Here is a 71,910-nt window from a genome sequence, read left to right as displayed (position 1 = left end):
GACGACGCAGGCTTGTGAGACATGTTGGAGTAAAACTGGCAACCTTCACATTTCTCGACTATTTCTTTTGCCATATCATTTGCCCGTGGCCAGTAAAATCCCGCTCGGTATGCTTTGGCCACAATGGTCCAAGAGGACGCATGGTGACCACAGGTCCCCGAGTGGATGTCATTGAGGATCACTCGACCTTCTTCAGGTGTTATGCATTTCTGGCAAACTCCAGTCACACTTTCTCTGAACAACTGTCCTCTTATCACAGTAAAGGCTTTAGATCGACAGACGATCTGTCGAGCCTCTTCTTCATCCTCTGGGAGTTCCTTTCTAAGAATGTACACGATATATGATACTGTCCAATCAGGGGTGATGACCAAAACCTCCATAATCAAATCGACCACGGTTGGAACCTCGATTTTAGTCGGATCGGTGGCACTCTTCGGCTACGGGGGCTCTTCAGTGAAGGGATCTTCTTGAACTGAAGGTGTATGAATATGCTCTAGGCACACATTGCTGGGAATAGCTTCCCTCTTGGAGCCTATCTTTGCCAGATCATCGGCTGCTTGATTTTTCAGTCAAGGGATGTGATGGAGCTCTAACCCCTCAAACCTCTTTTTTAACTTTCTCACTGCATTGCAATAACCAGTCACAGCTGGGCTTCTGACGTCCCACTCCTTCATCACCTAATTGACCACTAAATCCGAGTCGCCATAGACCATGAGGCGACAGAGCCGAGTGAAATGGCCATACGCAGCCCGTACAGAAGTGCCTCATATTCAGCTTCATTGTTGGAGGAGTCAAAGTGAATTTGGAGAACATAGCTGAGTTTGTCACCACGGGGGGATACCAACACCACCCCAGCACCGGAACCATTCAGCATCTTGGATCCATCGAAGAACATGGTCCAATGCTCTGAGTGAATTTGGGCCGGAAGTTGCTGTTCGATCCACTCGGCGAGGAAATCAGCTATTGCTTGGGACTTGATAGCTTTCTTTGCCTCAAATTTGATGTCCAGGGGGAGGAGTTCAATCGCCCACTTTGCCACTCGACCAGTTGCATCTCTGTTGTTCAGAATATCTGATAATGGAGCGTCGCTGACGACTGTAATGGAATGATCAGAGAAATAGTGTGCAACCTTCTTCGTGGTCATGTAAATCCCACAAACAAGCTTCTGATAATGTGGATATCTTTGCTTTGACGGAGTCAGAACTTTAGAAACATAATATACTGGGCGCTGAACTTTATAGGCTTTTCCTTCTTCCTCCTTCTCGACCGTGAGTACTGTACTGACAACTTGTCTAGTGGCTGCAATATAAAGCAGTAAAGGCTCTTTGCTGATTGATGCAGCAAGCACCGGCTAGGTGGAAAGCAAGGCTTTGAGCTCTGCAAACGCTGCATCAGCTTCGGGAGTCCACTCGAACTTATCAGACTTCTTCATCAGTCAATAAAGAGGCAATGCCTTTTCACCGAGGCGAGAAATGAATCGACTCAAGGCAGCCAAACAACCAATAAGTTTCTGGACATCGTGCACACGCACAGGGCGTTTCATCCGAAGTATAGCACCAACTTTCTCTGGGTTAGCGTCAATCCCTCGTTCGGAAACGAGCAAACCGATTAACTTTCCACCAGGAACTCCGAATGTGGACTTTGATGGATTATGCTTGATATCATATCTTCTAAGATTGGCAAAGGTTTCAGTAAGGTCAGCCAGCAGGTCGAAACCTTTACGTGACTTGACCATAATGTCATCCATGTATGCTTCCACATTCCGACTGATTTGAGTGAGCAGACACTTCTGGATCATCCTCACGAATGTGGCTCCGGCGTTCTTCAAGCCGAATGGCATGGTGACATAACAAAAGCATACGAATGGAGTAATGAAAGCCATTTTTATCTCATCAGGTCCATACAGTCGGATCTGATGGTACCCGGAATAGGCGTCCAAAAAAGACAAACGCTCACACCCCGTAGTTGAGTCGACGATTTGGTCGATGCGGGGGAGAGGAAAATGATCTTTCGGGCAGGCCCGATTGATATGCTTGAAGTCAATGCACATGCGAAGTGAATCGTCCTTCTTGGGGACCATGACAACATTGGCGAGCCACTCGGAGTGGTAAATCTCTCGGATGAACTCAGCTTCCAGGAGCCGAGCCACTTCCTCGCCAATTGCTTTTCTCTTCTGGATGGCGGACCTCGGAGATGTTCCTTGACTGGTTTTACTTTTGGGTTGACTCGCAAATGATGCTCAGCCAGTCCCCTCGGTACACCCGGCATGTCAGAAGGTTTCCATGCAAAGATGTCCCAGTTCTCACGGAGGAACTGGATGAGCGCTTCTTCTTATTTGCTGTCGAGTGTTGTTGAGATATGGGTCGGAGCAGCATTGGGATCGGTCGGGTGAATATGAATCGACTTTGTTTCACCGGATGACTGAAATGCAGAATCTGTGGCAGGCTTCTTGGCTCGCAGCAAATCACTCGGATATGCATTTTTCTGATATTCTTGCAGTTCTACTACTGCCATTTGTGCGTCGGCAATTTTTGAGCCCTTTTGGAAGCACTCTTCTGCCTTCTGCCGATTACCAGTGACAGTGATTACTCCTCTAGGACCAGGCATCTTTTTGAAATACACATAACATGGTCGAGCCATAAAACGAGCATAAGCGGGCCTACCCAGAATAGCATGGTAAGCACTCTTGAAATCCACTACCTCAAATGTCAACTTTTCCTTGCGGTAATTCTTGGAATCACCGAAAACCACATCAAGGGTGATCTAGCCGAGTGACTGAGCCTTCTTGCCAGGTATAACACCATGGAAACTCATGTTGCTTTCACTAAGCTTGGACATCGGAATGCCCATTCCCTTCAAGGTTTCAGCATAAAGGATATTCAGGCCACTTCCACCATCCATCAACACTTTAGTCAGTCAAGTGCCTTCGACTACTGGGTCGACCACTAGTGCTTGCCTCCCAGGGGTGGCTATATGTGTTGGATGGTCCGACTGATCGAATGTGATGGCAGTCTAGGACCACTTCAGATAACTGGGTGTTGCTAGAGCAACCATGTTTACTTCTCTGTTAATAACTTTCAACCGACTTTTGCTTTCATCATCAGCAAAACTCATCAGCATGGAATTGACATTGGGAAAACCATCATCATCTTCTTCCCTATCTTCACCTCCATCCGACTCCTTTTCCTTCTTCTTGGGTTGTTTCTCTCGGAACTGCTGGATCAGGAAACGACACTGTCGAGTGGTGTGTTTAGGGTAAATGATGTTCCCCTCTTCATCTTTTTTGGTATGAATATGGCACGGTAGATCCAACACATCATTCCCATCTTTATCCTTAACTTTTTTGGGAGTCCAAGTCCCTTTGAGCTTTCCTTTGAACTTTCCTTGGGCAACAACTAAAGCTTCACCAGGAGCAGCTGGTTCGGCCTTTCGCTTCTGTTTCCAACTGGAATTCCCTCCTCCAGTTTCTTGGGCGACTGTTTTGTTCTTACCACTCCGGAGTTGGTCCTCCTCTTCGTCGTTAGCGTATTTGGTGGCAATCTCCATCATCCAAGTCAGAGTCATATCTCCTGTCCGACTGAATTTCAGATTCAACTCCCGATACTTAACGCCTTCCTTGAAGGCACAGATTGCTTGGTGCTCTGACACATTCTCCACTGTATGGTGTAACGTGATCCATCTCTGGATATAATCCCTCAAGGTTTCATTCGGTTTCTGAACACAACACTACAATTCTGTCAACCCTGCCAGCCTTTTGCAAGTACCTTCAAAGGTTCTAACAAACACTCGAGCAAGTTCCTCCCAACTATATATGCTGCCAGGAGCCAACTGATTCAGCCACGCTCTGGCTGAGCCCTCCAACATCAAGGGAAGGTGCTTCATAGCCACATCGTCATTGCCATCACCAATCTGCATAGCCACTTGGTAGTCCTCAAGCCAAGTGTCTGGCTTGGATTCGCTGGTGAACTTACTGACTCCAGTCGCCAACCTGAAGTTGGGAGAAATCACTGCTGCTCTGATGGCTCTACTGAAACACTCGGGTCTAAAACGTGCACCCTGCTTCTAGTCGGATGATCTCTATCGTGGCCTTCTCTGTGAGCCCTGTTCCTATCAACCAGAACAAGGATAGATCTTGCATCAAAGCCTGGCTCTCTGGGGTCGACCGAAATTCTTTGTTCGCCGCTGTGGGGGCGCCTGTCATCTTGCCGCCGAGGCACGTATGACCCACTCCTCGGAGGAGGCGTGGGCACTCGACGACGGTCATCATGGTCGAGTCGATGATCATACTGCTCATGGTTCCTCTACTAATCTTGCTGGTGTCCACGTCCCTCACGCCGCGGAGGTGATCTTGGGCTGTGAGCAGATTGGACAGTATCTGCCACCACAGATTTGCTATGAATCCTATTCCGTGACTGACATACTGCCGTATTCTGCTCTCCTGCTGCCCGGAGTAAAGCTCGGATCTGCATCAAACCTCGGCCAGCTTCTGACTAGAAATGTTGAATTGACTCTGCTATTCGAGCTGCAGCTGTGAGATTCTGGATCGGAGTTCGGTATACCTGAGTCGGAGGCAGAAAAAGTTGCCGTCGACCGGACTCAGGAATCCGCTGCCGAGCACGCTCATCGAGTGCGCGCTGGAGGTTCTCCAGTCGAGTGCACTCAGCCAAGTTGGCCAGGTGCGCCTCCTCCAAGGCCTTTGCCTCGGGGGTTTCTCCAACGATAGGAGTGTGAAGTGCATCCATATTACGGCGGCGAAGATCTTCCCTCCGCTGCGAAGAGAGGGGTTCGGGGCGGTACTCCTCGTGGACATGTGATGGGTCGCCGACGCCATCACCACCATCTTCACGGGTGAAGCCAGGAGGACTGCGTGGTCCATTGACCATCAAGACTTCCTCCGCGGGTCGCTGCTGTCGCACTCGGATGCAATCTCGATGGAGCCAGTCAACAGATCGAACAAGCCGTAGAGAGTTTCATCGGGCTCGATCGCCGCGATTTGTGGGGTGGCCGATTGGCGGGCCACCGCATGCCTCACCCACCGCTGAAGCCGCGACCGACCGAATCGCTGGCGCCGGCGAACAACGGAAAGCGAGGTTGCCGTAGGAGCCGACTGATACTGAGTCGACGGCTGCCGAAGAAGGACGCCGCGGATGCATGCGCGGAAGTGCGTTGCCCCGCGGACGGGGAGCGCCTCGACGTCGAGTGGAGCCTCGTGGAGCCAAGCGGAGTCGTCAGCGATGAAGACAAGCACGCCGAGACGCATCTCGCGGCCTTCAGCCAATCCTCCGCCGGAAACCATGATAACGGGAATCGGAAAAATCGCAACTTCTCCAACAAACTGCTAAGACACCTGCCCCATGGTGGACGCCAACTGTCGTGGATCTAAGACTGACAGTAGAATGGGGGGTAGGTATGAGGAGGCAAGATCCTAGCTATGGAGTAGTTGTACACACGAGTTTACGAGTTCAGGCCCTTCTCGGAGGAAGTAACAGCCCTACGTCTCGGTGCCCTGAGGCAGTCGACTGGATTATATGCGTGTCTGAGTTTACAAAAGATGTGAACCCCTGTCCTGGAGGAGGGGTGACTTATATAGAGTGCGCCAGGACCCCAGCTCCCCTCCATTACGCAGGGTTCAATGTACATAAAGAAGGAGTGTTACAGGTAACGTCTGTATTAAAGTGCTATAAATGATGGTTAAGTCTATGAGTAAACGCCCGACAGTTGCTGTGTAGAGTGACTTTAGATCTTCTGTTTGTCGAGTGACATTGATTCTTCCGAGTGGAATGTCTCTGGTCGAGTGGATGATGGTACCCTTTGAATGCTCCTGGCTTTAGGGTGATGTCCTTGGGGAGGGCGTCTAGGTCAGGCCTATGACCCTACCCTAGGTGCATAGCTTCATCAGTGGAGCTGTCAGTTGGAGAAGTTCTAAACAAAGCATCGTAGCGGGATCTATGTGTGAAGCGGAGTACATAGATGCTTCAGAAGCAGCAAATGAAGGACTCTGGATGAAGGAGTTCATATCCGATCTAGGTGTCATACCTAGTGCATCGGGTCCAATGAAAATCTTTTGTGACAATACTGGTGCAATTGCCTTGGCAAAGGAATCCAGATTTCACATGAGAACCAAACACATCAAGAGACGCTTCAATTCCATCCGCGATCAAGTCTAGGTGGGAGACATAGAGATTTGCAAGATACATACGGATCTGAATGTTGCAGACCCGTTGACTAAGCCTCTCTCACGAGCAAAACATGATCAGCACCAAGGCTCCATGGGTGTCAGAATCATTACTGTGTAATCTAGATTATTGACTCTAGTGCAAGTGGGAGTGAGGGAGTCCTGGATTAGGGGGTATCCGGACAGCCGGATTATATCCTTTGGCCGGACTGTTGGACTATGAAGATACAAGATTGAAGACTTCGTCTCGTGTCCGGATGGGACTCTACTTGGCGTGGAAGGCAAGCTAGGCAATACGGATATGTATATCTCCTCCTTTGTAACCGACCTTGTGTAACCCTAGCCCCTTCCGGTGTCTATATAAACCGGAGGGTTTTAGTCCGTAGGACAACATACAATCATACCATAGGCTAGATTCTAGGGTTTAGCCTCTCCGATCTCGTGGTAGATCAACTCTTGTAATACTCATATCATTAAGAATAAATCAAGCAGGACGTAGAGTTTTACCTCCATCAAGAGGGCCCGAACCTGGGTAAAACATCATGTTCCGTGCCTCCTGTTACCATCCGCCTTAGACGCACAGTTCGGGACCTCCTACCGAGATCCACCGGCTTTGACACCGACATTGGTGCTTTCATTGAGAGTTCCTCTATGACATCGCCGTAAGGAAGGATGCCTCATCTCGTTGTTAAAAACAACATTACCGCCGGGGGAGCTCTGGCTGTCGGCCAAACTCTCCGGCTAGGCAGTTTCGTCATGACTGCCTGTTCGGCTGCTGCACTGATGATGACTTCTCGGGTCATCAAAAACAGCCTCCACGTCGGCTCAGAATTCACCGAGCAGATGGATCCAATGGAGTTCTCTTCCCTAAACGAACTCTTGGATCGCATCGCCGCCTTGGGAGTCGCTACAAACTATGATCGGATTGGGCTTAAACCCGATCAAAGGGAGATTAACTCTCCATCGGTCACCCATCACGTTGCGGTGGTGGAGGAACAATGCAGCAACTCTACCTCTATTTTGAGGACTAACTATGTCCGGATTCCTGAGCTCTCCGAGCCGGATACCCGCTTACGGGAGGACATCACCCAAACCCTGAACCTAGAATCAGGCAGCGGGTCAGACTTATCGGGCAACACTCCGGAACCCGAACTTCCAAGATTGGAAACTCCTCGGCCCCTGGGTCTCAGATCGGGTAGGGGTTCGGACTCAAATCCACCCACCCACCCAGACATAAACGATCTTTCCCACATCAGGCAAGAGCCCCATGAAACAGTACATTATTATTGTTCCAGATTCCTCCTTGTGATGAACAAGGTTAAGGACTGTCGCGAGGAAGATGCAGTCTCACTTTTCTGCAATAATTGCACGGACAAGGGAATCCTTAACGCCTTAAGTCGCCGTGACATATCACGCTTCACTGACTTGGCGTCCATAGTATGAAAGTACTGTGCGATGGTAAGCGCCTGGAAAACCGAAACGAAATTTTGGGATAATCCGGCTCCGAATATACACCCAGTCCGAAGTAAAAGGGTGCACTATCATAAGACACCCGAGCTAGTTGCAAAGAAACAAAAACCCTCTACAGGGCATGGAACCGTACTGGAGGGATGGCTTAACAGACCCTGCAAAATTCATAGTACAGCAGATACAATACCAACGCACAGCCTTAGAGCATGTTGGATACTCCGACAGGTGGCCAAAAGTGGTGAGGATCTTCTTATCCCAAATGCCACAGAGCACCATCCTGTGGATAACCATACGGTGTTAACAGTCTTTGAGACCTTCGTGTCAAATAATAGGCGCAAGCGAACACTCCGCAGCATGGCCGAAATCTGCCACGTAGCAGCAATAAATCCATGGAGTGACACGGCTATCACCTTCAATGCCAGTGATGAACCTAAATCCCGAACAACCCGAGCACCAGCCGCACTGGTCCTCAGTCCAATTGTGGACGGCTTTCGACTCACCAAAGTACCCATGGACGGCGGCGGCAGATTAAACCTCATCTATGAGGAAACTCTTCAAAAAATGGAAATAGACTGGAACCGCATTGAGCAAAGTAGCACAACCTTCAGGGGAATCATACCCAGTCGGGAGGCACGATGCGCTGGGAAAATCACACTAGATGTGGTATTCAGTATGCCAGAGAACTATAGGTCCGAAGAAATTACATTTCAAGTGGCCCCGTTCAGCAGTGGATACCACACCCTTTTAGGACGTGAGGCGTTCATGATCTTTCAAACCGTACCCCATTATGGGTACATGAAGCTCAAAATGCCGGGGCCCAACGGAATCATCACCCTCGCCAGTGATCCGGACACAGCACTCCGCGTCGAAAACAAAACAGCCGCACTGGCCCTCGAGGCATTATCCGAAGCCCTCTCGGCCGAGGAATTAACCATGCTACGCTCCACATTGGACAGGGACGACGTGATACTCGATAAGAGATCCAAGTCCACCTCTTTTAAACCAGCGGATGAAATAGTCAAATTCCAAGTCCACCCGACGGACCCTACAAAAACAGCCTCCATCGGGGCACAGTTAAACCCTGCCGTGGATGCCGCACTACGAGAGTTCCTGCGCGAGAATTGGGACATATTCGCCTGGCATCCCTCAGACATGCCAGGAATCCCACGTAGGCTGGCCGAGCATAGCCTCAATATCCTAAAGGGATTCAAGCTAGTCAAGCAAGCTCTTCGGCGTTTCTCCGAACCTAAGAGACAGGCCATGGGAGAGGAACTAGCCAAGTTATTGAAGGCCGGATTCATCAGAGAAATAAAACACCCGGACTAGCTAGCAAACCTAGTGATCGTACCAAAGAAGGATAAATCCTGGCGCCTTTGTGTTGATTTCAAGGACCTCAATAAAGTTTGCCCAAATGATCCCTTCCCCCTCCCCCGCATCGATCAAATTATCGATGCTACCGCAGGACACTAGTCATTGTGTTTCCTCGACACATACTCCGGTTACCACCAAATCAAGATGGCGGAGTCCGACCAAGCCGCAATGGCATTCATCACACCATACGGTCCCTTCTGTTTCAACACAATGCCTTTTGGGCTCAAAAACGCCGGCGCAACATATCAGCGCATGATTCAGACATGTCTGGAGAAACAAAACGGCAAAACAGTAGAGGCATACGTAGACGATGTGGTCGTCAAAACCAAACACGTCGACTCTTTGATAGATGACTTGAGGCTCACATTCGACAACCTCTGAACATACGACATCAAGCTCAATCCGGAAAAATGCGTTTTCGGCGTACCAGCCGGAAAGCTCCTGGGTTTCATTGTCTCCAATAGAGGTATTGAAGCTAATCTGGCCAAAATCCGAGCTTTGTCACAGTTGGCTACCCCAACAGACCTCAAACAAATCCAGAAGTTAACTGGATGCGTGGCGGCTCTAAGCCGCTTTATCTCCCGCTTAGGAGAAAAGGCTTTACCCCTTTATCGCCTCCTTCGGCGCACCGAACAATTCGAGTGGACGGACGCTGCCACAGCCGGATTGGAAGAAAGAAAGGCCATTTTGGCAACCAACCCAATCCTGGTCGTGCCAAACATCGGCGAACCAATGATGTTGTACATTGCGGCAACTCATCAAGTTGTAAGCGCGGTGCTCGTCGTCGAACGAGAAGCTGACGGACATAAATTCCCTCTTCAAAAGTCGGTATACTATGTATCCGCTGTCCTCACTCCATGCAAATCACGGTACCCACATTATCAAAAGATAACCTACGCGGTATTCATGGCATCTCGGAAGCTGCGACACTACTTTCAAGAGTGTTTGATTACAGTAGCCTCAAAAGTGCCACTTAATGATATTATAAACAACCGCGACGGTACGGGCCGGATTGCTAAATGGGCCATTGAGCTCCTCCCGTCCGACATAACATACAAACCTCGACGAGCCATTAAGTCACAAGTATTGGCCGACTTTGTCGCCGAATGGACGGAGGCCGAACTCCCTAAAGAGTACGGCGCATACTCCAATTAGATCATGCACTTCGACGGTTCTAAAATGTTGGCTGGTCTAGGGGATGGCGTCGTCCTGACGTCCCCAACCGGAGATACCGTTTAGTACTTACTGCAAATATTGTATACAGACTCCAACAACGCAGCCGAATATGAAGCTTTGTTGCATGGTCTTCAGATGGCAGTCTCCATCGGCATTCAACGCCTGGAGGTGCGTGGGGATTCAAACCTTGCAATATCCCAAATAAATGGAGACTTTGACGCCAAGGATCCGAAAATGGCGGCCTACCGAAACGCCGTCCTAAAAATGTCAGCTCGGTTCGAGGGGCTCGAATTTCACCATGTGGCTCGGGAAAACAATCAGGCGGCGGATATCCTCGCCCGCATCGGCGCAAAACGCGATGCGGTCCCCCCCAACATATTTTTGGAGAGGCTGTTCAAGCCATCCGTAGTATGGGAAGGGGACACCGGTAATAATAGTCCGGACCCAGCCAAAATACCCGATACCGAACACTCTGACACAATCGGAGGCTCCGCCACCGAAATAACACCTTCAGCCCACGTAATAATGGCCATCATAGCCCCATGGACAAAACCATTCCTGGCCTACCTAACTAGTCAGGAACTTCCGGAGGACCAAAACTAGGCATGCTGCATAGTGCGGTGATTTAAGGCCTACAGGGTCCATGAGGGAGAATTGTATAAAAAAAGCACTACCGGAGTCCTTCAAAGGTGCATCTCCGAAGCGGAAGGGCGCAACCTTTTGGCAGAAATTCACGCCGGATTCGGCGGTCACCACGCCGCGGCCCGGGCTCTTTTAAGCAAGGCCTTCCGCACAGGATTCTATTGGCCAACGGCCCGGGCAGATGCACAGGACTTGGTCCAACGTTGCGCCGGTTGCCAGCTCTTTGCAAATCAAAGCCACATGCCACCCACCGCCCTCCAAACAATCCCCATTACGTGGCCCTTCGCGGTCTAGGGGCTTGACATGGTTGGACACCTTAAAGGGGGAACCCACAAGAAAAAATACTTACTAGTCATGGTGGATAAATTCACCAAATGGATAGAGGCCAAACCTGTTAAAACAGTCGAATCCGGACTGGTGATAGACTTCATATCCGGGGTCGTACACCGTTATGGCGTCCCCATAGCATCATCACTGACAACGGCACGAACTTCACTGCCGATGAGGTAAAACTCTGGTGCAGCAAAATGGGCATCAAGCTCGGTTATGCTTCAGTCTATCACCCACAAACCAATGGCCAAGTTGAGCGAGCAAACGGTCTTATAATGAGCGGCATTAAACCCAGACTAGTGCGTTCCTTAACGGAGTCTAACACGCACTGGGTAGAGGAGCTCGACTCCGTACTCTGGGGGCTGCGGACCACGCCGAACCGTAGTACCGGATATACACCCTTCTTTATGGTGTACGGCGCAAAGGCAGTCTTGCCCTGTGACATAATTCATGACTCACCTCAGGTGCGCATGTACGAAGAAAGAGAAGCCGAGCTCGATCGGCAGGACAGTCTGGACACCCTGGAGGAGGAGCGCGACGTAGCAAAAGCCCGTTCCGCATTTTATCAACAATAGGCTCGCAGATACCAAAGCAGAGAAGTACAGGCCAAAACTTATAACGTTGGCGAACTAGTTCTACGCCTGCCGGATAAGAAAAAGAACAAGCTCGAGCCCAAATGGGAAGGTCCCTTCATTATTGACCAAGTTCTGACCGGTGGAGCGTACCGACTGCGGGATGCATCGACTAATCGACTCAAGCCGAACCCATGGAACGCGGCCAGACTCCGAAGATTCTACGCCTAGCGCCGGACTCTATGTTCGTCCCCTTCCTTTGTCCATTTTTTGCATATACATTATCTGTCTTGTTTTTCTTTCTTTCTTTCTTTTATTCTTTCTCTAGGCCTTCAAGGGCCAACTTGTGCCTCGCTTGCACACTATAGATGCGCTAGTCGCGCTCGTCATACCTGGGGGCTTCTTTCACAGAAGCTTAATTATTTATCTGGGCCTCATGCCCCGCACATGTGTTATGCTTCCGCATGTACCTTTTTTCGCCATTATATGCATCAATATGACTTAAGTTTTGGCCAAGCTGGGTTGCCTCGCTCTTGTATTTATGCCCTACGTTCCCGTTAATTCGGCTAGGCAATAAGGGGAGCACCTCTGCGATTGTTACTGCCGGGTCAGCCGGATGTGTACCTTAGACTGGGTGAAGCAGAAAGCTAGCGTTCTTAAGGGAATATTTGGTTGGTGAACAAAAGATGATTTTTTTATTTTCCATATCTGCCCCCAGATGTTTTTTCCTGCGTTTCTTATCGCAGTCCAGACATGCACTTTAGGGCATGCATACCCAGGGAAAGGAACCCTTAACGGAACTATTCTCCATGGAAGATGTTTCTTACTATCCATGTAATATAACATAACTAGTTGGGCACTTGTCCGTTCAAGCACTAATGACCCCTACGCCTGGTATCCATGCATACCCCGGTTCTTATATAACTGAGCGGGTATTCGGATACACTCCAGACTATCGGGTCCCGAGGTTGAAGCGAAAAGGTCCGCCAAGACAAATGATCTACAATCTGGCTAGAAGGCATTATACATGTCACTTTAATTACATAGTCATGCAGACTGACTAAATTCCTCTTCTATACCATCCAACAGGCGGTCTAGCCTACAATCCTGTTGGGAATACTTTGCAGCTAATTCTACTTGCCCATAAACTAAGCTAATGGGGATCTCTTTTCCGTCGGGCCCCACAGGTCCGACCTCGGCCATGTGATTTGGGTCAGCCTTGGTATACCGCGTCTTCACCATGGCCCAGACTTCTCTGGCACCTTGTCGGCAGGCCGATATATTCCATAATCGGAAGCGCCACCGTGCTCCCTTGAGCTTCTCCGTAAGCTCTGCAACGCCCTCTGGCAGGGAGACGGATGGCCACAAGGCCTGGGCAATACCTTGCACCACCTGCCGAACTTGTTCGTGCAGATGTGAGACCTCGGATAGAAGATCACCCGCAGACCCGGGCATTTCCTCCGCGGGACAACCCGGCAGCATACCTACAGACATAACATTGTCAGTCGGCTTCTTCGTCGAACTCCTTTAAAAGGATTCGTCAAGCACTTACTAAAAATGCCGCGCCGAAGCCGCTTATTCTCCTTCTCGGAGTCTACAAGCTGGGCTCGAACGTCTTTTAGTTCCATGCTTAGCTTGATATTGGCGTCTTGGAGATTGTTTTTCTCCCGCCTAACCTCAGTCAACACGCTTTTGCCAGCCTCTAGCTGTCGCACGACATGCTGGTCCTCCGGATTTTCTCCGGATTCATCTGCAATATCTATTGTTAGATTTGCAGCCACGCCGCACACTATATGGTAACCATCATTCCTTAAAGTACATATTACCAACGGGTGCCTTTTTCGGTTCCTGCAATGCGGCAACAGCGGCCCGCTGTTGGGTCTTGCATTCCTCTAGCTCCTGTGATAGCCTATTATTCTTCTCTATAAGAACCTGCACAATAAAGATGATCCTTAAATCAGTTATGCTAACTGTTTCAAGTCTCAGGGGCTACTGATATATATAAATCATCAGATTTACTTACCCGTACATCCTTTACACACCGATCCGTGGCTCTGGCTAGACCATCTTGAGCAGCACGGAGGTACGCCTCTCCAGAATTGAAGGCATCAAATGCCTCTGGTGAGAAACAAGCGTCACAGAGTACGCCCGGCGGCGCCTATGATTCATGGCGCTTTTCACTTCTGAGTTTGTAGCGGATAATCTATCTGCATCCTCTGTAGGGGGATTATCCGGCGCCCGATCCATATCGGCTTCCGCCTCTATGTCTGGTACTGGCGCCCGACTGGTGGAAGTGTGATTAGTAACATCGCCGGACATATTCCGGCGAGCGTTTTTTCTGTTAAAGAAACACGGGCGTCATTACATTTCGAGAAAGACGACAACCATGGAGCGGGGTTTTTGTTATACCTTTGCGCCGGCGTCTCCATCCTGACCGCCTTCCTTTTTGGCCTACCCGGCCTTGCTGCCTCTTGTTGGCGAGTTGCTGCGGGTTCGGCAGGGCGTCCCGGATGCCTTCCCTGTAAAAATGCCATATGTATATGGTGGGTGAAGTGTCTAAAAGGGGATCCTAGTTTTTGGAGTTGGGACTTTTGGTTTCTCTTACGTGCGATGCAGGGAGCAGTCCGGGATAGTCAGCCGTAATGGCCACCATGGCATCATCGCAGCTTAACTGATAGAACTGTCGGTCTATCAGCTCCACGAATATAACCGGATCTTCTTCAAGTCCAGAGTCGAGGGCCCGGTCAGGGTCCTCTGGTTGTGGAGAAGGGCTGCTGACCTCCTTTATGGCTTTTCGCAGTTCCTGCCGCAAAGTGGCAAGGTGAATACTTACGACAAAGAATGCGGGGAAAATGGCGGTAAGGAGATATAACTTACCCAGCTTAGAGGATTTTACATGGAGAATCCATCCCGTGGCTTGATGCGAGTGAACTCCTCTTCCTCTCCCTTGAACAATTCAGACAGAATTTTTGATAAAGTGGCAGCATTGTCCGGACCCTTACGCCCGCAGCGGGTGGCATCATCCGCCCCGTTAAAACACCACAAGGGGTGCCCACGATATTGAAGTGGTTGCACTCCCCGCATTATGCAAATCGACATAACTTCGACTACTGTCAATCCTGATTGAGCTAGTGTTTTAATCTGGTTCATCAGGTAGAGGACTTCTCCATCGTCTTACACCTGGGGGCTCCGTGGGCGCCAACTTCGGCGTTTCTTCAGCGGGGCATTGCTGAACTCAGGAAGACCCCGCCGAACAGGGTGCAGAAGGGGAACGTCCTCCATATAAAACCATTCCGAAGGCCAGTCTTCGGATGACTTCTTCGGGGTACCGGACAGGTATCCGGTACCGGCGATGCTCCATATTTCGGCTCTGCCCACTTGATAAAGTGACCCCCTCTATGTGCGAGGGACGAGGCAAAATAGCCTTTTCCACAGCTCGAAGTGAGCCTCGCAGCCCAGGAACAACTTATAGAGAGCAACAAAGCCGGTGATATGTAGAATGGAGGCAGGGTGAAATTGTGTAATTGGAGACCGTAGAACTCCAGGAGCCCGCGGAGGAACGGATGAATTGGAAATCTGAGTCCCCTTAATAAATAAGGAACAAGGCAGACCCGTTCCCCATAGAGGGACAGGGAAAGCTCTCCGCCTGCTCCCCGCCATTGTAGGTGGCAAGCCCGGCTCGAACGGGCACCATATATGCCGGAGGGAGAAATCCCTTAGTCTGCAGTTCGACTAATCAACTGTGCGGGACTGAACACCTCTCCCAATCACCGGGCTTAGGGCAACAGGGGCGGGAGGAGGAGCTGCGGAGGTCAGCCATGCTGGAATGGATCTTTCCGAAACGCGCTCTGATGGATTCTCGTTGGGGGAGGATGGTATGGATCGGATCTAAGAATCCCCATCCCTTTAATAGAAAATTTATTTATCTGGCTAGGGGGGCGAATGTAAAAACACCCTGGCGCCTCGTATTCATTTGACGCGTGGGAGATAGCCCTTATTGGGCACAGAAGCCAAGAGGTCCAAACATTTATGGGACCGGACACTGATTTACAAACGTTCGAAAGATGGAGAAGAACCCGCCTTGCAATGCCGAAGACAACACTGCGCGCCGGACTCATCTTCATTGAAGCCTGGTTCGGGGGCTGCTGAGGGAGTCCTGGACTAGGGGGTATCCGTACAGCCGGATTATATCCTTTGGTCGGACTGTTGGACTATGAAGATACAAGATTGAAGACTTCGTCTCGTGTCCGGATGGGACTCTACTTGGCGTGAAAGGCAAGCTAGGTAATACGGATATGTATATCTCCTCCTTTGTAACCGACCTTGTGTAACCCTAGCCCCTTCCGGTGTCTATATAAACCGGAGGGTTTTAGTCCGTAGGACAACATACAATCATACCATAGGCTAGCTTCTAGGGTTTAGCCTCTCCGATCTCGTGGTAGATCAACTCTTGTAATACTCATATCATCAAGAATAAATCAAGCAGGACGTAGGGTTTTACCTCCATCAAGAGGGACTGAACCTGGGTAAAACATCATGTTCCCTGCCTCCTGTTACCAATCCGCCTTAGACGCGCAGTTCGGGACCCCCTACCCGAGATCCGCCGGTTTTAACACCGACAGGGAGACTGAAGGAAATATGCCCTAGAGGCAATAATAAAGTTATTATTTATTTCCATATTTCATGATAAATGTTTATTATTCATGCTAGAATTATATTAACCGGAAACATAATACATGTGTGAATACATAGACAAACAGAGTGTCACTAGTATGCCTCTACTTGACTAGCTCGTTAATCAAACATGGTTATGTTTCCTAACCATAGACATGAGTTGTCATTTGATAAACAGGATCACATCATTAGGAGAATGATGTGATTGACTTGACCCATTCCGTTAGCTTAGCACTTGATCATTTTAGTTTACTGCTATTGCTTTCTTCATGACTTATGCATGTTCCTATGACTATGAGATTATGCAACTCCCGATTACCGGAGGAACACTTCATGTGCTACCAAACGTCACAACGTAACTGGGTGATTACAGGTGTCGCCGATGGTACTTGTTGAGTTGGCATAAATCGAGTATTAGGATTTGTCACTCCGATTGTCGGAGAGGTATCTCTGGGCCCTCTCGGTAATGCACATCACTATAAGCCTTGCAAGCAATGCAACTAATGAGTTAGTTGCAGGATGATCCATTACAGAAACGAGTAAAGAGACTTGCCGGTAACTAGATTGAACTAGGTATTGAGATACCGACGATCGAATCTCGGGCAAGTAACATACCGATGACAAATGGAACAACGTATGTTGTCATGCGGTTTGACCGATAAAGATCTTTGTAGAATATGTAGGAGCCAATATGAACATCCAGGTTCCGCTATTGGTTATTGACCGGAGACGTGTCTCGGTCATGTCTACATAGTCCTCGGACCCGTAGGGTCCGCACGCTTAACGTTCGGTGACGACCGGTATTATGAGTTTATGTGATTTGATGTACCGAAGGTAGTTCAGAGTCCCGGATGAGATCGGGGACATGACGAGAAGTCTTGAAATGGTCGAGACATATAGATTGATATATTGGACGACTATATTCGGACATTGGAAAGGTCCCGAGTGATTCAGGTATTTTTCGGAGTACCGGGGAGTTACGGGAATACGGGGAAGAAGTATTGGCCCTCATGGGCCAAATGGTGGAAGAGAGGAGGCAGGGCGCGCGACCCCCCTAGCCCAAACCGAATTGGACTAGGGGGCCGGGCCCCCTTTCCTCCCTCTCCTTCCTTCTCCCTCTCCTCCTTTCTTTCCTCCTCCTAGTAGGAGTAGGAAAGGGGAGTCCTACTCCTACTAGGAGGAGGACTCCTCCTCCTGGCGCGCCCTGCAAGGGCCGGCCGGCCTCCCCCTTGCTCCTTTATATACGGGGGCAAGGGGGCACCCTAGAACACGCAAGTTGATTGTTCCAAGCCGTGTGCGGTGCCCCCCTCCACCATAATCCACCTCGATCATATCGTAGCGGTGCTTAGGCGAAGCCCTGCATCAGTAGTAACATCATCACCGTCATCACACCATCGTGCTGACGGAACTCTCCCGTGAAGCTCTGCTGGATCGGAGCTTGTGGGACGTCATCGAGCTGAACGTGTGCTGAACTCGGAGGTGCCGTGTGCTCGGTACTTGGATCGGTCGGATCGTGAAGACGTACGACTACATCAACCGCGTTCTCATAACGCTTCTGCTTACTGTCTACGAGGATACGTAGACGATACTCTCCCCTCTCGTTGTTGTGCATCACCATGATCTTGCGTGTGCATAGGAATTTTTTTGAAATTAATGCGTTCCCCAACAATAGCCTCGTATTTCTTCTCCGAAATTTTGGTTTGGTTTGACCAACTAGATTGATTTTTCTTGCCATGGGAAGAGGTGCTTTGTCATGGGTTCGATGTTGCGGTGCTCAATCTCAGTTACAGAAAGAGACATGACACGCATGTATCATTGCTATTAAGGATAAAAAGATGAGGTCTATTTCTACGTGAATAGATCTTGTCTACATCATATCATCGTTCTTATTGCATTACTCCATTTTCCATGAACTTAATACACTAGATGCATGCTGGATAGCGCTTGATGTGTGGAGTAATAGTAGTAGATGCAGAATCGTTTCGGTCTACTAATCTTGGACGTGGTGACTATATACATGATCATTGCCTTGGATATGTCATGAGTATTCGTTTTTCTATCAATTATCCAACAGTAAATCGTTTACCCATCGTATGCTATTTTATTGAGAGAAGCATCTAAAAATACCTTATTGCACTTTTTATTTTATTTTGTGTTTTAGTTAGATCTATTTATCAAAACTTATATAATTTAATCTATTTTAATATCGAGGAGGGATTGATAACCCATCTTACGCGTTGGGTTGCAAGTATTTGTTGCATCATACACTCCTCTTCAGAGAATTACCAACGTAGATACAATCAATCAGCGGGCGCGGAGGAGCGCATGTGTACCACTCCTCTTCCCAAGCTCCCAATGGCAACTGGTAGAGCAGCCCTTATAAAGGAGTCTCAACTCTCCTCAACTAGTAAGGTGGTACTAAACTTTTCACCACCTGCCATATTCTACATGGGCCTCAAGATTAACCAGAAATCATTGTTCATATGGGCCGAAAGCCCATCTATAATTCAATAAGTAGTTCAACACATATTAAATTGAAATGATGCTGCCAAAAGAATTCTCCAAAGCAGTTTATTGTAAGTGATAATAGTTCTTCGCTCCACATGCAGAAGTAGTCCTAACAACTTATCCTTTAATACAAAGTTGTCTATAATATAAATTCTAAACCTGAAACATAATTAGGAATTGTAAACAAAACTCAAATCAACCCATTTCTCACATGACAATCTATTAGACACATCCAATAAATAAATAAATAAATATGTTAGACACCAACCTGTGGGGGTACATAGCCTCATGAAGTCGTTCCTCCTTGCTAGGCACTGATTCATATGTAGGTGTCTTGTATATATTTTACTTAACAATGGCTTGATTTCAAATGGTACGAGGACATGAGAGTACGTCTGCATTCTTTAATAGAACGAAAAAGTGATGGTCCAGGCAATATGCCGTAGTTGATTATGAAATATTCAAACACCATACATAGGAATTTATTCAAGTCATAAACAATTGAACAACATATGTAACAACATAGCTAGTTGTAGTTGTCAAACATATTTGGATTAATTCATAGAATTTGACTCAATTTGGTAAATTTTTGCATAATTTGGTACTTCTAGAAAGAATACATGTCTGAGTTATCTATCAAGTGAACTTATGTATCGCCCTAACAAGTTGATTTAGCTTTTCACTCTATTGCGAAATGAAAAATGAGGTAAAGAAACTATCACAATGTTATAACTAATTAAGGATAACATGTGATACTGATTTTAAAGCAGAATATAACTTATCGCAAGGTCACAATTAGGAAGTAAAACTGGAAGTTATTCTAGAATTTTCAATATTTTGTAACTTCATAATTTAAACAATATTGCGGAGCATATACAGACACGTGCCTTTTGTTTTAAAGTTTCCCCTTGAGTTTGTTGACCAGTTGCCTCACTGTCAATCTAACTCTCACCGAAATCACAAAAATCATAGACCTGTACAAATAGACTGCACCAAATTGACTCAAGCTGAACCATTCCGACACAAAATATGCATGGCCATGGATCAGTTATACATGCCTGATGCGTATGGGTGGGTTCATCTTCCATCTTCTCATCCGCCTGACCATCGCCGCATAAAGACGATGCCAAAAAGAAGAAATAAAAAGGGGTTGCTCGGTTTATCGAGGAAAATCGGGTAAAACCCTAAACAACACTTAGTAAGACTAGGCCTAAAGCATCACAAGACATACAACGCATCAGAAAATCAACACCCCACAACACACCTGGCCGGGTACTCGAGCGCTTTCGGTGCTACCAGAGTGTGCATCGAAAACCGTCGTGTCAATCCGGGCTGCCATTAGCATATCCGCATATCCCGACAACATCGAAGAGGAACGCTATGTCCGATAGTGCAAACATATGTCGCTTCAATCCCGCGGAGTTGGCTGACATAACTCGCCAGACGCACTTTGCATGTTGCGGGTGCTTGTGCTGCTCTTACGCAGATGCTACACAAGCCGCCGCCAACCACCTACACAAGCATTGAGTCCCTCTGACCGAGTCTAACTCCAAGACGATGTCCTCAAGAGGAAACACGGTGCCGGGCAAGGTCGATAGTGTCGTCACCGTCCGATCCAATAGATCGGATCTAGGGTTTGCCCCAGAGAGTGACGGACAAAGGAAATAGAAGGACTGCAACATCAATGCCTCCAAAAAGGGGACGGTACATGTAGGCGCCGCCATCGACTGCTCCGACGGAGTGTGGCTTTCACCGACAGCCTCGCCGACCCAAACCCGTGACCCAGCCAACCCTTCCGGCCTATCACCTCCCTGACGCACGAGCACTGCTTCGCATCTCACCCTCAGGCCGCGCCCAGGAGGTCGCCGGCCAGCTACTCCAACAGATCTGCACCGGGGAAGCCAAAACGGGCACCGCGCAAGCAGGTCCGCCCAGATCGGGCTCGGCCCCTGCTTCCACGCCTGGAAGCTTGACGCTCACGCGCGCCACCACGCTGTCCTGGCCCGCAAGGCGACATCCCTCAGTTTGCATGCGCCACCCAATCTCCAGCACGCAATGTCGCGTCGCCCAGCCCCCAGCGAGCGTAGCCGCGCCCGACAGCGCGTCCTCGGCCCAGGGCAGCAGCCCCACGCGGCTCCTGCAGCAGGCGAAAGGAAGAGAAGGCCCGCCGCAGCCGCGCGGGCTTTGTCGCGCTTGCTGGCGGCGGCGGGGAAGGGGTGGTGGGGGTGCGGCCTCCGACGACTAGGGTTTCGCGCCAGGGCCACCCCGCGGGGGAGCAACACGCGGCTGGGGGAATGGTCGGTTTCTTCCAAGCCATGATTTCCAGAGTGCAGCGTTGCAGAGGCCGGGCTCCATTGAGCCCGTTTTGCCAAAAGAATAATTCATAATATACTTAAAAGTTTCAAAAAATATCAATTTTTTATACAAATACATATGCATGTTCATCAAGTAGGTAAAAAGTTTCATCATGTAATTCAGTTATTTGCGTGCTACACAAAAAGATAAATATTTGGCCTAAAAACAACAAAGATTAAGCCTATATTAATCTGTGTATTTATCTTTTTCGTACACACTACATGAGAACATATATGTTCATGAAATTTCATACGTGTATAATACAAATACACATGTATCTATATACTTTTTTTCAGATTTTTTCAATATGTGGAAATAGTATTTTCGCTGAAAAAAAAATAAAGAACTATGTGGAGCTCGGTCTCTGCAATGCTTTTTTCGATGATTTCCATTCCTTTCTTGTTTACATACACTGTTTAAGTTTTCAGAATCATGCTTTTCAAAAGTATCCCGAGACTTCCAAAAGGCATAAACCGCGTCGACGCAGCTGCCTCTGCCCGCCATTTGGAGCAGAGCGGCCTCTCGTAATCCTGTTTCCAGTCTTCTCGTCCACACCTCGCGACCCTGTGGGCCCACGCCCCGCTCACGCACTAACGCCTCTTCAATTCATCTTCCCACCAAACTTTCCGCCCTCTGCCCCGCGGGCCCGCCGCAATTAATGAGCCGCTCCTACCCCAGGAGCCAGAAAACGTCCAAACCCGCCTGCCGTTCTCACCCGCGAGGACCCTTTCTTCCTCCCGGACCCAAGAAGACTCTGCTCAAAATCTCGCCAACCTCCGGGCCACCATCGCCATCACCATCGCTCCTTCCAAAATCCCCATCCAGACGAGCATTTGGATTGCCATTCCTTTGTCCGCTTCGCCCAAAAGTTAAAGCGGCGGCGTGCCGTTGTCCGCTTCTCCGCCAGTTCCGTTCCACCTGTGCTCCACCAGCCCGTCCCTCTTCTTGGCTGGCTTCAAGAAAAGACTGGTTCTGGTTCTGGCTCTGGATCCTCCGCTTCCCCAACCGCCTGGCTGAAGTTCTTGCGGGGGCGAGGCTGCTTGTTTGGGCGGCGGCAAGAGGCGATTCAGCCGCTGGGGAAGGCCTGCACCGCAAAGGTAACCGCCCCTCGTCTCAGCTGGAGGATTGGGTTGATTTCAGTCGAAGGATTTTATTCTGTTTTTCCGGGCTCCTGCATGTTGGTGACGATACTGATTTTGTTTTGTGGGACTATTGTGCAGATCCAGTTCGCGGTGGATGGAGCGATGCTGCGGGTGTTCTTGATAAGGTTCTTGCTTGCCTGATAAGCAAGGTTTCTGGTGGTTCCTCCTCCTGCCGACCAAGACACGGAAAATCTAAGCCTGTTCACACCTTCTATTGCTTCAATTTCCGAGTGCTCTTGCTGCCTGAGATGACATCAGTTTTGAGGGATTGCATGCCTTGGACTCTGGAACAGATTCATCATCTGTACTCTCTTCAGCTGTTCTAGCTCCCCCTTTTTCCTTGCTGGCTGGCTGCATCTTTGTGCAATTCAGGGCTCTTGTGTCCTGTAGCCCCAGTTTCTGTTTGGATTCATCATGGGCACCACTACCGAGCAGAAGATAGCTCTGCTCCTTCTTGGGACCATCTGGGTTCTTCTTGGTACCTGCAATGCTGCTGAATTCACCCCTGCAGACAACTACCTCATCAACTGCGGCTCTACGGTCGACGCTAATCTCAACGATGGGAGGGTCTTCAAAGCAGACAATTCCGGCTCGACTATATTGACATCACATCACAGCGTCCCCGCAAACACCTTGCTGGATGCAGTCATAAGTTCTGACAATCCTGTGCTGTATAAAACTGCAAGGATATTCATTGTGCCGTCGTCCTACTCCTTCAACATGAAGAGCCGTGGCCGGCATTTTGTCCGGCTACACTTCTTCGGTTTCAGATACCAGAGCTATGATCTTGCCGCGGCAAAGTTCAAAGTGTCCACCCAGCATGTTGTGTTACTTGACAATTTCACTCCGCCGAGCAATTCCTCACTGTTGGTCAGGGAGTATTCGCTGAATATTACCGAGGATATGCTGATTCTCTCATTTGTGCCTCTTGGAAACAGCACATCTTTTATCAATGCTATTGAAGTAATATCTGTTCCTGATGATCTGATACAGGATTCAGCCCAAACTGTGAATCCCTCCGGCCAGTATCTTGGCCTTGCAACACAGTCATTTCAGACATTCTACAGGATTAATGTAGGTGGACGGGAGGTGACCGTTGTCAATGACACACTCTCGCGTTCATGGGATACTGACCAGAACTTCTTCATAAATTCCACTACCACTGAACTGTTTGCTTACCAAGGGAAGCTGAATTATCAGAAAGGAGCTGCAACCAAGGAGGATGCACCGGACAGTGTGTACAACACTGCAAGGCGGTTGGCTGTGCAAAATAGAACCAGCCCAGCGTCCAACATGACATGGCAATTTGATGTTGACGGTCGTTCGAGCTATCTGATCCGGTTCCATTTTTGTGACATAGTGAGCAAGGCAGCATATTCCCTCTACTTTGATATTTATGTGGATGGCGGGTTAGCGTTAGAAAATCTTGACCTCTCTGAAAAAGTTTTTGGTACCTTGGCTGTGCCATACTACACGGAATTTGTCTTGAAGTCAAGCAATCCTTCTGGTAAGCTAAGTGTCGGCATTGGGCCTTCCAGCTTGAGCAATGTGGCACCAGATGGCATCTTGAACGGCCTGGAGATCATGAAGATGAACATCAGTACTGGCACTATTTATGTTGTGTGGCCACCAGCAACGCCAAAAAGGAAACTGGCTATCATATTGGGCCCTGTTCTCGGAGGTGTTGGTGCTGTTAGCATTGCTATTATTCTCTGCTTTGTCCTCAGAAGAAAGAAGGAGAAGAAGCCGCGGCGGGCACCGACAAGTCGACCTTCAAGTTCTTGGTCACCACTTACCCTCAATGGCCTTAGCTTCCTTAGCATAGGTACCCGAACAACCAGCCGGACCACTCATACATCTGGGACAAACAGTGATGTAAGCTACCGAATTCCTTTTGCTTTGCTGCAAGTGGCAACAAAACACTTCGACGAGCAGATGGTTGTCGGAGTTGGGGGGTTTGGGAAGGTATACAAAGCAGTTCTGCAGGACAGCACCAAAGTCGCAGTCAAGCGGGGCAACCAGAAGTCCCACCAAGGGCTCAAAGAATTCCGGACAGAGATCGAGCTGCTGTCGGGGCTGCGACACCGTCACCTCGTGTCGCTCATCGGATATTGCGATGAGCAGAACGAGATGATCTTGGTGTATGAGTACATGGAGAAAGGCACGCTGAAGAGTCACCTGTATGGCAGTGACATGCCTCCCCTCAGCTGGAAGAAAAGAGTGGAAATCTGCATAGGGGCTGCAAGGGGGCTCCACTACCTGCACACAGGTTTTGCAAAGTCGATCATCCATCGTGATGTCAAGTCGGCAAACATTCTCCTCGACGAAAATCTCATGGCCAAGGTTTCTGATTTCGGTCTCTCGAAGACGGGACCTGAGTTGGATCAGACACATGTTAGCACTGCGGTGAAAGGGAGCTTCGGGTATCTTGACCCTGAGTACTACCGGAGGCAGAAGCTGACCGACAAGTCGGATGTGTACTCATTCGGCGTGGTCTTGCTGGAGGTGATCTGTGCGAGGCCAGTCATCGATCCGACGCTTCCAAGAGACATGATCAACCTTGCAGAATGGGCAATCAAGTGGCAGAAGAGGGGAGAGCTTGGTCAGATCGTCGATCAACGGATCGCTGGGACAATCAGGCCAGAGTCATTGAGGAAGTACGGTGAGACGGTCGAGAAGTGTCTTGTGGATTACGGCGTTGACCGCCCTACAATGGGCGATGTCCTGTGGAATCTGGAGTTTGTGCTCCAGCTGCAGGAGGCCGGCCCGGACATCTCCAATGTCGACAGCATGAATCAGATCTCTGAACTTCCTTCAGACGCCAGAAGGATGGGCTCTTTGGAGATCGGTACCGCAGACGAAGCAGACGAAGGCCGCACGCACATGGATTACTCTCAGATGTCGACCAACGATGCCTTCTCGCAGCTGATGAACACTGAAGGGAGGTGAACTGGACTGCATTGTTTCTGTGTCACTAAGGAAGTTGGTAAAAACATGTTGACCTGGAGAAAAGAGATGTCTGTTGCTTGTCCATACCATGTACTGTTGTTGCTGACAAGCCCTTAATTGCATTCATGTTCTGATATATGTTTTGTTCTTTGAATTATATAAAGGATGATCTGTTAGATGTTTGTCAGCATATTCAAGAAGTGTTAACTACCTATTTGGAACACATGAACTTAAATATTCAGCCAAAAACAATTCCTTACAAAATTGACAGAAAATTTGTACAGGAACACTTTGCAGACCATAAGCAGCTTGCTGATCCTGATTCATTTTTTTTCACGATGCCTAAAAGGTACTCCCTCTTAGAGAAATATAAGAGTGTTTATAGATTCAGACAAGGCGGCATAACACATGTCAACATTTGTCAAACATGAAAAATTCATGACTCAGACAGGTTTGACAGGTTTAGACGAGGAGGCATAACGCGAACCAACGTTCGACAAACATACTAACATAGTCTACAAACATAAGAGTTCGGCCCAAGAGACGATGCAACAGGATTAATTCAAGTTGAGGGTGGTGTGCAGCGTTCACCATCACTCCCAGGGGCGGCTATCGCGGGCAGGACTCAGGCTGTTGCCTCTCACACCGTTATGTGAACCATTGACTTCAGCTTGCTCCCTTGGTGGGTGGCTCTTGCCATTTGGTGCTGGGCTGCGGTTCAAACCGGAAGGTGAAGCACTCCTCCTAGGGCTGTAACTAGAGCTTCTTGGTCGCCTTTCCTCGTGGCCAACAGCACGACCATCCCTCCTTGGATAAGGCGATCGGCTGTTAATAAGAAAATCACAACATTGATGATTAATGATACTGCTAGGAAAGCAACTCAGCAGAGAAGAATGTAAAACACCAGGCACATGTTATACAAAGTTGCCGAGAGTGCCTCTTTGAACTATGCCACCACAATATTCACATAATTTCCATACATATCAGTAGCATCCATCACATTATGCCACTCACATATCAGTAGCATCCATCAAATTATGGCACCCACTTATCACCAGATACCCGCTCTCTACAGACTCAACAATATTCATTTAATTTCCATACATATCTTCAGCATCCATCAAAATATGGCACAAACTTATCACCAGATACCTGCTCTCTACAGACTCACTGATCACATATCAACATATAGCAGTGGCAGGCATGAATAGATATATATATGACTATCAAAGGTAAGAGATTACTACTACATGGCTGAAAGGTAAACCCATTGCATTTGACCAAATCTATAGTAGGGTAACTCTCATAATAGTATGTTTATTTATTTACAAGATCCAATCATAATGCTAACAAGATATACTAGTATACCCAGACATATTAGTCCTTGGCATAACCACATAGAGTTAAGCACTGGACGATTGCAGAAACATCAGTCATAATGGCAAAAAAATTGGTTCATACCTGTAACTCCTGCTTAGGCTCCTTTCGCGATGAGGTGGTGGGGAGCGTGAGTAGCTTCTTCCCCGCCTGTATTTGCAAAAGCTAAAAATCAAATGTGCACTAATAAAAGGTAACATCACAAGGAAGCTCATTAAAGGGTGCAAGGAAATACTTGAGATTCTTAGGACTGTTTTGGCAGTTTTTTTCTATATGGCCCTTTTCTCCACAGCGATAGCACTTATTTTTCCAGTCGCCAGCATTGCAGTCACGAGCCCAGTGCCCATCAATCCCACAGTTAAAGCAGCGGCCAGAACCAGGAGGGGGTCCTCTGCCCAAGTACTCGCGGGAACCTCCTGGGCCACGCGGGATCTAGAAAAGCAACAGACTTATCAACTGAGGTCGAGGACAGCAACGTTAAGAATACAGCAACAGTACAACAAGTAATCAAACATCATTATCCTCCGCAATTAGAAAATCGGAGTCATGTAGCTGCAAAAATGCATATCTATACCTAGACCTATTTTTTTATTACTAATAAAGGGAATATATATTCTTGGTCCGTCATGTGTATTTTGCAGAAAAATCCCTGATGTTTCTAAGTATCAACCCGCAGTCCATTAGTAATAAGTCGACAAAAAATGGTTCGGCCTTTTTTTTCTCACGCACATGGGCCCACCCGCTTTGGGCGGTCAGCAAATCCGGCAAAAAAGTTGCAGATACAAGAGATCCAACTCACTACCTGCCATCAAGTTTCCTTGCGTCGATCCAACTGACCTAACTCATATTTGTGAAAACAAAAGAGGTTTTGCATTTATTATATAGTACCACATCGCTCCTTTGCACACAATGTCACCAATTTATAAATGTCTGAGATCTGAAATCAATAAGTGCCTCGAGATTAATAAAGAGCGGGCCGGTGCATCCGGAATTAATGGAGAGACCCAAGATTCATGGAGGAATTAGTGGGTGAAAATGATCCGATTAAAACAGCTGATGCACAATGCCACGCCGCTCCTGTTGGCCAACTAGAATTAATTAACCGGAGAGGGGGAGGTCGCTTGGCCAATTAAAATTAATTAATAGGAGATGGCGAGCGATCCATTGAACATGCATGAATATAACCCCTTGATTAATTTGTGGGAGAGAGGCAACAACAACAACAACAACAACAACAACAAAGCCTTTAGTCCCAAACAAGTTGGGGTAGGCTAGAGGTGAAACCCATAAGATCTCGCGACCACCTCATGGCTCTGGCACATGGATAGCAAGCTTCCACGCACCCGTCCATAGCGACCAACTCATGGCATGATGCGGGTTTTTTTTTGCATATTATAAAACATATATAATTACCCGCAAAAAAACCACACATATAATACCTACAGACTCAGTTGTTTTTGACAAAATATTGGGGTGCATCAGGTCCAGCTCCATCATGTTGGACGTCAAGGAAACCCTGGTGCGGGAGCTAGAGACGGGCACCTGTTTCAACTACGGTCGGGGTTCCGCCCATTCGCGCTGACACCATTGAGATAGAGGTCAGGATCATGGATGGCTAAGTACGGCTTATCTGCCGCCATGAACCCCATCTTGCTCGCTCTGTCAATCTCATAACTTGTGTCGAGATCTTATTTGCGCTCGCAAAGGTTCCGTGTTTTGCGTGGAATTTGGAATATCATTAACTGGTCACATTATGACAAGCATTTTGTATAACTTTCCTAATTTTCAAAGGAACATTCGAAAATTCACAGCCTACCTACTGCAGTCTTACCGTGGGTAGCACATTTTTTACTGCCACGAATCTTAACAAGGTTCATCATCCAGTCTCCTTCCATAAGGGCCTTGACTTCCTTCTTTAATTAAAAGTTTCATTGATCTTATATGTATTACTTAATTATCTGTTGAGCCGTTTAACTACATTGTGATCTGCTCCACGATAATCGGTGTTTGCTCCAGACGATGCATGCATCAAGTTTAAATGAGACTGGGGCCGCGCACCATCGTTGAATAGTTTGATAACTTGGCCACCATAGGTGACGGTAGTGAAGATTAGAAGTGACAACATGGATGGGCCGCTAGGGGCGTGCAAGCATTTGTTTCTCCCGTTGCAACGCACGGGCACAATTTCTAGTAATAAAAGGATTAAACTTTGCGCGTAGAGGAGAATTTTCAGTCCATCGAAGGCTCATTTGTAGATGGCATCAGGGTGAAGTTTACAGTAGCAAAGAACATTCATAAACAACAAAAGCTTACCCCTCTTGCAAACTCAACAATGATACGGCTCCCATCAATCTCTTGGCCATCAAGCTCATACCTTGCATCATCTGCATCCCGGGGATCGCTAAACTCCTGCAACATGATCCAGAAAAACAAAAATAGGGGTGGGCTTAACATGAAAAATCTAACAAAGTAGACAATTAGCTGCACATATTCCGGGAATAGAACATGGAAATCACGGGTGTAAGAGGTTACTTACAACGAAGCCATAATCATACTTCAGCTCCACACATCGTATTCTGTAGAAATGGTTGACAAAAACAGGAACACCATCAAGATGGTACAAAAAGTGCATCACCAGCCATCACACAAAGTAAACATCTACTCGTAGAATAGGCAACAGAATATTTCAAAAGAATCGCCAAAATCTTCTGTAACTTTGCAGCAAGACACCAATTTCCACCAAAGGCACCCTCACAGCATTGACACCAAGGTAATAGCCCCTCAATACCTTCATCAAGATTATTCAAGTCAAAGCTGGAAAGGTTTGTCTGACATGTGATGGCAAATTGGCAACAACCAGTAGCACTATGTAAATGGTCAAAATCAACAGATTATGCCGCAACAGAAGGAACCTTAAACTTCCGAAGCTTGCTAGTTGCTAGTCTCTACTAACAGGTAAGCCAATAAACAGCTAAACAATTACAAGTTAATAGCTAAAATGACACCTCTACCGAAAGTAACCTAGCAGAGCCTATTGATATAGCTGGATTAAAATTACATTATCAGTGATGCAGTAGTAGTCTTGACTCTAGGCTACATCAATGCCGAGGAACCTAAATTGACCCATACAACAACAACACAGCAACAAAGCCTTAGTCCCAAACAAGCTGGGGTAGGCTAGAGGTGAAACCCATAAGATCTCGCAACTCTTTTGGGTTTCACCTCCATAAGAGTGGCTGAGTTTTGACATTGGCTCGGGTATGTTGTTGGGACAACATAGGCGGAGTTCTAAATTGACCCATGATCTAGGGAAATATGCCTTTGCCTAAGAAGTATGCACAAATTAGAGCAAGCCAGGTGCAGCAAGTAAATGGTTCCCAAATTGCACGCAAACACTTGTTAAATCAAGTGGTGCACAAAAGGCGTAAACCAGATCCAATTTCCTCACCTCCCATATCTGCCGAAAAGGTACTCAACATCCTTGGTCCGGGTGTGCGTAGAAAGATGGCCCACGTACAACTTGGTGTTGCCACCATATCGGTCATACCGATCATAACGGTCATTATAGCGATCATAACGGTCGTCATAATGATCATAACGGTCATCGTAGCGATCGTAACGGTCATCGTAGCGAGGCATCTTCAACTGCAAGACAAAATTGATCGCGTTAAGGCATGCAGCCAAAATATTGTAAAACAAAGACATGTAAACATGCAAATGCACCTATACACATTTGGTCAATATATCCAGTGATTAACACGTAAGGCGCTTCCATAAAATTTCAATACAAACGGCAAGGGAGTCGCATTGAAATAAACAATTTCCTATATATCGGGAGGAGGCGGAACATAATAGATAACACAAAAAGTACTCCAATACTAGAATGTGATCTCATGCTTTGCAACAGCATATTATTAACTCACTGTCAAAAGTTCATACGTGGAACAATAGAAGATTGAGCACATCCCTTTGGGAAAAAAGGGGATCCAAGGTATGCACCAAGACCGGCATATAGCAGATTAACAGGGGCATGCCTAAATATGCAAATGCACCTAAGTTTTCATAACATGCTGCACCATCATTACCTGTATACATTAGTCTAACTATTCAGAAACTAAGACGCTTCTATGCAATTTCTATACAGGCGGCAGCGGAATTGCGTCAAAATAAGCTAGATTTGCCCTCTATAGGTGAAAGGGGGCTGGAATTTAAAGGAGAACACAGAGTTAATTTCTATTGAAGATCAAATTATGCTTCCCAACAGCATTATCAACTCGAATACCCATTTTTTTCCGGCATAGCACGACGAGAATAGTTAAATTTTGGTTTGAGATGAACAGAGAGCAGCACCAATCAAACAGCACCAAAGCCGTAGTTCGCTAAACCCTAGCAAGCGCGAATCTTTTCCAAACCTATCAAAAGGCTACCAAATGAAAAGGTGGAAGGGCCCCTCTCTAGAATCTTCTAGCGAAGAACAACCTCTTCATCGTTTCGACCATGCATGATCGCGGCAAACCCAAGAACAAGAAAACGCAGCCGAAGGACGCATAGCTCGCGAACAGAATCAAGCCGACCGCACGGCACGGGAGAGCACGATGCGAAATCCGAGAAACGAGCCGCGTGCGCTCGCGCGGCAATGCGCACGCCCCCGCGAGATTACGGGCTCACCGAGCGGCCGAAGAAAAGAACGGGGAATCTTGCGGAAGAGATAATCCAGTCAGAATTACGGTGGCGTCCACCTACTTACCCCCCGACGCGAGTGGCGGCGGCAGCGGCTGCGTGGCAAGAACCCTAGCCCGGCGAGGCGCCGACAGCGGAGACGGGGACGGCCACGGAGAGAGAGCAATCGGCGGCGGTCGAGGAGCAGTTTATATGATGGCCGTCTGGGCTTGGATGAGGCCTGTCCAGGGTCCAGTTGTTGTGGGTTACGGGCCTACAGGGTCAAGGGAGAGTGATGTGACCACAAAGTTGCAGTCTCTGCCCTCCAAAAAAAAAAGACGAGTTGCAGTCTAAAAAAAGAAAAAAACTATCGCTCAAACTTTTTTCAGAAAAAAAAATAAAAACTATCACCTTTAGCAAGACTTTCAAGCTTGATCTCATAAAAAACAGAAAGTTCAATAAATCTAAATAAAATCTAACGTCAATTTTAAGGGAAATTTTAGCTGGCGTCCATCAAATATGTTGGAGCCAGGGGACGAATCATACGTTGGAACATCCCTACCTAGTGATCGTCAGCAAGATTTTGGGGTCCATTTTTTGCAAGGGATAGGAATCGGACTACCGATCCTAAACAAGGTTTCGAATTTCGAAACCAGAAAATTTCGACCACCATCGAAACCATTGGAATTTTTGAAAATTCATAAATTTCAAAATCTATTAAATACAAATCAACAATTTTTCAATTTGAATTTAAACAATTTAATAAATAGTTACTGTGGCTATAATTTTTTCACATAAACGTTTGATCTATCCCAAAAATCAGTTCCTGTATAAATTGATTCAATTTGAATTTAAACAATGAATAAATAGCTATTGTGGCTATACATTCACATAAACGATTGATCTAACTAAAAGGTCAATTCATGCCAACTGTTATGGTAGACCCAGGTTCGAATCTTAGCTAGGTCGCTAGGTCGTTTCTTTGACAAATTTTCATACAACATGCATGAATAGTTTAAATTTGAATGTAAACAATTGAGTAAATAGCTATTGTGGCTATAGTTTCACATAAACGATTGATCTATCCCAATGGTCAGTTCTTGACATATGTTATGGTAGATGCAGGTTTGAACCTTAGCTATGTCGTTTGTTTGATACCCTAGACTTGACGCATGTTGTGTAGAGAGCTATGTCGACCACTAGGCTATGTGAAGTAATATGTAGTAATAAGGTTTCCACCCTATTTTATAAAAAATGCTAGATTTATGGGAATCCTTCGACGGACGGAAGCTATAGGGCTGGCTGGCCTAATCTCATTGATTCTATCCCCATAGGTTTAGCTGCGGGACTCAAATTGTGATAAATCCTAGATGGGAAAGTAGTGGTTGAACCCCACATCAGTGCACCCACGCAAAAAAGAACATACCAAACATTTCAAAAAAATCTGAAACTTTATGGAAATGATCATCAACAAATATTAGAGAGGCCTGCCAAGTTTGATGGTCAAATGACATCCGAGGAAAACTGTACAAAAAACAAAAATACTAATTTTGGTCAAACAATTTACGTATATTTGAGTATTTTTGTCTTTTTTGTATAGAGCTCCTGGGATGTCATTTGACCACGAAAATTTTCAAGCCTCTCTAACATTTCCTAATGATCATTCGCACAAAGTTTCAGATTTTTTCAAAATGTTTTAATATGTTTTCTTCCATGGGTGCGCCAAGGGTGGGTGTAGAAAAACCACTCTTATCTTCGTAAACACTTTCTGCAGAAACTGCTCGTAACTGTAGCAAAGTTCTTATTTTATACGAACAAATTTAAATACCAATTTTTTTGAAACAAAATACGAATATTTCACAAACCATTGAAACCATGATCCTAACTTCCCATCTGACCATTCCTTGCCTCCTACCATATATTATGCCATTTAAAAAAATCATCTCCAATAACTTCCTGCTTCATCCCATAAAAAACCCAGCCTACCCCTACCGTTTTTGTCCCTTCAAAACCCTAGTCCACTCCCTTTCTGTGTGAACAGCCTAGCGCGGGAAGGGTTTCTTCCTTTGAGTCCTTCCACGCCAGTGCCACTCCGACCCCGACTTCAGTCGTTCCTTGTCCCATTCAACCCCAGTAGTACACCAGACGACACCCCCACTTCAACTACCTCGACCCCGGCCACCGCTTCAAGACCCTCGCGAGGTCGCTTCCCTCCACCGTGTGTGACATGGAGTAGCACGTCGCGTAGGCTGTGCCGCCTCCGTCGAACGCGACAGATCGTCCCAGCTGGACACGCCTTCTTTCCTCGTCACCTGAATTTTGCTCTAGGTTGTGACATCACCTCCCTTGTTCGGCCCTGCTTCGACGTCCTCGAATGTTCCTCCCATCCCCCCTAGAGGCAGGGCGTGTCCACGGCTTCCCAGCGTCTCCTTAACCTCCACGGGTAAATGTCGACATCATCTCGCCTCCCAGAGGTTCGGTGGCATAGGTGCACATGGACTAACCAGTTCACTGACTGGGCATGAGTTGGGTAGTTTTCTTTTCCTTTTTTGTTTGGTTCAAGATTATCTTCCTGAACAATTGATGGCATGTAAGTGCATAGGGCTAGTTGAATCACACTTTTGTGGAGTATTGCCCCTGTTTGTATATCTTCCCAATGAAGTGCTTAGGCGGGCATTATGATGAGTGTTTTGATCACACTAGAGGCATCACTAGTCTCGAGTGAATTGACTAGCTGATATCTGCACGAATTGAGATGGTTACACAAGGAAAGTTTTAATTTATATGAGGTTTTGGCAAAATTGGATTTGATTTGAGTATGGGTAGGGAATCACAATAAGTGTTTCGATTTAGTGAAGATTTTGGTAAGATAACACATTTTTTTTTGATTTCATTGAGGCTTTGGTAACATTTGATTTTATTGGGTTTGAGTTTGAGTAGAGGAACACAAGAAAAAAAGACGATTTAGTTGAGGTTTGTTAAGATTTGATTTTGTAGCGGAATACAAGAATTTTTCTGGATTAGTTGGGCTGTTGGTAAGATTCGATAGTTAATGCATGATGTGAAGGGAGGGGTGACGTACAGAAGAAAAAACTAAATAGTGGAAGGGCAAAGATGGAAGCGAACATACAACAATGAACTCCCATTTAGTATTACTCAAAAAAAAAAGAACTCCCATTTAGTAGAGATATTTCCACTTTTAACTGAGATGCAAGTGATTAGAGAGTCTCGTTTCTCCCTGGGTTGGGTGGGTTGGTTTTGGGTGATTTCGAGCAGTCCAAATATTTTCCCCGGGTTTGTAAAAGCCTGCTATGCTAAGCCTGTATGGCAATCTGCGCTTGAAGATGCGAAGTCGCCTTGGTGTCGCATGCCCGCATGCCTTTCTTTTTTGGGACCAACTAGTTAACAAGTACCCTTTCGGGGAATACTCCGCGAGCATCCGGGAGCGTTTTCCCTGTTGACATGTGATGCGCCCAGGCCAGTCGCACGTTGGACGCACTAGGGGATGATTTTTTTTAAAAAAAATTTGCACACCTTTTTTTGAATTTTTAGATTATGCTTGTTTTTTTCTAGGTTTTCGGCATTTTTAAGTTTTTTGTACTTATTTTTCTCCCGTGAAGCACACGTGCGAAAAGCATAGATGTGCTTCTCCGTGAAGCACACTTGTGCTTTTTATAACTGTGCTTTCTCAAAACTAAAAAAGCACAGTTGTGCTTCCCAGAAAGTATGGAGCATGATTGTGTTTCTTGAAAAGTGAAAAGGCGCAAATGTGTTAAAAAGGTGAAAAAGCACGGTTTCAATTTTATTTTTGGGTTTCTTTTTTTGAATATCGTTTTCCCTTTCTGTCTCCATTTTATTTTTCAATTTTTGGTTTGTTCCAAAAAAGTTCACCAAAACCTACTACTGAGATCTAGTTTCGAAGATCTCGATGCGAGAAATAGGTGAAAACAGTTCGTGATTTGGACTCACAATTCGTGAGATAAAACGTTTTGAAAAAACAGATGAACGAAAAAAACACACAAAACTCTCATATTGCAACACGAAAGGCATTTTCCTTATTTAATACGGTTTTGCTATTTCTCACGTGCCTAATTTTTATGTTGCATCAGTCACTTTTCTCTTTTTTCCTTCTTCCCAACCTGACCAGAGAAGAATAACCCGACTATCTATTTTAGGGGGCAGCCATGGCCTCATTATTTATCGTAGGGGGAAGCCACAACCCCATTATCTATCTTAGGGATGGGGTGCAGGGGATCGTCAGAGGCTTTCACCAGTGGTGTGAGGCTTAGAGGGGTGGCCGGCGTGATGGCTAGCAACGGCAGTGGCGGTTGGTTGAGGGGAGGGCAGGGGGCGGCGAGCCAGTGCGTGGTAGCGCCCGCCGACTACAGGGGGTGGAGGTAGGCGGATGGGCAAGGAGGAAAGCTACAGGGAGGAGGAACAAGATGAACAAGTCGCGTCATGAATTTAGGCCGTTGGATATTGAGCCTTTTTTCTGCCACCTGTTAAAATAGACGGCCCCTATTTAACAAGGTTGCCCTTGATCAGACACATGCAACAAATAAAAGATGAACAAGTCGCGTCATGAATTTAGGCCGTTGGATATTGAGCCTTTTTTCTGCCACCTGTTAAAATAGACGGCCCCTATTTAACAAGGTTGCCCTTGATCAGACACATGCAACAAATAAAAGATGAACAAGTCGCGTCATGAATTTAGGCCGTTGGATATTGAGCCTTTTTTCTGCCACCTGTTAAAATAGACGGCCCCTATTTAACAAGGTTGCCCTTGATCAGACACATGCAACAAATAAAAGATGAACAAGTCGCGTCATGAATTTAGGCCGTTGGATATTGAGCCTTTTTTCTGCCACCTGTTAAAATAGACGGCCCCTATTTAACAAGGTTGCCCTTGATCAGACACATGCAACAAATACTACTTCCTCTAGAAACGTTCCCGATTGTAATGTGCGCATATTATATGCGTAGTACTGAGTTAGGGCGGATAGTGCCTGATATCAAAAGATGACAACCAGATTTCTATGCCTAATATGACTGAGCAAAGCGTACAACCATCCATTCATCACAGTGGAAAGTGCTACATGACGCCAACTTGACAGAAAACAAACTCTTTTTTTTTAATAGTTTGGATTGCTTAGCACATGTGTCACATTGTAATAGTACTCCGCATACAAATGGATGTCAGTGAGCTTATGCATCGTCTGACCAGTTAGTGGAATATTGCAGATAACATGGTAGTCTCTGATGCTGCTCAAGGACGCATATATCACTCATTGGTTACTACTAGTGTTTCTTCATTCACATCAAAAGCTTTCCTTGCTTGCTTGAGCTCTTCATTCATGGAGAGTAGCTCGGTAGCACGGTGCAGTTTCCGCATATCCTAGGGAAAAAAAGTGAAATGCAAATGCTTAGCTTTGGCGAACTCTGGTGATACAAGTGAAGAGGAAATAACATAGTCTCATGTAGTCCAGACCATACCTTTCGGATAAGGTAAAGAAAATCCTCTGTCAAGAGCTTCCCCCTCTTTGAAGCCACATTCTGAGCCTTGTGGACCTGGGAAAAGGCACACCATGGATTCACTCGGCTATGGAACCATAAACTACTCTAAAAAAAACAATGGAATTATAAACAGCTATGAACTTGAAAAACAAACTGGCATAACTGGTTAAATATGGCGCAATTCTGGATTTCTTGGTTCAACATGAATGGTTTGTGTTGAAAGTTGTGGCAGGTAGATGAGTTACTCATTTGTGTACAATACATTTATTTGAAATCAAATTGACTCACTATCGTACAGTGCAAGATGTCAATCCATATTCAGATTATTAATCAAGAAAAAACAGTTACCCAATTATGTCTATTTGCATAGGAAACTACCCAAAACTTCCTAAGTGTACTTAATGGACTCTACTGAAAAGATGAATAATGGTTCAATGGGTCATGCTATCCTCAACAAGACCTTCTATCTGTGCATAGTGTGTATTCTTTTACCAGGCCAAACATAAACTACATAGTTGTACAAATGGCAGAAAATGGGTCACGCAATCCTCAACAAGACCTTTCTATCTGTGAACAGTATGTATTCTTTTAGCAGGCCAAACATAAACTAAACAGCTGTACAAATGCAAGAGAAACTTACGAGGTCAGTAACATATTCTACAACAATGTCCTCCACAAGTGCAACTGTTTCTGGAAGTGGCTGCAAAACCAGCAAAAAAAAGTCAGTTGCATCGTAAGTCCAGAGCATCTAAGATTTAAAAGGGGAATAACATGTTCCTTTACTCCATCTTTTTTTTATTTTTGAGATCTCTAGTAGGAGCATTGACTTATTTACTATGCGAAGAGTGAAACTAAAATATTACAAGGCCCGCCAGGCTATCCACACAGCAGCACCGAAAAGAAATGAGAGGCAATAGATGCTAGCTGGCAAAAAACTAGGGGTTCCTCTAGGACCTGCCCAACAGAAAGGCATCCGGTTCAGCTCGCCCTGAACATGAGAGGCCAAACGGCCAGTAGCCACTCACGATGAAAAAACTAGCAGTTCCTTCCACACATTCAACATAACATAGATGAACAGCACACATAATTTTAATTTTCAATAGAGATTGCAAGCAACCACTATCCCATATGCATTGACACTTGTTAGGGATTGGCTGTTGTCTGATTGCAAAGGTGTAAGCTAAGCAACAACCAAAAATCATTGATAAACACAGTCTAAGCAAATATGTACTGATTCCAGGTATGTCCCTTTTACTTTTCTAAATATATTTCAAATTTTCAACCATTAAATATTACAGTAACATGGTATACCCACGCCTTGTTTGCTACCACTCTTCTTGCAAAATGCCACTTATGGACCATTGCATCCTGAATTCTTAAATACACTACACTGACTGCATTCTGTTCTACATAATTCCTAACCAAAAAAATTAGGGAACCAGAGAGAGAATTGGTCATGGGTCAACTTACATTTGGATCGTCCCCAAAGCCATACATCATGTGCTGCACTGAAAGGAAACGAATAGAAGTGAGCCACAAGTATGGGGAAAATAAACAGAAAAAACTAACAATGCAGAAGACAGAAGAAGGCCTTACGGTCCTTCTGGAAGACGCCGCGCTTGCGCTTAAGGCTTGATGCGGCTGCGTCAGCGCCGCCAACGGCGTGCGGTTGGTTGGAGGAGGACGCCTGGCCCGGCGCCGCGGCATGCGCCGAGGCCTTGGACTTGCCGGCCGCCGGCGTGGCCGGGGAGGAGTTGTGACCGTGGCCCGAGGCCCCTGCCGCGGCCGAGGACTTGGACTTGGCAGCCGCAGGCGTGGCCGGGGAGGGCTGATGGCCCTGGCCCGAGGCCGCTGCCGCGGCCTGCCCCGAGGACTTGGATTTCCCCGCCGCCGCCGCGGGCGGGGCAGGGTGATTGCTGCTAGGGTTCTGCATCCCAGCGTCGGGGGGCAGGACAGAGTGGCGAGGCAGGGGCAAGAGATTTCGGCTGGCTACGCTTCCTAGCGGCGCCCGGGGATCTTGATCCGTCGGGCTCCGGCTCCGTCTAGGGCTTCCCGTTCACTGCTGCGGTTGATTTCTGCAATTCACAAAGAGGAGCGTACCTGCGGTTCACGGCGAATAAGAGCAACTGTAGCACGCCCCACATCCTCACGGCCGCAAAACGTGTTTGCGGTTTAGAAAAACGTCTTTGTGAGACCGCGGTTGCAAATATAGCTGGCCAAACGGGCCGGGCCGGTCCGGCCAGGCACGGCACGGCCTAGCCTACGAAGGCATGATTATTATACGGGCCGTACCGTGCCGGCCCGCGTGCTGTAGCCTGCAGCCCAGGCACGGCCCGTATGCTAATCGGGCCGGCCCATCGGCACGCTAATTTGCCTTCTATTTTGCGCATTGGGCGTTTTTAGCCTATTTTTACATGTTGGGCCACATTAGGATACATAAAAATAAAATAGAAAGATAATCGGGTCGTGCCATGCTGGCCCGCGTGCTCGGCCTTCAGGCCCAGGCACGACCCTTGACGTGCCGCGTGCCGGGCCTGGCCCATTTACCACGTGCCGTGCCGACCGTGCTACCGGGCCGGCCCAGCTATCGCGACCCGTTTGGCCACCTATAGTTGCAGACTCCGCATAATAGACCTGTATATTCACGAAATATGTTTTTTATGGGTCGGCTTTGCGGCGTCTGATCTGACGCAGCTCCTCCCGACTCGTAAAACTTAAATTTGCACCTTAATTTGATCTAGCATATTGCATTTTTTCGCTTTTTCAACAACATTGAATATAAAAGACATCACCAAATCTTTGCTAGAATAGCAAGATCAAAGAAAACAAGAACCACAAGTATGCATTTTAGAAGATTTTCAACTTTCATAACTGTTCCCACTAGTTGAACTAATATCTTCTCCATGCATTTGTTGTTGATCTATGGATTCTTGATTTTGCATTCTTCTTTCTTCATCTTTGATTCGAAAGAAATAAACGTTGCTTTTCCTCTAGTTGCACATGCAGCCGCATCATCGCTTTCAATTATACTAACGAGTGCACCAACATCTATTAAGTTTCTTTCTATCAATAAATCAATGTATTGGTCTTCCCAAAACCAAAATGAGCATCCATCGTCCCACACAAGGAATGACCATGTTCGAAATGAGGATCCGCAAATTGAACTAAAGAATGAGCTATCAAATGAGCTACCGCAAGTGCACGTACCCCGCCGTTTTCGCATTTGAAGAACACCCATTCGGTGTGCTTCGGTGATAACCCACAAGTATAGGGATCGCAACAGTTTTCGAGGGTAGAGTATTCAACCCAAATTTATTGATTCGACACAAGGGGAGCCAAAGAATATTCTCAAGTATTAGCAGCTGAGTTGTCAATTCAACCACACCTGGAAACTTAATATCTGCAGCAAGGTATTTAGTAGCAAGTAATATGATAGTAGTAGTAACGGTAGCAGTTTTGGTTATATAGTGATTGTAACAGTAGCAACGAAAAAGTAAATAAGTGAAGAACAATATATGAAAAGCTCGTAGGCATTGGATCAGTGATGGATAATTATGTTGGATGCGATTCCTCATGCAATAGTTATAACATGGGGTGACATAGAACTAGCTCCAGTTCGTCAATGTAATGTAGGCATGTATTCCGAATATAGTCATACGTGCTTATGTAAAATAACTTGCATGACATCTTTTGTCCTACCCTCCCGTGGCAGCGGGGTCCTATTGAAAACTAAGGGACATTAAGGCCTCCTTTTAATAGAGTACCGGACCAAAGCATTAACACATAGTGAATACATGAACTCCTCAAACTACGGTCATCACCGGTAAGTATCCCGATTATTGTCGTCTTGGGGTTAACGGAGCATAACATATCATAACATATAATAGGTGACTATAGACTTGCAAGATAGGATCAAGAACTGCATATATTCATGAAAACATAATAGGTTCAGATCTGAAATCGTGGCACTCGGGCCCTAGTGACAAGCATTAAGCATAGCAAAGTCATAACAACATCAATCTCAGAACATAATGGATACTAGGGATCAAACCCTAACAAAACTAACTCGATTACATGATAAATCTCATCCAATCCATCACCGTCCAGCAAGCCGATGATGGAATTACTCACGCACGACGGTGAGCATCATGAAATTGGTGATGAGGGAAGGTTGATGATGACGATGGCGACGGATTCCCCTCTCCGGAGCCCCGAACGGACTCTAGATCAGCCCTCCTGAGAGAGTTTAGGGCTTGGCGGTGACTCCATATCGTAAAACACGATGAATCCTTCTCTCTGATCCCCCCGAAAGTGAATATACGGAGTTGGAGTTGAGGTCGGTGGAGCGTTAGGGGGCCCACGAGGCCGGGGGCGCGCCTAGGGGGGTAGGCGTGCCCCCACCCTCGTGGACAGGGTGTGGGCCCCCTGACATGGATTCTTCTTCCAGTATTTTTTATATATTCCAAAAATAATCTCCGTTGATTTTCAGGTCATTCCGAGAACTTTTATTTCTGCACAAAAATAACACCATGACAATTCTGCTAAAAACAGCGTCAGTCCGGGTTAGTTCCATTCAAATCATGCAAGTTAGAGTCCAAAATAAGGGCAAAAGTGTTTGGAAAAGTAGATACAACGGAGACGTATCAACTCCCCCCAGCTTAAACCTTTGCCTGTCCTCAAGCAATTCAGTTGATAAACTGAAAGGGATAAAGAAAAACTTTTACAAACTCTGTTTGCTCTTGTTGTTGTAAATATGTAAAGCCAACATTCAAGTTTTCAGCAAAGATTATGAACTAACCATATTCACAATAACATTTACGTCTCATGTTTACTCATATTAACGACATAATCAACTGGCGAGCAATAATAATAAGTCTCAGATGACAACACTTTCTCAAAACAATAATAATATGATATAACAAGATGACATCTCGCTAGCCCTTTCTGAGACCGCAAAACATAAATGTAGAGCACCTTTAAAGATCAAGGATTGACTAGACATTGTAATTCATGGTAAAAGAGATCCAGTCAAGTCATACTCAATGTAAACTAACAGTAATGAATGCAAATGACAGCGGTGCTCTCCAACTGGTGCTTTTTAATAAAAGGATGATGACTCAACATAAAAGTAAATGGATAAGCCCTTCGCAGAGGGGAGGAGGGATTTGTAGAGGTGCCAGAGCTCGGTTTTGAAATAGATATGAATAATATTTTGAGCGGTATACTTTCATTATCAACATAACAACCGAGAGATATCGATATCTTCCATGCTACAGAGGGAGTCCTGGATTAGGGGGTCCTCAGACTGCCGGACTATATACTTTGGCCGGACTGTTGGACTATGAAGATACAAGATTGAAGACTTCGTCCCGTGTCCGGGTGGGACTCTCCTTTGCATGGAAGGCAAGCTTGGCAATTCGGATATGTAGATCTCCTCCCTTGTAACCGACTCTGTGTAACCCTAGCCCCCTCCGTGTCTATATAACCCGGAGGGTTTAGTCCGTAGGAAGAGAACAATCATAATCATAGGCTAGCTTCTAGGGTTTAGCCTCTACGATCTCATGGTAGATCAACTCTTGTAATACTCATATCATCAAGATCAATCAAGCAGGAAGTAGGGTATTACCTCCATCGAGAGGGCCCGAACCTGGGTAAACATTGTGTCCCCCGCCTCCTGTTACCATCCGCCTTAGACGCACAGTTCGGGACCCCCTACCCGAGATCCGCCGGTTTTGACACCGACATTGGTGCTTTCATTGAGAGTTCCACTGTGTCGTCATCATAAGGCTTGATGGCTCCTTTGATCATCGACAATGATGCGATCCAGGGCGAGGTTTTTCTCCCCGGACAGATCTTCGTATTCGGCGGCTTCGCACTACAGGCCAACTCGCTTGGCCATCTGGAGCAGATCGAGAGCTACGCCCCTGGCCGTCAGGTCAGGTTTGGAAACTTAAACTATACTGCCGACATCCGTGGAGACTTGATCTTCGACGGATTCGATCCCGTGTCAGGTGCACCGCATAGCCACGACGAGCATGACTTAGCTCTGCCGCCGGACAGTGTTCGGGAGATCACACCTGTGGCAACTCCAGCCCTCGATCCGGAATAGATCGAGCCGTCCGAGGACGGGTGGATGGACCCCGCCACGGAGGCTGCACACTCAGCGGCGATAGATCCGAATACTGGCTTCACCTCCTATGAGACCTGTGTTGCCGGATCCTTGGATTCGTCCCCGGCCACGGGTTCCGAACCGCCTGCATCCATGCCTATCGAATCTGATTGGGCGTCGATCATGGAGTTTTCCTCCGCGGATATCTTTCAAGACCCGCCCTTGGGCGATGTGCTAAATTCATTAAGGTCTCTCTCCTTGTCAGGAGGCCCTTGGCCGAACCGTGTCCGGCTTGAGTGGGAAGCGGACGACGAAGAAATTCGTCCCCCACCCACCACCCACTTAATAGCCACTGTCGACGACTTAACCGACATGCTTGATTTCGGCTCCGAAGACATCGATGGTATGGACGACGATGTAGGAGAAGAACAGGAACCACCACCCACAGGGCGCTGGACTGCCACCTCATCATATGATGTATACATGGTGGATACCCCCAAAGAAAGCGATGGCAATAAGGCAACAGAGGATAATCCCCTCGAGAAGCAATCTAAGCACCGGCATCAACGGCGCCGCTCTAAGCCCCGCCATAGCAAAAATGGCGATACCGTCACAAGAGACAATAACGTTGCGGATAGCGCCGAAGACGAAGACAATCCCCTCCAGCCAGGCCTCGAGCGGGAGGATGGGCAAGCTAGCCCTAAGGAACAGGCAGCAGACGGAGAATCAGAGGATGCCAATTACATGCCTCTCTCCGAAGGCGAGGTGAGCCTCGGCGACGAAGAATTTATCGTGCCTGAGGATCCCGCCGAACAGGAGCGCTTCAAGCGCCGGCTTATAGCCACAGCAAAAAGCCTGAAGAAAAAGCAACAACAGCTTCAAGCTGACCAAGATCTGCTAGCGAATAGATGGACTGAGGTCCTGGCGGCCGAGGAATACAAACTCGAGCGCCCAACCAAAAGTTACCCAAAGCGCAGGTTGCTACCCCAACTCGAGGGAGAAGCATTAAAGCCTACACTTCCAGCGTATGATGCGGCTGACCGACCATCTTGTGGCCGAGACAAAGCGGCATGTCAGGCCAAAGTCCAGCCCGCACCCCATCGCCAGTTAAACAAAAATACCAAGGCCCAGGGTAACACGTAGGACCTGCGAGACGCATTGGAAAACAAAGCAGTACATGCAAGATCGATCTACGTATCACGGGGGCGCGCCCCAACGCGTGACGACGACCGTCATGCCGGATATACTAAAAGCAAATCCGGCCGGGCCGAATACAGCAGACAAGACTCGTATGAACTGCGTCGTGATATAGCCCGGCACAGAGGCGCCGCACACCCCCTATGCTTCACTGATGAAGTAATGGATCACAAATTCCCAGAAGGTTTTAAACCCATGAACATTGAATCATATGATGGTACAACAGACCCCGCGATATGGATCGAAGATTTCCTCCTCCACATCCACATGGCCCGCAGTGACGATCTACATGCCATCAAGTACCTCCCATTAAAACTCAAAGGACCTGCTCGGCATTGGCTCAATAGCCTGCCGGCAAACTCCATTGGCAGTTGGGAGAATTTGGAGGACGCATTCCTTGACAACTTCCAGGGCACTTATGTGCGACCACCGGATGCCGATGACTTGAGTCACATAACCCAACAGCCAGGGGAATCAGCCAGGAAATTCTGGACTCGGTTCCTAACTAAAAAGAACCAAATTGTCGACTGTCCGGATGCCGAGGCCTTAGCAGAATTTAAGCATAACATCCGCGACGAGTGGCTCGCCCGACACCTCGGCCAAGAAAAGCCGAAATCCATGGCAGCCCTCACGACACTCATGACCCGCTTTTGTGCGGGCGAGGATAGCTGGCTAGCTTGCAGCAACAACACATCAAGAAACCCTGGCAATTCAGATGCCAAAGATAGCAACGGCAGGCCACGTCGCAACAGACACAAGCGCCGCAACAACGGCGACAACGCTGAAGACACGGCAGTTAATGCTGGATTCAGTGGCTCTAAATCGGTCAACGGAAAAAGCCATTCAAAAGAAGCAATCCGGGCCCATCCAGCTTGGACTGCATACTCGATCGTTCGTGTCAAATTCACGGCACCCCCGATAAACCAGCCAATGACACCAACAGAGAATGTTGGGTGTTCAAACAGGCCGGCAAGTTGAATGCCAAGAAAAAGGAAAAGGGGTTGCATAGCGACGACGAGGAGGAGCCCCGGCCGCCGAACACAGGAGGATAGAAGAAATTTCCTCCCCAAGTGAAAACGGTAAACATGATATACGCAACCCATATTCCCAAGCGGGAACAGAAGCGTGCACTGAGGGACGTCTATGCGATGGAGCCAGTCGCCCCAAAGTTCAACCCATGGTCTTCTTGTCCGATCACCTTCGATCACATGGACCACCCCACCAGTATCCGTCATGGTGGTTCTGCCGCATTGGTCCTTGACCCCATCATTGATGGATTTCACCTCACTCGAGTCCTTATGGACGGTGGCAGCAGCCTGAACCTGCTCTATCAGGATACAGTGTGCAAAATGGATATAGACCCCTCGAGGATCAAACCCACCAAAACCACCTTTAAAGGTGTCATCCCAGGTGTAGAGGCCTGTTGCGCGGGCGCAATCACACTGGAAGTGGTCTTCGGATCTCTGGACAACTTCCGAAGCGAGGAGTTAACCTTCGACATCGTCCCCTTCCGCAGTGGCTATCACGCACTGCTCGGACGAACCGCATTTGCCAGATTCAATGCGGTACCACATTATGCATACCTCAAGCTCAAAATGCCAGGACCTCGTGGGGTCATAACAGTTAATGGAAACACAGAACGCTCGCTCCGCACGGAGGAGCACACTGCGGCCCTCGCAGCAGAAGCGCAAAGCAGCCTTATGAGGTAAACCGCCAATTCGGCGAAAAATACCCCGGACACCTTCAAACGAGTCCGGAGTACCCCGCAAGAGGATCACCAGGCACGTTTAGAGCTTGCCTAGAAATTCGGCCTCCATCCTAGTCCCAGTCAAGCGGCAAAATTTGCGCCGCGCGTACATAATTACGCACTGAAGATACCATGGGCATAGGCGGAGGCACGGCCCACAATGCGGCTCAACCGCTTCAGGACCTGTATAACTTTAACATTTTCTTCCTTTCAGGCCCCTATTCTCTGAAGGCCCTCTCCGATCGTCTGATTATCGGACCCGTCACGGGAAGGAAACACCAAGGAAGCAAGAAGCTTTGACATACAAGGGAATCCTCAGGTGATCTCTGATAACGATCAATATACCTGTTTTGCATACCCACACGCAGCTTGACCTTGGATAGGACATGTCAAATAGTCATATCTTTTACTTATTGCACAACATGTATGCATACGCTTTGACATATCATCTAAATAACAATGTACAACATTAGCTGATTATTGCATTCCTTTATCTTTTTTCCCTGTCTGCTTATTTACGACAAATCGCACCCGTACATTCTGATGCGACCAGTGCGCCAGGGGCTTCAGTGTACCCCATAACACGGCATGAAAAGTCCGAACACTTTCGACAGTGCGGCACCCCGAACTTATAGCATTATATGCATCAGCTCCGAATCATGTCTTGGGTCAATAGTTGGGTTTGCCCGGCTCCCATGTTTTGGTACCTTACGTTCCGCTATATTGGCTAAGGTAGCACTGGGAGATCTACTGCAATTGTGTCCCGGTTCTTCCGGACGAGCACCTCAGTAGAGAAAGCCGAAAACTGACTGTCATGATGCGGCGAGAGCTGGTCGCTGTTCGAGAGGTCTCAAATCCTTAAAGATTTTTTCTGCTTCGGGCGAAGAGTCGGCCTTGTCCGATTTAGGCATACATAGCGCCCCAAGTCCGGCCTTCCGAATACTAGGGGCTTCGCTGAAATTTAAAATTGTAGACTTCTATGGCTAAGTGAGAGTGATAAAGCTTTATAGTCCGATTGCCTAATTCGTTGTGCTGAACACCTCCTTCGAAGGACCCAAAACTGGGATAAAGAGTGGTCAGGTTTATCCCGAACACCTCAGTACTAGTTACATGGGGGCAGAAGCCGACGACTGGCCAACTCTCAAATTTTATAAACAGCCGCACAGAAGGTGATATTTTAAATTAACAAGTGTTACATAGAGCACATGAACTCGTTCCACATTACACGATCACATGAGTACATTCATTCAAATATTACATCCTTAGCACATTCCTCTGCCACAAGGCGAGCACCATTCATGACATTGTCATAATACTTTTCGGGGTGGCGATGCTCCTTGCCCTCTAGCGGCCCCTCCTTCACCAGCTTTTCGGCGTCCATCTTCGCCCAGTGCACTTTCGCCCGGGCAAAAGCCCTGTGCGCACCCTCAATGCAGACGGACCGCTTTATGACTTCAAACCGTGGGCAGGCGTTCACAAGCCGCCTTACCAGGCCGAAATAGCTGCCAGGCAGGGGCTCGTCGGGCCACATCCGGACTATGAGGCCCTTCATGGCCAGTTCGGCCACCTTGTGAAGCTCGACCAGTTGCTTCAACTGGTCGCTCAAGGGCATCGGATGTTCGGTCCCAGTATACTGAGACCAGAACAACTTCTCCGTCGAGCTCCCTTCCTCGGCCCGGTAGAACTCCGCGGCATCCGACATCCGACACACTGCTGGGTAGATCTGCGAATGCTCCTAGAGAGCTCCGAATTCGGGTAAGTGAAAGGAAAGTTTCCTTCACATGCTTGCTTTGCACAATGAATGCCTTACCCGCCGCTATCTTCTTGACCGCCTCAATTTCCTGGAGGGCCTTTTGGGCTTTGGCCTTGGCATTTTGTGCGTTCTCGAGGGCCTTCGCAAGCTCGGACCCTTGCGTCTTAGAGTCACGCTCCAAGGATTCGTACTTCTTGACAAACTCCTGGAGCTCTTGCTGAACCTCGCCGACTCGGGCTTCTTGCTTCTCGCGCTCGGCGCGCTCCTTGGCCTCTTTGCCTTCGGCCTCGGACAGCGCCTTCTTCAGGGCCGCCACTTCGGTCGTGGCCCCTAGCAAAATTCACGACGATCCTGTGATCTAACAACCACTTTCCTTTTTCTTTATCAATAAACAGACGAGGAATTACTTACCTCTGTTCTCTTCGAGCTGCCTCTTGGTTAGGCCGAGCTCTTCCTCAGACCGCTCAAGGTCCCGCTTCAGTGTGGAGACCTCCCCCGTGCGAGCGGCAGCGGCCAGCAGTGAAGCCTGCTTATTCACATAAACATATTCTGATTAGACTCCTGTGATTATTATTTGATCCTCTGTTCGGCCTTTCTTTGCGAACACCAAACAGAGCATCAGGGGCTACTGTCTATGCTGTAACATTTTCTCATAATTTGATTACTTACCTCAAAGCATGTTAGGATGCTGGCACAGGCTTCAGTCAGTCCGCTTTTGGTGGACCGAACCTTCTTGACCACCGCACTCATGATAGTGCGGTGCTCTTCGTCAATGGAAGCACCGCGAAGTGCTTCCAGCAAATTATCCGATGCCTCTAGATGGACAGAGGCCATCGGCACAGACGGCTTTCCCCCCTTTGCGAGGGACCGCTGGAGGTTCCTACGCAGTATTCGGCTGGGGGCTAGACTTGCTGCCCCCGGCATTAGAGCCCATGGGAGTCTTGCCCCTCGTGCGCCCAGCATACGGAATGTCGCCTTGGGGCGCCTCCAGAACTGTCTCCCCTTGGTTCAGTTCCCTTTGAGACAACACCTCGACGTCGTCCGTAGGGCGGGGGGAGGAGGCGGTCGGGAGTGAATCGTTGTTCATCTCCGACAGGCCCAAAGACTCATCCGAAGAGGATATGTCGATATGGGCTTTGGATGGGCTGCATTATCATGTTCATCATGATAAGAAGCAATAAAATAAAACATACCAAGAACTATTATGGTATCCGGATACTTACGACTTCGCCAGGGGCTTGTCCCTGGATAACCACTCCTCGTCGCTAAAAGCGGCCGCCGTGGAGCAGTCCGGAAGCATAGTCCTTCCCTTCTTGGACCCTTCAACCTCCCCTGACGGGGCGGCCTTCCTTTTCTTGTCTCCCCCGGATGGGGGGGGGGGAGAACTTTCCTCCTCCTCGTTTTCGTGGGAAGAGGGCACCTCGGTGTTATCGGACGATGAGTCCGATACGACCTTGCGCCGGAGACCTTTCCTGGTCCCCGTGGCCTTCTTCTTGGTCTTCTTCTCCGGCGCCTCATAGGGCGCCGGAACCAGCATCTCCGTTAAGAGAGCCCTTGCTGGATCTTCGAGCAGTGGGGCCAGACAATCGATCCGCTCCGCCGTCGCGACCCAGTCCTGTTAAATGGCATGGTGGCTTAGATCCCCCACATGATTATACTGGGGAAAGAAACATCTTACGAGATATAAGGAGCTCACCGGATTGGCAGGGCGCTTTGCGCTGAGTCCGCGATCCTCCGTAAGGGGAGGAGGTACCTCGGTGGACTTGAACAACACCTTCCAGATGTCTTGGTGCATCGTGTCGAAGAGCTCTGCAGCGTCTAGTGCTTAGCCGGGTCGAACTGCCACATATTGAATGCCCGTCTTTGGCATGGGAGGATCCGGCGGAAGAGCATGACCTGGACCACGTTGACAAGCTTGATTTTCTTGCTTATCATGTTTTAACACAGTACTGGAGTCTGGTCAGCTCCACTGATGAACCCTAGGATAGGCCCTTCTCTTTCCAGGAGGTGAGCCGCATGGGGATGCCAGATCAAAATTCGGGGGCCGCCACCTAGTTGGTGTCACGCGGCTCGGTGATGTAGAACCACCCCGATTGCCACCCCTTCACGGTCTCCACATAGGAGCCTTCGAGCCAGGTGATGTTGGGCATTTTGCCCACCATGGCGCCTCCGCACTCCACTTGTTGGCCGACCACCACCTTCGGTTTAATGTTGAAGGTCTTCAGCCACAGGCCGAAGTGGGGCATGATGCGGAGGAAGGCCTCACACATGACGATAAACGCCGAGATGTTGAGAATGAAATTGGGGGCCAGATCGTGGAAGTCCAGCCCGTAGTAGAACATGAGCCCGCGGACAAATGGGTGGAGGGGAAATCCCAGCCCACGGACGAAATGGGTAAGGAATACAACCCTTTCATGGGGTTCGAGGGTAGGGACAATCTGCCCCGCGTCTGGGAGCCGGTGCGCGATATCTGCGGCCAGGTATCCGGCTTCCCGGAGCTTCGTAATGTTCTCCTCTGTAACAGAGGAGAACATCCACTTGCCTCCCGCTCCGGACATGTTTGGAGTGGTTTTGCGGAGAAAATGCGAACTTGGGCGCCGGAGCTCGAGTGTGCGAGGATGGATGGGCAGGGAAGAAGAAGGCGTGGGTGAAAAGGAGGAGTCCTTGTCCCTTTATAAGGGCGGAAGAAACTATGCGCCTCCCCACCTGCCTGGTAAACTCGCTTATTCCCCAAGCGCCGTGATTGATGGCGCGGTTGGGTTACTGATACGTATCCAACGTATCTATAATTTTTTATAGTTCCATGCTATATTATATTCTATTTTGGACATTATTGGGCTTTATTATACACTTTTATATTATTTTTGGGACTAACCTATTAACCGGAGGCCCATCCCAGAATTGCTATTTTTTTGCCTATTTCAGAGTTTCGCAGAAAAAGAATATCAAAGGGAGTCTAAACGGAATGCAACCTTTGGGAACATGATTTTCGGAACGAACGTGATCCAGAGGACTTGGACCCTACGTCAAGGCATCAACTAGGAGGCCATGAGGTAGGGGGCGCGCCTACCTCCTGGGCGCGCCCTCCACCCTCGCGGGCCCCCTGTTGCTCCACCGACGTACTCCTTCCTCCTATATATACCTACGTACCCCCAAACTACCAGATACGGAGCCAAAACCCTAATTCCATCGCCGTAACTTCCTGTATCCACAAGATCCCATCTTGGGGCCTTTTCCGGAGCTCCGCCGGAGGGGGCATCGATCACGGAGGGCTTCTACATCAACACCATAGCCCTTCCTGAAGGAAATATGCCCTAGAGGCAATAATAAAGTTATTATTTATTTCCTTATATCATGATAAATGTTTATTATTCATGCTAGAATTGTATTAACCAGAAACATAATACATGTGTGAATACATAGACAAACAGAGTGTCACTAGTATGCCTCTACTTGACTAGCTCGTTAATCAAAGATGGTTATGTTTCCTAACCATGGACAAAGAGTTGTTATTTGATTAACGGGATCACATCATTAGGTGAATGATCTAATTGACATGACCCATTCCATTAGCTTAGCACCTGATCGTTTAGTATGTTGCTATTGCTTTCTTCATGACTTATACATGTTCATATGACTATGAGATTATGCAACTCCCGTTTACCGGAGGAACACTTTGTGTGCTACCAAACGTCACAACGTAACTGGGTGATTATAAAGGTGCTCTATAGGTGTCTCCAAAGGTACATGTTGGGTTGGCGTATTTCGAGATTAGGATTTGTCACTCCGATTGTCGGAGAGGTATCTTTGGGCCCTCTCGGTAATGCACATCACATAAGCCTTGCAAGCATTGCAACTAATGAGTTAGTTGTGAGATGATGTATTACGGAACGAGTAAAGAGACTTGCCGGTAACGAGATTGAACTAGGTATTGAGATACCGACGATCGAATCTCGGGCAAGTAACATACCGATGACAAAGGGAACAACGTATGTTGTTATGCGGTCTGACCGATAAAGATCTTCGTACAATATGTGGGATCCAATATGAGCATCCAGGTTCCGCTATTGGTTATTGACTAGAGACGTGTCTCGGTCATGTCTACATTGTTCTCGAACCCGTAGGGTCCGCACGCTTAAGGTTTCGATGACAGATATATTATGAGTTTATGAGTTTTGATGTACCGAAGGAGTTCGGAGTCCCGGATGAGATCGGGGACATGACGAGGAGTCTCGAAATGGTCGAGACGTAAAAATCGATATATTGGACGACTATTTTCGGACATCGGAAAGGTTCCGAGTGATTCGGGTATTTTCGGAGGTACCGGGGAGTTACGGGAATACGAGGAAGAAGCAATGGGCCTTAATGGGCCTTAGTGGAAAGGACCAGGAGGTGGCGCGCGCCCCTCCCAAGCCCAATCCGAATTGGACAAGGGGTTTGGGGCGTGGCCCCTCTCTCCCTTCCTTCCCCTCTTCCCCCCTTTCCCCCTTCTCCTAGTTGGACTAGGAAAGGAGGAAACCTACTCCAACTAGGAGTAGGAATCCTACTCCCTGGCGCGCCCCTCCTAGGGCCGGCCTCCTCCCCTTGATCCTTTATATACGAGGGCAGGGGGCACCCCTAGACACACAAGTTGATCCACATGATCATATTCTTAGCCGTGTGCGGTGCCCCCTTCCACCATAATCCTCGATAATATTGTAGCGGTGCTTAGGCGAAGCCCTGCGACAGTAGTACATCAAGATCGTCACCACGCCGTCGTGCTAACGGAACTCTTCCCCGACACTTTGCTGGATCGGAGTCCGGGGATCGTCATCGAGCTGAACGTGTGCTAGAACTCGGAGGTGCCATAGTTTCGGTGCTTGATCGGTCGGGTCGTGAAGACGTACGACTACATCAACTGCGTTGTGCTAAAGCTTCTGCTGTCGGTCTACAAGGGTACGTAGATCACACTCTCCCCTCTCGTTGCTATGCATCACCATGATCTTGCGTGTGCGTAGGAATTTTTTTGAAATTACTATGTTCCCCAACAGTGGCATCCGAGCCTAGGTTTTATGTGTTGATGTTATATGCACGAGTAGAACACAAGTGAGTTGTGGGCGATATAAGTCATACTGCTTACCAGCATGTCATACTTTGGTTCGGCGGTATTGTTGGACGAAGCGGCCCGGACTGACATTACGCGTACGCTTACGCGAGACCGGTTCTCCCGACGTGCTTTGCACAAAGGTGGCTAGCGGGTGACAGTTTCTCCAACTTTAGTTGAACCAAGTGTGGCTACGCCCGGTCCTTGCGAAGGTTAAAACAGCACCAACTTGACAAACTATCGTTGTGGTTTTGATGCGTAGGTAAGATTGGTTCTTGCTTAAGCCCGTAGCAGCCACGTAAAACTTGCAACAACAAAGTAGAGGACGTCTAACTTGTTTTTGCAGGGCATGTTGTGATGTGATATGGTCAAGACATGATGCTAAATTTTATTGTATGAGATGATCATGTTTTGTAACCGAGTTATCGGCAACTGGCAGGAGCCATATGGTTGTCGCTTTATTGTATGCAATGCAATCGCGCTGTAATGCTTTACTTTATCACTAAGCGGTAGCGATAGTTGTGGAAGCATAAGATTGGCGAGACGACAACGATGCTACGATGGAGATCAAGGTGTCGCGCCGGTGACGATGGTGATCATGACGGTGCTTCGAAGATGGTGATCACAAGCACAAGATGATGATGGCCATATCATATCACTTATATTGATTGCATGTGATGTTTATCTTTTATGCATCTTATCTTGCTTTGATTGACGGTAGCATTATAAGATGATCTCTCACTAATTATCAAGAAGTGTTCTCCCTGAGTATGCACCGTTGCGAAAGTTCTTCGTGCTGAGACACCACGTGATGATCGGGTGTGATAGGCTCTACGTTCAAATACAACGGGTGCAAAACAGTTGCACACGCAGAATACTCAGGTTATACTTGACGAGCCAAGCATATACAGATATGGCCTCGGAGCACGGAGACTGAAAGGTCGAGCATGAATTATATAGCAGATATGATCAACATAGCGATGTTCACCAATGAAACTACTCCATCTCACGTGATGATCGGACATGGTTTAGTTGATTTGGATCACGTAATCACTTAGAGGATTAGAGGGATGTCTATCTAAGTGGGAGTTCTTAAGTAATATGATTAATTGAACTTAAATTTATCATGAACTTAGTCCTGGTAGTATTTTGCAAATTAAGTTGTAGATCAATAGCTCGCGTTGTTGCTTCCCTGTGTTTATTTTGATATGTTCCTAGAGAAAATTGTGTTGAAAGATGTTAGTAGCAATGATGCGGATTGGATCCGTGATCTGAGGTTTATCCTCATTGCTGCACAGAAGAATTATGTCCTTGATGCACCGCTAGGTGACGGACCTATTGCAGGAGCAGATGCAGACGTTATGAAAGTTTGGCTAGCTCAATATGATGACTACTTGATAGTTTAGTGCACCATGCTTAATGGCTTAGAATCGGGACTTCAAAGACGTTTTGAACGTCATGGAGCATATGAGATGTTCCAGGAGTTGAAGTTAATATTTCAAGCAAATACCCGAGTTGAGAGATATGAAGTCTCCAACAAGTTCTATAGCTAAAAGATGGAGGAGAATCGCTCAACTAGTGAGCATGTGCTCAGATTGTCTGAGTACTACAATCGCTTGAATCAAGTGGGAGTTAATCTTCCAGATAAGATAGTGATTGACAGAATTCTCTAGTCACCATCACCAAGTTAGTAGAACTTCGTGATGAACTATGATATGCAAGGGATAACGGAAACGATTCCCAAGCTCTTCGTAATGCGGAAATTGACGAAGGTAGAAATCGAGAAAAAACATCAAGTGTTGATGGTAGACAAGACCACTAGTTTCAAGAAAAGGGCAGAGGGAAGAAGGGGAACTTCAAGAAGAACAGCAAGCAAGTTGCTGCTCAAGTGAAGAAACCCAAGTCTGGTCCTAAGCCTGAGACTAAGTGTTTCTACTGCAAAGGGACTGGTCACTGGAAGCGGAACTACCCCAAGTGATTGGCAGATAAGAAGGATGGCAAAGTGAACATAAGTATATTTGATGTACATGTTATTGATGTGTACTTTACTAGTGTTTATAGCAACCCCTCAGTATTTGATACTAGTTCAGTTGCTAAGATTAGTAACTCGAAACGGGAGTTGCAGAATAAACAGAGACTAGTTAAGGGTGAAGTGACGATGTGTGTTGGAAGTGGTTCCAAGATTGATATGATCATCATCGCACACTCCCTATACTTTCGGGATTAGTGTTGAACCTGAATAAGTGTTATTTGGTGTTTGCGTTGAGCATGAATATGATTTGATCATGTTTATTGTAATACGGTTATTCATTTAAGTAAGAGAATAAATTGTTGTTCTGTTTACATGAATAAAACCTTATATGGTTACACACCCAATGAAAATAGTTCGTTGGATCTCAATCGTAGTGATACACATAATCATAATATTGAAACCAAAAGATGAAAAGTTAATAATGATAGTGCAACTTATTTGTGGCACTGCCGTTTAGGTCATATTGGTGTAAAGCGCATGAAGAAACTCCATGCTAATGGGTTTTTGGAATCACTTGATTATGAATCAGTTGATGCTTGCGAACCATGCCTCATGGGCAAGATGACTAAAACGCCGTTCTCTGGAACTATGGAGCGAGCAACTGACTTATTGGAAATAATACATACTGATGTATGAGATCCGATGAGTGTTAAGGCTCGTGGCGGGTATCATTATTTTCTGACCTTCACAGATGATTTGAGCAGATATGGGTATATCTACTTAATGAAACACAAGTCTGAAATATTTGAAAAGTTCAAAGAATTTCAGAGTGAAGTGGAGAATCATCGTAACAAGAAAATAAAAGTTTCTACGATATGATCGCAGAGACAAATATTTGAGTTACGAGTTTGGTATTCAATTAAAACATTGTGGAATAGTTTCACAAACTCATGCCACCTGGAACACCACAGCATAATGGTTTGTCCGATCGTCATAACCGTACTTTATTGGATATAGTGCAATCTATGATGTCTCTTACCAATCTACCACTATTGTTTTGGGGTTATGCATTAGAGACAGCTGCATTCACGTTTAAAAGGGCACCATCTAAGTCCGTTGAGACGACACAACCTGAACTGTGGTTTGGCAAGAAACCAAAGTTGTCATTTCTTAAAGTTTTGGGTTGTGATGCTTATGTGAAAAAGTTTCATCCTGATAAGCTCAAACCCAAATCGGAGAAATATGTCTTCATAGGATACCCAAAGAAGACTGTTGGGTACACCTTCTATCACAGATCCGAAGGCAAGACATTCGTTGCTAAGAATGGATCCTTTCTAGAGAAGGAGTTTCTCTCAAAAGAAGTGAGTGGGAGGAAAGTAGAAAACTTGATAAGGTAATTGTACCTTCTCCCTTATTGGAAAGTAGTTCATCACAGAAATCTGTTCTTGTGACTACTACACCAATTAGTGAGGAAGCTAATGATGATGATCATGTAACTTCAGATCAAGTTACTACCGAATCTCGTAGGTAAACCAGAGTGAGATCCGCACCAGAGTGGTACGGTAATCCTGTTCTGGAAGTCATGTTACTAGACCATGACGAACTTGCGAACTATGAGGAAGCGATGATGAGCCCAGATTCCGCGAAATGGTTTGAGGCCATGAAATCTGAGATATGATCCATGTATGAGAACAAAGTATGGACTTTAATGGATTTGCCCGATGATCGGCAAGCCATAGAAAATAAATGGATCTTCAAGAGGAAGACGGACGCTGATAGTAGTGTTATTATCTACAAAGCTAGACTTGTCAAAAAGTTTTTTTGACAAAGTTCAAGGTGTTGACTACGATGAAATTTTCTCACTCGTAGCGATGCTTAAGTCTGTCCAAATCATGTTAGCAATTGCCGCATTTTTATGAAATCTGGCAAATGGATAAACAAAACTGCATTCCTTAATGGATTTATTAAAGAAGAGTTGTATATGATACAACCAGAAGGTTTTGTCAATCCTAAAGGTGCTAACAAAATGTGCAAGCTCCAGCGATCCATCTATGGACTGGTGCAAGCATCTCGGAGTTGGAATATGCGCTTTGATGAGATGATCAAAGCATATAGTTTTATACAGACTTGCGGTGAAGCCTGTATTTACAAGAAAGTGAGTGGGAGCACTACAACATTTCTGATAAGTATATGTGAATGACATATTGTTGATCGGAAATAATGTAGAATTATTCTGCAAAGCATAAAGGAGTGTTTTGAAAGAAGTTTTTCAAAGAAAGACCTCAGTGAAGCTGCTTACATATTAAGCATCAAGATCTATAGAGATAGATCAAGATGCTTGATAACTTTTTTTTTCAATGAGTACATACCTTGACAATATTTTGAAGTAGTTTAAAAATTGGAATAGTCAAAGAAAGAGTTCTTGGCTGTGTTACAAGGTGTGAAATTGAGTAAGACTCAAAGCCCGACCATGGCAGAAGATAGAAAAAGAATGAAAGTCATTCCCTATGCCTCAGCCATAGGTTCTATAAAGTATGTCATGCTGTGTACCAGATCTATTGTATACCCTACACTGTGTTAAGCAAGGGAGTACAATAGTGATCTAAGAGTAGATCACTGGACAGCGGTCAAAATTATCCTTAGTGGAATAAGGAAATATTTCTCAATTATGGAGGTGACAAAAAGGTTCGTCGTAAAAAGTTATGTCGATGCAAGTTTTGACATAGATCTGGATGACTCTAAGTCTCGATCTAGATACATATTGAAAATGGGAGCAATTAGCTAGAGTAGCTCCGTGCAAAGCATTGTAGACATAGAATTCGCAAAATACTTACGGATCTGAATGTGACAGACCCGTTGACTAAAATTATCTCACAAGCAAAACATGATCACACCTTAGTACTCTTTGCGTGTTAATAACATAGCGATGTGAACTAGATTACTGACTCTAGTAAACCCTTTGGGTGTTGATCACATATCGATGTGAACTATGGGTGTTAATCACATGGTGATGTGAACTATTGCTGTTAAATCACATGGCGATGTGAACTAGATTATTGACTCTAGTGCAAGTGGGAGACTAAAGGAAATATGCCCTAGAGGCAATAATAAAGTTATTATTTATTTCCTTATATCATGATAAATGTTTATTATTCATGCTAGAATTGTATTAACCGGAAACATAATACATGTGTGAATACATAGACAAACAGAGTGTCACTAGTATGCCTCTACTTGACTAGCTCGTTAATCAAAGATGGTTATGTTTCCTAACCATGGACAAAGAGTTGTTATTTGATTAACGGGATCACATCATTAGGTGAATGATCTGATTGACATGACCCATTCCATTAGCTTAGCACCCGATCGTTTAGTATGTTGCTATTGCTTTCTTCATGACTTATACATGTTCCTATGACTATGAGATTATGCAACTCCCGTTTACCGGAGGAACACTTTGTGTGCTACCAAACGTCACAAGTAACTGGGTGATTATAAAGGTGCTCTACAGGTGTCTCCAAAGGTACATGTTGGGTTGGCGTATTTCGAGATTAGGATTTGTCACTTCGATTGTCGGAGAGGTATCTCTGGGCCCTCTCGGTAATGCACATCACATAAGCCTTGCAAGCATTGCAATTAGTGAGTTAGTTGTGAGATGATGTATTACGGAACGAGTAAAGAGACTTGCCGGTAACGAGATTGAACTAGGTATTGAGATACCGACGATCGAATCTCGGGCAAGTAACATACCGATGACAAAGGGAACAACGTATGTTGTTATGCGGTCTGACCGATAAAGATCTTTGTAGAATATGTGGGAGCCAATATGAGCATCCAGGTTCCATTATTGGTTATTTACTAGAGACGTGTCTCGGTCATGTCTACATTGTTCTCGAACCCGTAGGGTCCGCACGCTTAAGGTTTCGATGACAGTTATAGTATGAGTTTATGAGTTTTCATGTACCGAAGGAGTTCGGAGTCCCGGATGAGATCGGGGACATGACGAGTAGTCTCGAAATGGTTGAGACGTAAAAATCAATATATTGGACGACTATATTCGGACATCGTAAAGGTTCCGAGTGATTCGGGTATTTTCAGAGGTACCGGGGAGTTACGGGAATACGAGGAGGAAGCAATGGGCCTTAATGGGCCTTAGTGGAAAGGACCAGGAGGTGGCACGCGCCCCTCCCAAGCCCAGTCCGAATTGGACAAGGGGTTTGGGGCGCGGCCCCTCTCTCCCTTCCTTCCCCTCTTCCCCCCTTTCCCCCTTTCTCCTAGTTGGACTAGGAAAGGAGGAAACCTACTCCAACTAGGAGTAGGAATCCTACTCCCTGGCGCGCCCCTCCTAGGGCCGGCCTCCTCCCCTTGATCCTTTATATACGGGGGCAGGGGGCACCCCTAGACACACAAGTTGATCCACGTGATCATATTCTTAGCCGTGTGCGGTGCCCCCTTCCACCATAATCCTCGATAATATTGTAGCGGTGCTTAGGCGAAGCCCTGCGACGGTAGTACATCAAGATCGTCACCACGCCGTCGTGCTAATGGAACTCTTCCCCGACACTTTGCTGGATCGGAGTCCGGGGATCGTCATCGAGCTGAACGTGTGCTAGAACTCGGAGGTGCCGTAGTTTCGGTGCTTGATCGGTCGGGCCGTGAAGACGTACGACTACATCAACCGCGTTGTGCTAACGCTTCCGCTGTCGGTCTACAAGGGTACGTAGATCACACTCTCCCCTCTCGTTGCTATGCATCACCATGATCTTGCGTGTGCGTAGGAATTTTTTTGAAATTACTACGTTCCCCAACACTTCCGATGAAGTGTGAGTAGTTTACCTCAGACCTACGGGTCCATAGTTATTAGCTAGATGGCTTCTTCTCTCTTTTTGGATCTCAATACAAAGTTCTCCCCCTCTCTTGTGGAGATCTATTTGATGTAATCTTCTTTTGCGGTGTGTTTGTTGAGACCGATGAATTGTGGGTTTATGATCAAGTTTATCTATGAACAATATTTGAATCTTCTCTGAATTGTTTTATGTATGATTGGTTATCTTTGCAAGTCTCTTCGAATTATCAGTTTGGTTTGGCCTACTAGATTGATTTTTCTTGCAATAGGAGAAGTGCTTAGCTTTGGGTTCAATCTTGCGGTGTCCTTTCCCAGTGACAGTAGGGGCAGCAAGGCACGTATTGTATTGTTGCCATCGAGGATAACAAGATGGGGTTTACATCATATTGCATGAGTTTATCCCTCTACCTCATGTCATCTTGCTTAAAGCGTTACTCTGTTCTCTTGAACTTAATACTCTAGATGCATGCTGGATAGCGGTCGATGTGTGGAGTAATAGTACTAGATGCAGGCAGGAGTCGGTCTGCTTGTCTCGGACGTGATGCCTATATACATGATCATACCTAGATATTCTCATAACTATGCTCAATTCTGTCAATTTCTCAACAGTAATTTGTTCACCCACCGTAAATACTGATGCTCTTGAGAGAAGCCACTAGTGAAACCTATGGCCCCCGGGTCTATTTTCCATCATATTAATCTTCCAACACTTAGTTATTTTTATTGCCTTTTATTTTACTTTGCATCTTTATCATAAAAAATACCTAAAATATTATCTTATAATATCTATCAGATCTCACTCTCGTAAGTGACTCTGTAGGGATTGACAACCCCTTATCGTGTTGGTTGCGAGGATTTATTTGTTTGTGTAGGTGCGAGGGACTGGTGCGTGGCCTCCTACTGGATTGATACCTTGGTTCTCAAAAAGTGAGGGAAATACTTACGCTACTTTGCTGCATCACCCTTTCCTCTTCAAGGGAAAACCAACGCAAGTGCTCGAGAGGTAGCAAGAAGGATTTCTGGCGCCGTTTCCGGGAGGTCTACGCAAAAGTCAACACACCAAGTACCCATCACAAACCCTCATCTCCCGCATTACATTATTTGCCATTTGCCTCTCGTTTTCCTATCCCCCACTTCACCCTTGCTGTTTTATTCGCCCTCTCTCTCCATCCTCCCTCTCTTTCTCTATTTGCCTCTTTTTGCCGGTCTCTTGTTTGCTTGTGTGTTGGATTGCTTGCTTGTCACGATGGCTCAAGATAATACTAAATTATGTGACTTCACCAATACCAACAACAATGATTTCCTTAGCACTCCGATTGCTCCTCTTACCGATACTGAATCTTGTGAAATCAATGCTGCTTTGTTGAATCTTGTCATGAAAGATCAATTCGCCGGCCTTCCTAGTGAAGATGCCGCTACCCATCTAAATAGCTTTGTTGATTTGTGTGATATGCAAAAGAAGGAAGATGTGGATAATAATATTGTTAAATTGAAGCTATTTCCTTTTTCGCTTAGAGATCGTGCTAAAGCTTGGTTTTCGTCTTTGCCTAAAAATAGTATTGATTCTTGGAATAAGTGCAAAGATGCTTTTATCTCTAAGTATTTTCCTCCCGCTAAGATTATCTCTCTTAGAAATGATATTATGAATTTTAAGCAACTTGATCATGAACATGTTGCACAGGCTTGGGAGAGGATGAAATTAATGATACGTAAATGCCCTACGCATGGTTTGAACTTGTGGATGATTATACAAAATTTTTATACCGGATTGAATTTTGCTTCTAGAAATCTTTTAGATTCGGCCGCGGGAGGCACTTTTATGGAAATCACTTTAGGAGAAGCTACTAAACTCCTATATAATATTATGGTTAATTATTCTCAATGGCACACTGAAAGATCTACTAATAAGAAAGTGCATGCGATAGATGAAATTAATGTTTTGAGTGGAAAGATGGATGAACTTATGAAATTATTTGCTAATAAAAGTGTTTCTTCTGATCCTAATGATATGCCTTTGTCTACTTTGATTGAGAATAATAATGAATCTATGGATGTGAATTTTGTTGGTAGGAATAATTTTGGTAACAACGCGTATAGAGGAAACTTTAATCCTAGGCCGTATCCTAGTAATTCCTCTAATAATTATGGTAATTCCTACAACAATTCTTATGGAAACTATAATAAGATTCCCTCTGATTTTGAATCTAATATTAAAGAATTTTTACTTCACAAAAGAATTTCAATGCTTTGATTGAAGAGAAATTGCTTAAGATTGATGAGTTGGCTAGGAACGTTGATAGAATTTCTCTTGATGTTGATTCTTTGAAAGTTAGATCTATTCCACCTAAGCATGATATCAATGAGTCTCTCAAAGCCATGAGAATTACCATTGATGAGTGCAAAGAAAGAACCGCTAGGATGCGTGCTAAGAAAGATTGCTTTATAAAAGGGTGTTCTTCTAGTTTCCATGATAATAAAGATGAAGATCTAAAAGTTATTGATGTGTCCCCTATTAAATCTTTGTTTTGCAATATGAATCTTGATAATGATGGGACTGAATATGTCGGGGTATGGGGTCCCGGCAAACCCTTAAGGTCGAACACTAGGGTGCACGCGAAGTCTTTCCCTTCAACCGATTTACGCTCTAGCTTGCTAGGATCTCGCGGACGAACTCGACGAACTCACAACACAGATGGACACAGGGTTTATACTGGTTTGGCCCACCGTTGTGGTGTAATACCCTACTCCAGTGTGGTGGTGGTGGATTGCCTCTTGGACTGATGATGAACAATACAAGGGAAGAACGGCCTCCTGAGGTTGAGGCGTTCTTGATCTCAGTGAGCTTGTGTGTGTGCGGGTGGTCTCTCTCAAGCTAAGATGAGATCGTCCCCTCTCTCTCTCTCTAAGATCAGATCCCCTCTCTGACTAAGATCAGATCGTCTCTCTCCTCTTTTTCTCCCCCCTTCCCTCCTGTGGTGGCTAGTCCTATTTATAGAGGCCCTGGTCCTCCTCCCAAATATCGAGCGGGAAGGGAGCCAACAATGGTGGGCTAATTTGAAGGGGGACAGCTAGTACAAGCTATCCTGACAAAAGTAGTCTTCGCCTGTACAAAGTTCTGGTGGTGACGCTGTTCTGGGCTCCACGATGACCTCCGTCTTGAAGTCCTTGGTCTTGGTCTTGTTGCACCGAAATGGCAACCTTTGCCTGATGCCTCGGTACTCCACGGCTGCGCTTGCCCCCTTTGCACCAAAGAGGAAACAAGGACGCTGTGCGCGCTGGCGCCCGCCTAGTGTCGATCGTCACGACTCACGTCATGAGAGCCTCGTGAGGTTTGCCTTGCCTTGATATCTCTGCTCCTCGTGAGCCTGCCTAACTAGGCCACTCCGGAGGAGGTCTCGCGTCATCCGCCTCGCGAGGCTTGGCCCCTCGAGAGGGTCTTGGGTGCTTTGTTGGTGAAGATGGGCCGTACGGCCTGCTGGCTCAGCCATGCCGTGTTCCGCAGGCAGGCAAGTCTGGGGACCCCCGTTCCCAGAACACCGACAGTAGCCCCCGGGCCCAAGGTGCGCGCGGGCTTGGCTTCGTGGCAAAGCCAAGGGTCAAGCTCGAAGTACCGCGGGCCCCAAAAGCCTGCGGCCTCGGTTGACGTGTGGCGGTTGATTGGACGTGGGCATCTCCGCTTCCCCATGCTGCTTCGGCAACTGCACGACTTGACAAGTCCTTGCGACATGCAAGGGAAACAATCATTACCTGCGATCGTGGGGGATGCCGGTTGGCCTTCTCTTGCTATAAATGGGGAGGGGGGGGGGGCGGAGCCCCGTTGCCCATCTCTTCCTTGCTTGCTTCCTCCTTCTTGCTCCATTGCTTGCAGTGGCTCCGATGGCGCCTCAAAGGAAGTTCTCTGCCGCCGAGAAGGGTAAAGCCCCTCGCGAGGGCCCTGGTTCCCCGGTGCCCAAGCGCGGCCGTGGCCGCCCGCGCAAGCACGCTGCGACCCCCGCCGTGGCCCACCGTCGAGGCGGCGCCACGACACACGGAGGGGGCCGTCCCAACCGTGGCGGTCCAGTCGATGGGGGGAGGTGCGCGATGGTGGAGCGGCCTCCCCGCCCGCGCTTCCATTCAGCGGAGGCGTCGCCTGAGTTTGTTGTTTGGTCAGAAAACCCGGCCGGCAACCGGCTCCAGCTTCCGCGCTTCTTTGTCGCTGAGCTGCCGGCCCCTGGTCCAGGGGGGGCTCTGGTTGCAAGCGGATGGTTGCTGCAGCAAGGCCTCCTGGGTCGCGGTCGAGACTTCTGCCGCGGGCAACATAGCCCTGGCCCGCGGCTGGCAGACGTTCGCCCGCGCGCGTGGCCTGGGCAGGCGGTGCATGCTCCACTTCAAGTATGATGGCGGGTCGACCCTCTTCGTGAGGGTGTTCGGGGAAGATGGCCGCCGCGCCAGATGCTGCCCCGAGACAAACGACGGCGAGGAGGTGCTCGGCCTTGGCGACGGTCGTGACGAGGGTGAGGGCGAGCCTGCCCTTAGTGGCGACCGCATCTCCTCCAGCTACATCGACTCTCCCTCCTACGACAGCTCTAGCAGCAGTGACTACGATCAGCCGCCGCGCCGCCGTGCTCGCTTCGAAGGAGGCAGCGGGTCATCTCGTTGTCGCACCTCCGTGAAGCGCGAGGAGGGGTCTGGCTAGGCTTAGGCGTCGCTAAGGGCCTGCCCCCGCAGATTGTTGAAACACCGCTTTGTTTGGTTTTTTCCTTTCTTTCCCTGCACCAGAAAATGAAACCAGTATGGTCCAGAGGGGCGTGTATTGAACTATGGTTCTTGGTTAATGCAACGTGCGAGTTATTCCAATGCCATGCTGTTATTTGCGTAGAGATAACCTAACCTAGCGTGTTTGGGATGCCCCTTCCTTCACGAGATATCCGTGTTTGCTCAGGAACTGCAAGAATTTGTTAGGGGGTGTGCTAGAGGATTTTGCCGTTCACCCGAACCTTGACTTGGCGCTTTGCATCGCGGTACCCGAGGGGCACGGATTTAGGAGATTTGCGCCAGCTTCCAGGCTCGAACGAGGGTGACTCGCGAGAAGGCAGAGAGAAGGAAAAACTCGCGAGGGCACCTGCCTAGCCCCCTCGCGAGGTACGCGCGAGAGAGATCACGGGTAAACCAGAGCTGAAAAATGTGGTAAAAGGCGAAGGAACCAAATCAGCAAGGAACGCCAAAGGCAAAGTCGATTAAGGAAAAGCAAGCCAACTATGGAAAGCAAATGAAAAGCCGCGTCTAGCACCTAATCTAGTCTTTGAGTATTCTTACCAACGCGGAGCTAAGTGCTGTCCACTAGGCGTGGGAGGGAGCCCCAGGGCCTGAGGCTGGCGCTCGTGAGACTCCAGGGCGTGTACAACCGCAACTCATTATTACATGAGAGTGTCACGGCGGCGATTCTTCACAGGCACCGGGCCTTGCTTCACAGGCTCTCGGCCTTGCTTCATAGGCACTGGGCCTTGCTTCACAGGCTCTGGGCCTTACTTCTCAGGCTCTGAGCCTTGCTTCTCAGGCTCTTGGCCTTGCTTCTCAGGCTCTGGGCCTTGCTTCATGGGTAGAACTTCCGGAGGTGCTGGATGTTCCAAGCGTTTTGGATGGGTGTCCCCTCTTGCGTCTCCAAGCGCACGACGCCAGGCCTGGCGATGTGAACGACCCTGAACGGGCCCTCCCACATGGGTGAGAGCTTGTGCAAGCCTTCCCCGGAGAGGACCCTCCTCAGGACCAGGTCACCCGTCTCGAGCGTCCTGGAGCGAATGTTGCGATAGTGGTAGCTCCGCAGCGCTTGCTGGTACCTTGCCGCCCTTAATGCAGCTTCAGGACGTCGTTCCTCCCCCAGCACGAGATCCATCCCCTGCATGGCGTCCTGCTGTGTTTCGTCGAATGCCAGGACCCGTGCGGAGCGATGCCTGACCTCGTGAGGGAGGACTGCTTCAGCTCCGTAGACGAGGAAGAACGGAGTCTCGCCCGTTGGCTTGGTAGCGGTGGTGCGGATGGACCACATCACGGACTGGAGCTCGTCGTGCCAGCCCGTGCCGCAGGCCTCCAGCTTCTTCTTGAAGTTCCTGGTCTTGAGGCCCCTCAGGACCTCAGCGTTGGCACGCTCGGCCTGACCATTGCTCCTGGGGTGGCTACCGAAGTGTAGCAGATCTGCGTTCCAAGGTTAGCACAGTAGGTTTTAAAGAGGTTACTAGTGAACTGCGAGCCGTTATCTGTGATGATGTGGTTGGGGACCCTGAAGCGGCTCACGAGGCCCTTGATGAACTTGATGGCAGAGCCGGCTGGAATGGTTCGGACGGCTTCCACCTCTGCCCACTTAGTGAACTTATCAATGGCGACGTAGAGATAGCGGTAGCCCCCCGGTGCTCGCGAGAATGGGCCTAGGATGTCCAGCCCCCAGACCGCGAACGGCCACGTGAGCGGGATGGTTTGGAGAGCCTGAGAAGGCTGATGGATTTGCTTGGCGTGGAATTGGCAAGCTTCGCAGGACTTCACCAGCTCGGCTGCATCATTAAGTGCTGTAGGCCAATAGAATCCGCTATGGAAGGCCTTGTCAACGAGGGTCCGTGATGATGAGTGATGTGCACAGTCCCCGCCGTGTATGTTAGTCAGCAGCTCCCTCCCTTGATCACTGGAGATGCAGCACAGTGTGACGTCGTTCGATCGTTTCCTGTACAACTCGCCGTCTTGAATGCATTATGCCGTGGCCTGTTGGGACACGTGATCCGCGTCCTCTTCTTTCTCCGGCAGTGTCCCGTGCATCAGGTACTCCCTGAACTCCTTGGTCCAGAACTCCTCCTGGGGCTCGAGCACCAAGAGCAGCCAAACTCCTGAGGTTGGGCCGCAATCTGGGGCTCCCGGGGCCGAGGGCTGAGGGAGCTCCTCCCGAGGCTGGGTCGTGCTTGAAAGAGGCGGCGTAGCTGACGTCTTGAAGAGCCGCTCTTCGAAGACGCTGGGCTCCTGCGGTTGCCGCTTGGATGCTCTCTTGGTGATGTCGTCGGCTTCCTTGTTGGTGCCCCGGGGCACGTGCTGCAGCTCCAAGCTTGCAAACTGCTTTTCCATTTTGCGCACCTCAGCAAGGTAGGCCTCCATGTGCTCGTCCTTTGGCTCGTACACTTTGTTGGAGAAGTTGATGAGGAGCTGTGAGTCGCCCTTGACGGTAAGGCGTCTCTCCCCCATAGCCGCCACAGCCTTCAGGACGGCCGAGGGAGTCCTGGATTAGGGGGTGTCCGGATGGCCGGACTCCTAGACTATGAAGATACAAGATTGAAGACTTCGTCCTGTGTCCGGAAGGGACTTTCCTTGGCGTGGAAGGCAAGCTTGGCGATACGGATATGTAGATCTCCTACCATTGTAACCGACTCTATGTAACCCTAACCCTATCCGGTGTCTATATAAACCGGAGGGTTTTAGTCCATAGGACAACACATTCATACACAATCATACCATAGGCTAGCTTCTAGGGTTTAGCCTCTCTGATCTCGTGGTAGATCTACTCTTGTACTACCCATATCATCAATATTAATCAAGCAGGACGTAGGGTTTTACCTCCATCGAGAGGGCTCGAACCTGGGTAAAACTTCGTGTCCCTTGCCTCCTGTTACCATCCGGCCTAGACGCGCAGTTCGGGACCCCCTACCCGAGATCCGCCGGTTTTGACACCGACATTGGTGCTTTCATTGAGAGTTCCTCTGTGTCGTCGCCGTCAGGCTCGATGGCTCCTACGATCATCAATAGCGATGCAGTCCAGGGTGAGACCTTCCTCCCCGGACAGATCTTCGTCTTCGGCGGCTTCGCACTGTGGGCCAATTCACTTGGCCATCTGGACCAGATCGAAAGCTACGCCCCTGGCCGTCAGGTCAGATTTGGAAGTTTAAACTACACGGCTGACATCCACTGGGACTTGATCTTCGACAGATTCGAGTCACTGCCGAGCGCGCCGCACTGTCACGACGAGCATGATCTAGCTCTGCCGCCGAACAGTGCCCTAGAGGCCGCACCCGCATCGGCTTCGACCCTTAACTCGGAGCCTACTGCACCGATCGAGGATGGGTGGTTGGAAGCCGCCTCGGGGGCTGCGATCCCAACGATGATCGAGCCGAACACCAGCCCCGCACTCCGCGAGACTCGTGACTCCAGGGAGTCGGACTCCTCTCCGGACTCCGAACCCTCCGCGCCCCTGCCGATCGAATCCGATTGGGCGCCGATCATGGAGTTTAGTGCTGCGGACATCTTTCAGCACTCGCCTTTAGGCGATATTCTGAAGACACTGAAGTCTCTCTCTTTATCAGGAGAGCCCTGGCCGGACTACGGTCAGCAAGGTTGGGGTACGGACGATGAATAAATTCAAAGCCCACCCACCACCCACTTTGTAGCCACTGTCGACGATTTAACCGACATGCTCGACTTCGACTCCGAAGACATCGACGGTATGGACGCCGATGATGGAGACGATGAAGAACCAACGCCTATTAGGCCCTGGAAAGCCACCTCGTCATATGACATATACATGGTGGACACCCCAAAAGAAGGAGATGGCGATGGAACAGCGGAGGATGACCCCTCCAAGAAACAGCCTAAGCGCCGGCATCAGCGGCGCCGATCAAAATCCCGCGAAAACAAATACGGTGATTCCAGCACGGGAGATAATAATACTCCGGAGAGTGCCGAAGAAAACCCCCTCCAGCAAGACTTAGCATAGGAGGATGGAGAAACCAGCCCTCATGAGAGAGCGGCAGACAAAGAGGTCGAGGACGATAATTATATGCCTCCCTCCGAAGACGAGGCAAGCCTCGACGACGACGAATTTGTCGTGCCAGAGGATCCCGTCGAGCAAGAGCGTTTTCAACGCAGGCTTATGGCCACGGCAAGAAGCCTCAAGAAAAAACAACAACAACTTAGAGCTGATCAAGATTTGCTAGTCGACAGATGGACTGAAGTCCTTGCGGCCGAAGAGCATAAAATCGAACGCCCCTCCAAGAGCTACCCAAAGCGCAGGTTGCTACCCCGACTAGAGGAGGACGCACTTAAACCTGCATCACCTGCACTCGACACGGCCGATCGACCACCTTGTGGCCGCGACAGAGAGGCCTCTCGGCCCTCCACTCAAGCCGCACCCCGTACCAAGGCATGGGAAAATGCGCCAGACCTACAAGATATGTTGGAGGACAAGGCAAGGCAAACAAGATCGATCTACGGATCGCGTGGGCGCCCCACGACTCGAGACGGTAACCGTCACGCCGGCCATAAATTCGGCAGGGCCGAACACAGTAGACAAAGCTCATTGGAGCTACGTCGTGATATAGCCCAGTATAGAGGCGCCGCACACCCACTATGCTTCACAGACGAAATAATGGATCATCAAATCCCCGAAGGTTTCAAACCCGTAAACATCGAATCATATGATGGCACAACAGATCCTGCGGTATGGATCGAGGATTATCTCCTTCATATCCACATGGCCCGCGGCGATGATTTCCATGCCATCAAATACCTCCCACTCAAGCTTAAAGGACCAGCTCGGCATTGGCTTAACAGCTTGCCAACAGGATCAATCAGTTGTTGGGAGGACCTGGAAGCCGCATTCCTCGACAATTTCTAGGGCACTTATGTGCGACCCCTAGACGCCGATGACCTAAGTCACGTAATTCAGCAGCCAGAGGAATCGGCTAGGCAATTCTGGACATGGTTCCTAACAAAGAAAAATCAAATAGTCGACTGTCCGGACGCTGAGGCCCTAATAGCCTTCAAGCACAATATCCGTGACGAGTGGCTTGCCCGGCACCTTGGACAGGAAAAGCCGAAATCTATGGCAGCACTCACGACACTCATGACCCGCTTTTGCGCAGAAGAAGACAGCTGGCTTGCACGTAGCAACAACATGACCAAGAACCCTGGTAATTCGGATACCAGGGATAGTAGTGGCAGGTCGCGTCGCAACAAGAAGAAGCGCCGCATTAATGGCGACAACGCTGAGGATACGGCAGTTAATGCCGGATTCAGAGGCTATAAATCCGGTCAGCGGAAAAAGCCATTCAAAAGAAATCCTAGGGGCCAGTCTAGTTTGGACCGAATACTCGACCGCTTGTGCCAGATACATGGCACCCCCGAAAAGCCGGCCAATCACACCAACATGGATTGTTGGGTGTTCAAGCAGGCATGCAAGTTAAATGCCGAAAATACAGACAAGGGGCTGCATAGCGATGACGACGAAGAGCCCCAGCCGCCGAACAACAGTGGACAGAAGGGTTTTCCCCCACAAGTGCGGACGGTGAACATGATATACGCAACCCACATCCCTAAGAGGGAGCGGAAGCGCGCATTAAGGAATGTATACGTGATAGAGCCAGTCGCCCCAAAGTTCAACCCATGGTCCTCCTGCCCGATCACCTTTGATCGAAGGGACCATCCCACTAGCACCCGTCATGGAGGATTCGCCGCATTGGTTCTAGACCCAATTATTGACGGATTTCATCTCACTAGAGTCCTTATGGACGGCGGCAGTAGCCTGAACCTGCTTTACCAGGATACAGTGCGAAAAATGGGCATAGATCCCTCGAGGATTAGGCCCACCAAAACGACCTTTAAAGGCGTAATACCAGGTGTAGAGGCCAATTGTACAGGCTTAGTCACACTTGAAGTGGTCTTCGGATCTCCAGATAACTTCCGAAGCGAGGAGTTAATCTTCGACATAGTCCCATTCCGCAGTGGCTATCATGCACTGCTCGGACGAACCGCATTCGGCAAGTTCAATGCGGTACCGCACTACGCATACCTTAAGCTCAAGATGCCAGGCCCTCGAGGAGTAATTACGGTCAATGGAAACACCGAACGCTCCCTCCGAATGGAGGAGCACACGGCGGCCCTTGCAGCGAAAGTACAAAGCAGCCTCTCTAGGCAGTTCTCCAGTCCGGCCATTAAACATCCGGACACCGTCAAGCGCGCCCGGAGTAACCTACAACAAGACCGCCTGGCACGCTCCGAGCAGGCTTAGCAATGCGGCCCCAACCCCAGCCCTCGCAAAAATGCGGCACCAGTACTTCACGTACATAACTACGCTCTAGAAATACCATGGGTACAGGGGGAGGGGCACCATCACAGCACGCCCAGAGCACGGCTTCAACCGCACCAGGGGCTGCCAATTTTTTAATTTTCTCTTACTTTCAGGACTCCACTCTTCAGAAGGCCTGTTCGGCAGTTCAATTGCCGCACAAACGATGCAAGAACCAGGGAAGCAGACAAGCCATGCCGCATTACGAACTCCCAGGTGGTCTCTATCACGAGCAGTATACCTGTTTCGCATACCATTCCGCAGCCTGCCCCTGGAACGGACATGTTAAAATAGTCCAACCTTTTGCTTATCACATTATTTGTATCGTTCTTCTTCGATCGCAGCCCTTTTTAATAAATAATGCATAGCTTCTGTCTATTTTTGCATTACTTTTTTCTACAAATATATGTTCCTTAACGACATGTTGCACCCATACACTTTGGTACGGCCAAAATACGCCAGGGACTTTAGTACCCCTCAATATGGTGTGAGAAGTCCGTACACTTTAACAAGTGCGGCACCCCGAACTTATAGCATTATATGCATCGGCTCCGAATCATGTCTTTGGTCAAATGTTGGGTTTGCCCGGCTCCTATGTTTTGGTGCCTTACGTTCCTCTATATCGGCTAAGGTAGCACTAGGAGAACCACTTCGATTGTGCCCCAGTTGAGCTGGGTCGAGCACCTCAGTGGAGAAAGCTAAAACTGACTGTCATGATGAAGCGAGAGCTGGTCGCTGTTCGAGAGGTTTTTCGAGTCCCTAAAGACTTATGCCGCTTAGAGCGAGGAGTCGGCTCTGTCCGGCCAAGGTGTGGATAGCGCCCTGAACTCGGTCTTTCGAATACCAGGGGCTTCGCCGAAATTTAAAATTATAGAATTCGCCCTATAGTGAGTCGTATTACAATTCACTGGCCGTCGTTTTACAACGTCGTGACTGGGAAAACCCTGGCGTTACCCAACTTAATCGCCTTGCAGCACATCCCCCTTTCGCCAGCTGGCGTAGAAGCCGACGACTCGCCATCTCTCAGAATTGATAAACAGCCGCACAGAAGGTAATATTTTAAATTCCAACAGCATTGCTTAGCGCATATGAACAAGTTTTCAGCGCACAGGACAAAATGAGCAAGTTTCACTCAAAAATTACATCCCTAGAACATTCATCCGCCACAAGGCAGGCACCCTTCAGAACATCCTTATAATAATTCTCGGGCTTGCGATG

General features: G+C 47.8%; 3 protein-coding genes across 3 annotated transcripts; 1 reads left to right on the top strand and 2 right to left on the bottom strand.

Annotated features, from left to right (window-relative positions):
- Nucleotides 1-21,976: 21,976 nt before the first annotated feature.
- LOC125548919 (receptor-like protein kinase HERK 1) lies at nucleotides 21,977-25,554 on the top strand. The gene is made up of 2 exons (XM_048712443.1): nucleotides 21,977-22,370; nucleotides 22,494-25,554. The coding sequence occupies exon 2, from the start codon at nucleotides 22,830-22,832 to the stop codon at nucleotides 25,362-25,364; it is 2,535 nt and encodes an 844-aa protein (XP_048568400.1). The 5' UTR covers nucleotides 21,977-22,370; nucleotides 22,494-22,829; the 3' UTR covers nucleotides 25,365-25,554.
- Nucleotides 25,555-25,723: 169 nt separating this feature from the next.
- LOC125548931 (serine/arginine-rich splicing factor RS2Z33-like) lies at nucleotides 25,724-31,645 on the bottom strand. Its single transcript, XM_048712450.1, has 7 exons — nucleotides 31,489-31,645; nucleotides 30,190-30,386; nucleotides 29,278-29,317; nucleotides 29,055-29,150; nucleotides 26,977-27,173; nucleotides 26,826-26,891; nucleotides 25,724-26,189 (listed from the first exon to the last, which is right to left on the bottom strand). Exons 2-7 carry the CDS (start codon nucleotides 30,378-30,380, stop codon nucleotides 25,958-25,960), a joined length of 822 nt encoding a protein of 273 aa, XP_048568407.1. The 5' UTR covers nucleotides 30,381-30,386; nucleotides 31,489-31,645; the 3' UTR covers nucleotides 25,724-25,957.
- Nucleotides 31,646-36,507: 4,862 nt separating this feature from the next.
- LOC125548908 (transcription initiation factor TFIID subunit 13) lies at nucleotides 36,508-39,077 on the bottom strand. The gene is made up of 5 exons (XM_048712434.1): nucleotides 38,511-39,077; nucleotides 38,385-38,422; nucleotides 37,555-37,614; nucleotides 36,894-36,968; nucleotides 36,508-36,795 (listed from the first exon to the last, which is right to left on the bottom strand). Exons 1-5 carry the CDS (start codon nucleotides 38,845-38,847, stop codon nucleotides 36,682-36,684), a joined length of 624 nt encoding a protein of 207 aa, XP_048568391.1. The 5' UTR covers nucleotides 38,848-39,077; the 3' UTR covers nucleotides 36,508-36,681.
- Nucleotides 39,078-71,910: the final 32,833 nt, after the last annotated feature.

Source organism: Triticum urartu, chromosome 1, assembly GCF_003073215.2.
Source record: "Triticum urartu cultivar G1812 chromosome 1, Tu2.1, whole genome shotgun sequence".
NCBI classification, from domain to species: Eukaryota; Viridiplantae; Streptophyta; class Magnoliopsida; order Poales; family Poaceae; genus Triticum; species Triticum urartu.
Note: the sequence above shows the minus strand (reverse complement) of the source record. Positions and strands in the feature narration are given on the sequence as shown.

What these genes read in the sequence shown, in the direction of transcription:
- LOC125548919 (XM_048712443.1), top strand. Translation starts at nt 22,830, where the DNA reads ATGGGCACCACTACCGAGCAGAAGATAGCTCTGCTCCTTCTTGGGACC.
- LOC125548931 (XM_048712450.1), bottom strand. Translation starts at nt 30,380, where the DNA reads ATGCCTCGCTACGATGACCGTTACGATCGCTACGATGACCGTTATGAT. An exon ending in AGTATGATTATGGCTTCGTT is followed by an intron (nt 29,151 to 29,277) that starts GTAAGTAACCTC and finishes ATCATGTTGCAG; the next exon opens with GAGTTTAGCGATCCCCGGGA. An exon ending in AGCCTAAGCAGGAGTTACAG is followed by an intron (nt 26,190 to 26,825) that starts GTATGAACCAAT and finishes TCTTATTAACAG; the next exon opens with CCGATCGCCTTATCCAAGGA.
- LOC125548908 (XM_048712434.1), bottom strand. Translation starts at nt 38,847, where the DNA reads ATGCAGAACCCTAGCAGCAATCACCCTGCCCCGCCCGCGGCGGCGGCG. An exon ending in CGGCGTCTTCCAGAAGGACC is followed by an intron (nt 38,423 to 38,510) that starts GTAAGGCCTTCT and finishes GTTTCCTTTCAG; the next exon opens with TGCAGCACATGATGTATGGC. An exon ending in TAGAATATGTTACTGACCTC is followed by an intron (nt 36,969 to 37,554) that starts GTAAGTTTCTCT and finishes GCCTTTTCCCAG; the next exon opens with GTCCACAAGGCTCAGAATGT.